The following is a 67,920-nucleotide window of genomic DNA, read 5'->3' as shown; positions in this document are numbered from 1 at the left end:
TGCCAGGATATTTTGATATTTTACCATCCTTTGTGGAAGGCTTCTCTCATGTCCCCTCATGGGGAGCTGGAGCTGACAGAGGGAGCTCATCTGCGCTCTCCCAGGATTTGAACCTGCGACCTGTCAGTCTTCAGTCCTGCTGGCATAAGGGTTTAACCTACTGCACCACCAGGGGCTCCTGGGGGGTGGTGACTCCAATGCAGGCAAAAATGGGTTATTTTAACCTGTTTTTGCCCACATTTTTGTTATGTCTGGAAGCGTCCTGAGTGGGAGTAGATGAGATGGAAAGAATCTTGCCCTTCCCAGTAGTCTCAAGCAAAACTGCAGCATCTATTAGTTTGTGCGTTCTTCCTTATCACTCATGTTGGCCATCTTAAACATATTCCGACATTGCTTGCTTGTATGTGATCTGGACTTCATCTGTAAAAGGCTTCTATGTCAGTGGGCAGTAAATACACTCATGGTTTTAGTCTGAACTTTAAAGAACTATTTAAAGTGCTGAACTCAAGCCCACAAATGGCTCCAATATCTTGAATAGCTCTTTGTGAGTTTGGCTGAAAATCCGGAAGTGACCCACCCACCCATCAACATGGAAAGCACTAGCCACCCATTTATTTGAGTATTGTTTGAGAAGTAACTCTTGCATTAAATGCTGTAGGGCTCATTATTGCTTCCTAATTTTCCATTGATGTTTAAGGATTGGAAAAAGTATGGAATCAAGCTGGGGGGAAATTGGGATGTTGTAGGTTTTTTGGGCTGTATGGCCATGTTCTAGAAGCATTCTCTCCTGATGTTTCACTTGCATCTGTGGCAAGCATCCTCAGAGGTTGTGAGGTTGATTGGAAGCTAGGAAAATTGGGTTTATATATCTGTGGAAGGTCCAGAGTGGGAGAAAGGACTCTTGTCTGTTGGAGCTAAGTGTGAATGTTTGAATTGGCCACCTTGATTAGCATTTGATGGCCTGACAGTTTTTAGGTGTGGCTTGTTACTGCCTGGGAAATTCCTTTGTTAAGAGGTGATTAGGTGTTCCTGATTGTTTCTTGTCTGGAGTCTCTTTCACAGCTGCCAAATAAATATCTATTTAAAGCATTTTCACAAACTAACTAGGCAACATTAACTGTGGCATTGACACAGTAACTTTGTTCATATGACTTGCTCCACTTTTAAAATGCAACTTTCAAAGAGAAAGTGTGTGTGTATGTTACAGGCAATTAAATTATGTATAACTCATTACCTATAAGCTCTGGTTGTGGGTATGATATGAAGAAGATGGAAGGTGAAATCCTTGCAGCTGTAGAAAGTATGTACTGAATTGTATGGGTTGTATTCATTTTCTCAAAGTTTTAATTTGGTCTTGAAAGAAACGGGCTCAGAAGTCTAGCACACACCCCTCAGGTTCTACTTTGAATGTGTACAAATTTGAGGTCATCAACACCTCTAAACATCAGGAGTGCTCCAAGTTGTGAAACACAATTGGTTAGGACAACAACACAATAAAAATGCCAACACTTATTTATTTGCAAAAAAAAGGCAGAAAGATTTTCGTTTATTAGGATCATTGAGAAAGTTATAGAAAGGTGTGCCTGGTGTGATAAATGAGGCAAAGCTTGTAAGAAGATGCCATTAGGGAGTGGCCAAGAAGCCAATTGGGCAAGTAGAAGGCAATTTCTCTTAGCAAGCATCAGGAATCTTGAGAATGCACTGTGTTTCTTGAGCAGACAAAAAGCACAAGGTGGTTCTTCCCACAGATGAACACAACTGGTGGAACCAGACCACCGATCCTGGGGAAATTTAGTAGTTGCTGGAACGGACTTTGCTGCTGCTGGTGCTAGTTGTAATACTGCCACTGCCGCTGCCACCACCATAACCACCGCTGCCACTGCCGCTGCCACCACCATAACTGCCGCTGCCACTGCCAGCACCGCCGCCGCCACCACTACTGCTGCCACCACTGTAGGTGACGGTGGTGCTACCTCCGCCGTAGGATGCTGTGATAAAGAGGGGAAGAATAAGTAAATGGAGGACATGCTTTAGAATATCAGAGCCCCACTGCATGAGACCAAAAGTCTACCTATTCCAGCAACCAGGTGAGGGAAGTCACCCAACAAAAATAGATGTATCCACAATGCACAGTGATAGTAACCTGATACCACCTTGCTGTAGACCAGTGGTTCTCAACCTGGGGTCCCCAGATGTTTTTGGCCTCCAACTCCCAGAAATCCTAACAGCTGGTAAACTGGCTGGGATTTCTGGGAATTGTAGACCAAAAACATCTGGGGACCCAAGGTTGAGAACCACTGCTGTAGACTATTGTAGATTGCCAAGATACTTAGAGTTCTCTAGCATCCCTCCTCAAACTACAGCATTAGAACTGTCTAGCAGGAAAGTAAAGAAACACATCCCAGAATTTGAGTCTCTTGCTGTGTTTAGATAAAAATTGGCATCATAATCATCATGTTATAATAATAGGATTTCATAAGATTGAATTAAAGTGGGATCAAAGTGCAATAATGTTGTAGTGTGGATACACCCCGTAACAACTCAAATCTTGTATATTGAGTTTCTAATGTTGTAAACCAAATAATATATGGGATTTTCTATTTCCAGATGATCCAAAGTATGTGGGTTCAGATGGGAAACCCCAATGAGCTCAGAAACAACATTGGAATCGTTCTTCGATTGTAGGGTCAAACTGAAATTCCATTGCTAATCTCTGGTACTGTAGACCAATTGAAGAAGTGGGATCTACATGTGTATTGAGTCAACCTTTAAGAGGAGATTCGATGGATAGAATCTATTCAGGACTAGCAGTTGGGTAGAAGTTTTATACTAGGGTGGAAATCAGCACCCTAATCAGCATAGCAGCAGTGAGGAATGCTGGGTTTTGAAATGCCCCAACATTTGGAAGGCTACACAGTTCTTAACTTTTTATTCTTGTTCAGCTTTACAGATCTTCAGGGTAGGTTACAGGTTTTTTGAAGAAACATGTTGGCATGCCATCTGACTGCACCTTTTAATTCAGTTGCATACATGTTTGTGTAACTATTATGCGGTTGTCACTAGGATGCATTTGGCTCTGTGTCTGGTTTGCCCTCCCTAGCAATAAATACCCTGTTTATAAATTTACTAACTAGGAATTTTGATGTCAAATAGATACAATTAGACACCAGATAACCCTGCCTGATTCTGCACATGGTAGGGCCGGCCCTGTGCTGTGGTTTGCTAACTGAAATAGCAAGTTTGGGTAGATCAACTGCTGGGGAGGAAAAGGCGGTAGACTGCTAATTCATGTAGAAAGACTGCATATGGTATTCCGCAAGTGGGTTCCATGTCAAGACAAGATCCAATTGCAAAATGTGTCAATGAAATACTTTCCTAAGACAAAGAACAGCTTGTAAGGAAGGCAATTTTGCCTTGGGATTTCAGCATGGTAATACTGTTGGATATATCTATGCAAATGGGCTGAAGGCATTGCCCCCAAGCAAAATGTTGCCTCCCCCATTGAAATGTTCCTTCCAGTAATTTAAAATTCTAGAAATTTGGGGAGTGGAGGAAAATTCCATTAAGGAGAGAATTCTTATTTTAAGGGGCAATAATCTCATCCTGCACCTCCTTGTAGCTATATCAAGGAGTAACTCCTTTCAACTAAGCATCATAGTCCCAAGCCCTACTTCACTCACTGCCTATTTTAGAAGGAGGGGAATTGCACTCAACAGCAAAGTATGTCTGGTATCCCATTATTGCAATGTCCTAAATGGGACTTACATTACTCATAAACAAATTTAAAATATTAATTCCAGTAAATATTTTTAGATATGAAAGTCCTATTAAAATTAATGGAATTCAAGATAGCCATGATACTTGACCCTTCATTTCAGTGGGTTTAGAATTCAACAGCATATTTTCTAATAAATGGCCTACCCCCAGCACAGTTCATAAGTGCTATTTTAAAAGTAAGCTGAAATCTTACATACCATCCTTTGGAGACCACGTCGACAGCCTGAAAGAGAGAGAAAATGACCAATGAGCAGTGTTGAGATAGACCAATGTGCATCCCTTTCATAAGAAACCTCTTGTCCTAATGCACCGGGGGTGAGAAGGGTGGGTTACAAATATAGGAAATAAATAAATAAATCATATTGCAGGCACTTTGGATTATAGGGTATCTTTTGGTGTGGCAGCCCATTTGGGACCTTCTAAATTGGTGAGGGAGGAAGCTGTATGTGTGCTTGTAGACCTATGGTGACCTCATGAATTTCCTAGAGTTGTCTTAGGCAAGGAATGCCCAGCGGTGGCAGCATTGGTTTCTTCCTCTAAAATATAGCCTCCCATCAAAGTACTCACAATGGTTGACCCTGTTTAATTTCCAAGAACAGACAAAATCTGGTACTCTTACTGGGATAAATATTGAACACAATAAAATACACCTAGGGGTCCTTTCCTCCCCCACCCCATAGTATCTATCTAGAAGACACACAGGTTGCCAGGATGTCATAAAAGGATGGTGGGAAGGATGAACAGAAAATAAAAAGGTAGAAGTAAAAAAAATGGGATTGGAAGGAAAAAGAAAACAAATTGTTTCCTTCCTTCCTTGCACCCTAGAAGATACCATGGTAGAAATGACCCTCAAACCTGCTGAAGCTGACCACTCCAAACTAAGCACTGTAAAAATGACATTGGTATGGATCTGAAAGTGGAGGTCATTAAGAAAGGCATTTTAAAACTTTTCACATATCTCACAATCACACTTGTCACAGCCTGAACAATCAAAAGTGAAGTACAGTGAAAGTTGACTCTCTGAGACCACACATGTGCTTTCAAATACTTGCTTATGTTCAGTTCACACTTAACCCTTCTAAGTGTGCACTATTTTTTTCCTGAGATACACACTTAGAAAATGTGTAAGTGTTGCAGGAGTTTTCCTTTCTTTTTTGTCTTTATGTCAATGGTCCAGTCACTTACTTGGAGTCCTGACCATCTAGCAGGTTGCGGTAGGTGCCAATCTCCTGTTCTAGACGTGTCTTGAGGTCCATTAGCATTTTGTATTCCTGGTTCTGGCGCTCCATGTCATTCCTCAGTTCTGCCAGCTGTTCTTCCACAGCTGTGATCAAGTTCTGGAGCTGGGCTAGCTGAGCACAGTACCGTCCTTCTGTTTCTGCCAAATTGTTTTCCAAGCCAGCTTTCTAATGAGGGAGAAAAATCAGGGGTTTCTGAAAGATTCCTAACATGCGAATGGCAAAGTTTAATCTCATTCAAATGGATACAAATAAATACACAAAGTATAACAACACATGGAAATCATGCCCTATGAAGAAGGGCTGGGTATATTTAGCTTGGAGGATACAATATTAAGAAAAAAAACATGATTTAAATATCATATTGTGTAGCATATTATGGAGGCCTGTTCTCTGATGTTTCAGAGACCAGGATATAGAACCATGAATTCAAACTGTAGGGAAAGGGATTCCACCTAAATATGAGAAAAACCTCCTGATGGTAAGAGCTACACTACATTGGCTTATTTCATGCAAGGAAATAAGAGCGTACCATACTAAGCTGTGACTGCAACTCAATCTCCAAACCCTGTATTGTGCGCCGCAGTTCTGTAATCTCAGTCTTGCTGGTCTGTATCTGTTCTGTGTTGGTGGCAACTTCACGATTCAGTTCTTCAGTCTGAAGGAAAGAAGATTCCAAAGCAAAGAAAATATTGGTGGAAAAATATCCCATATCTTCAGGACAATGTCACAGATATAGATTATATATATACTTAGGAGAAACTGGTACACTACAGACTGAGCAAATCTAGGCATAGCTCTTCTGATATAAACCTAATTGAATTGGGAAGTAAAACTAATTGATAAGATCTGGGAAGTAATGCATCCAGTTCTATTATTCTATGAATAGGTCTGGAAAGTAGCATACTACAAGCAACAGTATAATCTGATTTTTTTTCTTTAGGGTTAATGATTGCATAATGATATTCCTTTCAGAAATTATATGTTTATGGGGGCATTCTGTGGGGAATTTTCACATTTCATTTTATTCCATTTCAATCAGTCAAGAATGGGAAATATGCTCACATATTGGATTTTGGGGTATTTTTAAAGGAATTAAAAGGTAAGTACTAAGTAAACAATCAATGTAACAAATATCTATTTGAAGAATAGCATTAATAGTAATAAATTCCCTTGGAGAGAGGAGGGAGATTGTAAGTGAATCACATAACTAAAAATGACATCCAATTTCAGAATGAGCCTTTGCATCACTGGAACAAGCAACTTAGCAACAGAATTTCAGGAGGAGAAACTGGAGCTGAACTGAATGTTCAGTTCTGATTAAACAAAAATACTCAGGATTCTTTGGAAGGCCTCATAACAATTCAAGTGGTATTGTTGCTGTTGTTTTTTACTTACATCAGCCTGAAGGCAAACCTGTTGCAGGGTTTTCTTAATAAGATATGTTCAGTGTGGATTTGTCTTTACTTTCCTCTGAGGCTGAGCCAGTGGGACTTGCCCAAGGTCATTCAAAGGGTCTACATGACCGGGTGGGATTTGAACCCTGATCTCCAGAGTAGTGGCCCAACACTCAGACCACTACATCAAGCTTTTTTTCTCTTCAAATGGTATATACTTAATTACAAATCAGGAAACATATTTTCAGTAGAACTATAGCATTCATGAAAAAAATGCCTACCTTGGAGAAGAACCATGTCTCAGCATCTCTGCGATTCTTCTCAGCCAGGTGTTCATATTGCTCCCTCATGTCAGCCAAAGTTTTGGTAAGATCGACTCCAGGTGCAGCATCCATCTCAACACTGACCTTTCCAGTCAGTTGAGTGCTGAATTCTTTCATTAGCTTGGTGAGACAAAATTGAGACAACACAATAAGGAATCACCAAATGGCAACATTTGCATTTGCAACTATTCATCATTCGTAAACAGTCATGAAATCTTTCAAAGCTAAGTGTTTGAGATGGATAATCAAATCACCTCCACTTGGGTAAGTTATATAGTGTAACTGTAGTAAAGATGTTCCTACAAATTTGGTTTAAACATTATAGAGCTAGCCATCAGCTCTGGCATCCACTAAGTCCTGCCTTTCATTCTTCTAACTTAACAAAGAAAACATAAGCTGTTGTTGTGCATGTGTGTGTACATGTAACCACTGTTTTTGAAACACAATACTGATGTTGTATCTCACTGTAAAATATAGCCTGGTCAAATTTTGGAAGCACTGTATAATTAATTGCTCTAAGAATGGTTAATTCACATCATGGAGCTATTTGGAGGATTTATTTGCTGGTTGCCAAAATTCAGTTGGAACTTGCCACTTGTGGCCTGTGAACAGTATTTGTGGGCTTCTGGATACATACTTGTTCAAGCACAAGTGCTATATATATTTTTGTACTCCAGTTACATAAGATCCCATGGAGAAAAGGAGAGCAGCTGTGTCAAGTCTCTATAACTGAATTTTACCAAACCGTAGCTATCTTCCTTTCCTTTTTCCTTCACTCACCTCCTCATGGTTCTTGTTGAGGTAGGCCAGATCCTCCTTCAGACCTTCAATCTGCATCTCAAGATCAGATTTGGCCATAGTGAGTTCATCCAAGACTCTGCGCAAACCATTGATGTCAGCCTCAACACTTTGACGGAGGTGCAGCTCATTCTCATATCTGCCCAGGTGAAAGAAAAAACAAACAAACAGGAATTTAGAATAAAGGAAAGATGTGAAGGCCTGTCCTTGTTTTCTGTCTTACTCTTCTAGGGGGGGACATCTGATGTTTTCAAGACATCCTCTACTTAAGGGATAAGATGGCATGAAAAGTGAAACGCCCCCTCAAAATGTCCCTCTAAACATCTCCCTACTTAAGTAATGAGTAGAAATACAACCAAAAAATACATCCTCCACCAAACCACATGTTCCCTACTCTGCCCCCTTCTCCATTTTTGACCTCAGAGAAATGGAAAATAAAAGACAAGTAATACTTGCTTCAGTCTGAAATCATCAGCAGCCAATCTAGCATTGTCAATCTCCAGGATGACCCTAGAATTGTCAATGGTGGTACTAAGAATCTGTGAAAAACAGAGGAAGAGAAGATAAAGGAGTGTCCATAAATACTGGCAAAAGGAGAAAATAGAATTCATTGGAAGACATTGCATTATTTAGGATATTATCAAGGAATTAAAACAATATATTTTAGAAATTGTGAATATATTTATTTATTTACTTACTTTATTTGTATACCGCTGTTCTCTGCCCTTAGGCTGAGAACAACTAGAGAGTAGTAGACTGAAAGATCGGAAAATAAAATGTAACGTTATCTTTAATTATCCAGATTTTAGTTAGCTTGACTTCTTTCTTGATCCTGAACAATTCAGTAGGATTATTCTTTTTCTTCTTCTGGCACAATATTAAGGAGATGGCCAGGAGCTTTTACTACCATTTTTATTAGCCCAAAAAAGTCCAAGAAATGTTCCACTATGATTGTTTCTTTGTTACTTTATTTGAAATGAGCAAGTTTGTTAGACTGTGGTTTAAAACTGGCTTGTGTTAACAAATATAGTCAAGATTAACCACTGTTTTTCAGCTTTCTACAACACATTAAAGTGCTATCAACCTAAACAAAAAATTAAAGCATCTGAAGGAGAAGGGTTTGGGATGCAAGAAGGAGAGGGGAGCTTCGGAACTTGAGGCTCACTTAAAATAATACTCATAATATAAAAAACAGTATCTGTTTTATTTTCTCAGAGTTTTTATTTTTCTAATCTTCTCCAAAACTTTGGTGATTTTTCCATTATTAAAATTGCCTTATCTTAAAGTTTGAGAGTTTTTGTTTAAAATGTTTCACAAAAAATGTATTATTTTTATCTGAAGTCCGCTGGATATATACAAAATTGTAAGCAGTTTTTACCTAATATAGATTTTTTCAAACAGTTTTTTTAAAAAAAAATGCAATGCATTTTAAAGTAAGGCTCCTGTTAGCTAAACGCACTATGCTAGCATGAGTGTCCACTGTGCTATTGGATGCACTTTTGGCAAGCTTGCATAAAAAGGTTTTAGAGATCTCGTTACACAAGCAAATCCCAGATAGTGCAGCAATTGTGTGTAATCTCACTGAAATGCATGTTAATATCACTGAATGTTTTTGGTTTGGGTGCCTTTTTTGGCATATCTATTATGTTGTTGTTATCACCCATTTAGGGATGTATGGTGTGAACCACCCACTTTCATAAAGAAGACAAACCCTGAAGAAGGGGAAGTCCCCCGAAACAAGGCAACCTCAACCCGGGGATCCTTGTCGTATCATCATCTGGATTATATTTTGAACTGTATCATCATTTGGATTGTATTTTGAACTGGATACCATTTGGATTTAATTTGGACAGTATTTGAAGATAATTTACTGTCTCAAGGACTACAAGAAAACTAAGCAACGCTCAGTTTTGTTTTGTGATTCATGTGCTTTATTTACACGCTTTATGCCAACACAGTTCTGTTTCGATAACACTTTGCAACTTGTATTTTGTTATTGTTCATAGATATCTGTGTTTCTTTGATATTACTCCTAATCTAACTGCTTCGACTGAGCCCACTGGATTGGAAGTCGACTGGAGAACTGAGGTAGCAGGGCCTTTCACTCATAGTATTATTATGATTGATTACTATTTTCTTTTTGTATGGTTCTTCAATATTTGTATTTTTTGATGGTAAACCTCCCCAATAAAATTCAATGTGTAAATTTTGAACGTTAACTAAGTTTTAGTCTATGTGCTGGTCCAAATATTCAAATTTAGAGACATTTGTATCAAAATGAATGTCTTCCTCATCCCTTGTTTAAAGTTATGCCTGTACCATCAGTCCCATTGAGCAGTTCTGTGCTATTGTCGAAGTCTTTCATGGTCAGAATCACTGGGTTGCTGTGATTTTCTGGACTGTATGGTCATGTTCCAGAAGCATTCTCTCCTCATGTTTCACCCACATGTATGGCAGGCATTTTCAAAGGTTTTGAGGTCTGTTGGAAACTAGGCAAGTGAAGTTTATATATCTGTGGAATGTCTAGGGTGAGAGAAAGGACTCTTGCCTGTTTGAAGCAAGTGTGAATAATATTTAATGGCCTTGAAGCTTCAAAGCCTGGCTGGTTGCCACCCAGAGGAATCCTTTGTTGGGAGGGATTAGCTGATCCTGATTGAATCTTGTCTGGAATTCCCCCGTTTTTTGGGGTATTGTTCTTTATTTACTGTCCTGATTTTAGAGTTTTTAAATACTGGTAGCCAGTATTTAAAACAGCCATTTTGTTCACCTTCATGGTTTCTTCCTTTCTGTTGAAATGTCCACATGCTTGTAATTCAACGGCTTCTCTGTGTAGTCTGACATGGTAGTTGTTAGAATGGTATTAAAAAAAACTCTAAAATCAGGACAGTAATTAAGGACAACACTAAAAAAAGAGGGGAATTCCAGACAAGAATCAATTACGGCCAGCTAACACCTCCCAACAAAGGACCCCCAGGCAGCAACCAGACAGGCTTTGAAACTGCAAGACCATTGAATGCTAATCAAGGTGCCAATTGCAACACTCACACTTGCCTCAAGCAGGCAAGAATTCTTTCTCTTACTCATTTCACAGATATATAAACTGCACTTGCCTAGTTTCCAACAGACCTCACAGTCTCTGAGGATGCCTGCCATAGATGTGGGTGAAATGTCAGGAGAGAATGCTTCTGGAACATGGTCATACCACCAAAAAAACTTACAGCAATCCAGTTCTATGCTATCCTGAATAAAAGTTCAATGTGCCATATGAAATCAATCAGATCAATGTCCTGACATTTAGTGTATACTTTAAAGGCATTTAATGTATACTTTCATTCCTCTAGCAGCAGTACAGTGTAGACACATGTACTATTGCTCTTTTTGGAAGATGTGTTGCACCCTAAACTGTATCTACCCCGGATCCTACTTTTTAATCTGGAAATAAAAAAAATCTACTTTGTCGAGTTTTGAATCCAAGTTCAAACTTATGCAGAAGAGGGAAAACAAAATGACAAAAGGTCTGGAAGCCATGTCATTTGAGGAACAATTCAGGGAGCTTGGCATGATCTAGCCTTGAGAAGAGGCAGAATGGCCATTTTTCAGGAGTGATTTGATTGTGTATTCCTGTGCGGCAGGAGGACTAAATGGTCCATGTGGTCTCTTGCAATTCCATAATTTTATTTTTCAGAAATGTTCATGAATATAAATGAGAACATATGGACGAAAAATAGCAAGGAGCCCTCTTTTTATACCAAAGTGAGTTGTATGGATCTTAATGAAGTTTAAGATAAACAAAAACAAAGAACAGAACCCAAACTTCCTTGGACATAAGAGGGAATATTAAACCAAAGCATCAGTCAGCTATCAATATCTGTAAATAATGGTTTGACAAGTTTGAATCAGCATCTGAGAACCACTTAAAGGTGGTCTGCTGAACCAAATTAGTATAATCATGGGTTGGATCTTAGTTTATTACCAATAATAATGAAATTAGGTATAAAACACTACAATAATGCATTAGTTTATTGCTCATAAAGGGCTTAATGAGCAGTAAGGAGTTCGATGGTAGAGCACATGTTGCACAGACGTGAGTTTCTGGTTTCATCCCCTCTCCAGATAAACCACAGACCTGATGCCAATTGGAGCAGACTATATTGATCGAGAGGTGGTCTGGTTTGGTTTTGGACAGCTTCTCAAGAGATCAAAAAACTCACGACCCAATGACTGACTTGCATGTTTGAAAGATGGCAGATTTTTCTTTTTGCCTTACCCTCAACAACAAAGGAAATTCCTAGACACTGTTGTTTTTGATCACGTGAGTGATTATTCATCTACTATAGAACTATCAAGTTATGATGTAGAAATCATATCTGGAAATATTTCAAAATGCCTTTGATGTTGCAAAGTAGCATCGGAGTACCTCTGAACCTGTATATAATGCCTTTCCTTATTGTGGACTAACCACAACCAGCCCCGCCCAGTCTGGAACAGAAGCTAAACATTTCCTGGCTGGAGGCTTTATTCAAGGTAAAGTATAGGCTCATGCTTTCTGACATATCATCTAAGAAGATGGATAAATCATAGAATACAGAGATTCACAGAAATTACTTGCATGTACTTTTACAGGTTCTGCTCTTGTTAGTTTAGCTTTACCCCCAAAAGCAGAAATTAAGTACCTAAAGCTTTCAGAAGTATGAGAAGGTTTCTCTGCCAAGCATAACGACACTATATTTGCACAATTATCTAGGACTTTGAGGCAGGGGGAGATTCCTTTTGGACTGCCACCCTTTTATCCCCCCTTCAAATGCATTTTGATCTTCCACAAATGTGTTTCACAAAACCATGAAGAAGAGCTTCAAACATTTCCCATCCACTGGTTTTAAAAGCAGTTCATGCTTTGTTGTTGTATACTTTCAAGTTGTGTGACGCAGAGCAAGACTATTACGGGACTATTTTTACCAATTATTTTTTTCAGCTGAAGGTTGCCATTGCCTTCTTCTGAGGCTGAGAAAGTGTGACTTTCCCAAGTTGGGTTTCCATGGCCATGCAGGGATTTGAAGCTTGGATCCTAGACTTGTAGTCCAACAATCAAGCCACTACATCACACAGACTCGAATACCTGCAATGTACATCTTAAAAACTATTTACACAGCTGATAACTGCAGTTATCTCATCTTATTCAGTTGAACTTTTGGGAATCCAACATATTTTAGAGTTTTGTTGCAATCAAAGAAGCAGCATGCTTCTTTGGTTTCCCATTTGTTCATTTTTTCTGCATCACAAAATGAATAACCTTATTAGATTTGGTTGCATTTGTAACATTTCATGAAATTGGGTTGTGTTATTTCTTAGTACCATCAGGTTGCTTTTTCATTTCATTTTCTTTCTTTTTAACAGAAAGACAAAGGTTTCCTTTTTGCTTGGCTTGATTTTTAAGCAGAAATTGGAGTTATATTAGATCTGTTTATCCCCAGAGAAACATCACATTGTACAATATATCATGCTCTATTACATGGATCATTTAAAATCATGCTACAGATGTAAGTTGGAAGATGAAATCCCCCTCCATGCTTTACACATTTTCATCTGGATGGTCCTACCTTGTCACGGAGATCCTCAATAATCTTGTAATAATGGCTGTAGTCCTTAGCTGGACTACTAGGGGCCTGCTTCTGGTGCCAGTCTCGGATCTTGACCTCCAGGTCAGTGTTTGCTTCTTCCAGAGCCCGCACCTTATCCAGGTAATTGGCCAAGCGGTCATTGAGATTCTGCATTGTCACCTTCTCATTTCCAGTAAGGAGGACTCCATCTCCACCACCATAGTCAAAGCAACTACCAAAGCCACCACCATAGCCTCCACCAGCACCTCCACCAAAGCCACCACCATAGCCTCCACCAAAGCCTCCGCCAGCACCTCCACCATATCCTGAAGCCAAGCCAACACCTCCACCAGAGATGAATCCAGAACCATACCCGCCTCCTAAGCTTCCTCCATAACCACCTCCATGTCCTCCTCCAGAAGAGACATACCTAACAGAAGAGGAGGACATCCGGCCACCACCTCCACCATGGCTGCCGGAGGACACACGGCTGGAGCCACCCCCACCTCCAAAACCCATACCACCACCATAAGAAGCAGAGGAACTATAGTAGGTAGACATTCTGGGAACAATAGGTGAAGGTTCAGATGCAAGACTGTTACTTGGCTTGGCTGAGCATGCAAGAGCTAGGCTTTGAAACTTTGCCGGGCTCCATTTATAGTTGTCATTGTGGGGCGTGTTTATGCTAACAGAAAGCACACATATTGCCAAAACACACCCTCATGGGTGAGGCAAGCTGAAAACATGTGCTTGCATGGAAAAAAGTAACAGCTCATCCAAAAGAGGGGCTGTGCTTTCTATACATATTTTTCTTTAAATTCAATGAAACAAAAGATGTTCAAAATTGTCTCAATTGGCATCCGAGATTGGATTACTCCATTCGCAATCTCTCTTTCTGTATCCATATCTTTTTTTCTCTTTCAAACATTTGATACAAAGTGAAGGAAATACATACTGAAACTTCATTAATAGAGAAGCCATGCCAATGGAAACTATTGCATGCAGAATGAAATTATTTTAGCAAAAATTCCCCTAATTTCCCAGATGTCCATACTACCTTCTCTGTCTTTTAGCAACCAATTTGTGGCTCATTTGCTGTGACATTTCTCTCTCAACAACCTCTCTCCCCCCTCCAATTTCCATCTGGATTTTGAAAATGCACATACTTATTTATAAATAAAAAGTGGGGGTGTTTGGTAACATCTCTTTTAGACTATTGCATTTATTTGATTTACTGCATATTTCTATCTTACTTTGGGGGCAACAAGCCAAAGGTAGCATGCAGGGCTCTCCTCTTCTATGTTTTATCCCCATTACAGACCTGTGAAGTGGGTGAAGTTGACAAACAGTGACCTGTCCAAAGAAATTCAGTGAATTCTGTTGTTCAGTGGGAACTAGAATATAGAATTCATAAGCCTCAGATGAATACCTCACATTGATTCTTCTGTTAGTGACTGAAAACTGCAAGAATTCATTGTGTTCTATGCAGTTTATTTCATTTTAATTTAGGCATTTGTAAGAGATTTTCCAGGTAGAATGGGTCCTTCATCTGTTTTGTATTTCTTCTTCAAGATATACGCTGTACTTCTAAGTTCTGCAAAAGCTATGTGAAATTTCGAAGTGAAAACCATTATGATGAAAATGGACCTCATACTAGTGGAAAGTAGATTTATTTTTGAGAGCACTATGAGACACTGGATGCACCCAACATTTCTTCTAGTGTTAGAGCTCTCTTTTAACTCACTCTCTTTTCGTGCCTCTCTCCTACTCTATACCAATTCTTTCATTCACCGAGCGATTGCACAAAGGAGCTTATGTGCATTGGAGACTTGGTAATCTGTCAATCAAGGTGAAGATGATGGATACTAAAGTGATAGAAGAGCACTTGCCTGCTTTCATTTCTTCCCATTGCTGCCATGATCCAGTTTCACAGACACTCCTACCACACCCAAGTTGGGAACTAGGGTGCAGACAGGCTGGACTGGCACTAATGTCAAGTAAAGGTTTGGTTTGCTTCACCTGGAAGGTCAAGCGCTCTCCTCCCTGTCAATCCATTTTACGTCAATCCACTCTAGATTTTAGTCAGAACTTTCAATACACAATCCAAGATGCTAAACTTATTTTAAAAATATGGTCAACATTTTGGAGAAGGGCTAGGCTCCTCTAACACAGAGTATGTATATAGCTGGTGTCCCAAAGCACAAAAAAGGACCAAAGTTTCTTGGCCTGATGCACTTTGGTCCCAATGCATGTTGATCTCAATGCACACTGGTCCTATTATAAATTGGTCCTGATACACATTGGTCACTTATTGATGTCCCTGTATAATAACATAATGGCTGAATGCTGACATTACAGAATCTTACAAAGTCAGATGTTCCCACACAAAATCTTAGACAACATCTTTCAAACCTGGACTAAAACTCAAGAGTATCCATTGTTCCAGTGTCATGAGGGCTGCCCATCATGACTGCTGCTCCCAGTGCTAGATTTAGGACAAATGAGGCCCTGGGCTAGTTAAGTTATGAGGCCCTTACTTGGGCCCCAAAGGAGGTAAGTCCAGTAGGCCTACATTGCCTTCTTTATGTCACACTCCAATATATTATCAACTCTATCATTATGTCTGGAATTGCTCTGAAACAGAATACCTTCAAATGTAGAATTTCACTACATAAGTAAAATCCATAGTAAAAAAAAATTGTGGGGGGGGGGGGGGGAGGAACATGGGTCTCACTGGTCAACAAGCACACCAAAGCATAATGGTAAATCAAGCAGTGGCTGCTCCCTTTCATAAACACAAATATGTTCAATGTGCTACTGCATCCCCCTCCTTCCTCCAAGATGAGAATTGCACTTGTACAGTATAGAGAAGACAAACAAATGCCTGTAGCACAAAAATTCCCTGATGCAAAATTGGTACAGAAAGATAAGAACCACACGTCCACAGAACCATACAAATTAGTGCTGTGATCATAGAAAAACCTTTGTTTTTGCTGGGTTCTTTTTGTACAACCTATAACCATACACTTGAATGCTTATAGAAGTGCCAATTCTGCACCACATGTTTTTCCAGGTAGAAAGTCACTCTTTATTTGCATCCAAGGCTAAATTAACCTATACAAGCATATCTTGGCTAATGTAGAAGATGTGTTCCTGGACTTTAGTTGTTTAACTGAAATGTTGGAACCAGAGGAAGAAATAACATGGAAAGAATGGGGATGGGTTCCTATACAACTAAAAATCGGTTCAACATATTTCAGCAAATCTTTTATCCAAAACTAATATTATGCACATAAGAAATGAAACAACCAAATTAGGTGCGCCTTGCATAAGTAAACAAAAAACATTTTGAATCTCCTAGACACCACTTGAAAGTTCTTCCAAATCATTCAGAAATGATTTTCTTTCCCTTTCAAGCAGGCCTGTAGCCAGGATTTTGATTCGGGGGAGGGGGGGGGCTGAGTCTGAGTGAGAGGGTCTACCCTAGCAAACCTTTTGTATCATTACTCCATGGTGATCAAATCATGATATGAATAAACATAACAGTTTAAATAATGTACCAGTAAGGCCTTCTCGCAGACCACCATGAGAATTTGGGGGGGGGGGGGCTGAAGTCGCCCCCCCCCCCAGCTACATGCCTGCTTTCAAGAGTCTCTTTTCTTCTAATGATTTCCATTCTGTGGTGAAACATATAGTTCTATCATTTTTCTACATGTCAGTCTGCCTTGCCCTTTTTTTTCTGTTTTGCTTTGAATGCTGCTCAGAAAGCGATTATGGAGACAGCTGCTGTTTAAACTGGCTGCTGTATCTAAGCACACACAGCTAGAGCAGGATCACCTACAATAAAATCCAATTTTTTCCTATGTTAAATTTATTACATCGTTTATAGTAGACATAGTACTATTATCCAATACTCAAATTTTGTCCAGAAAATTTCTCCAGCTGATCTTGATCATCCTCTCAAAACTTCAGGTAAAACGGAAAACAAGAGAGAGAGGCTGGGGGAGGGGAGGCAAGGCACCCACCAAAAGACTTTATAAAAAGTAGCTTTACAGAAGCTGTGTTAACTGAAGCATATACAGTGTTCTCTCACTTATCACGGGAGTTACATTCTAGGACCACCCACAATAAGTGAAAATCCGTGAAGTAGGGATGCCATATTAATTTTAATATTTATACATTATATATTTTATATATTATTTTGTTACCCGCACTTCCTTACCCACCTCCTGGTCCATCCCAAGGGTGCCTGCCTCCCTCCCTGGCCTCCACAGACCCCGGCAGAGCCTCCGGAGCCTGGTCTGTGGAGGCCAGGAAGGCAGGCCTTCCCCACCGCACCTCAGATGCTGCACTTCCAGAGTCCCTGACCACCACTGGATGTAAATATTATATATTTTTAATTAATATTTTCAAAAAAACCCAAAACAGCGAGTCCGCTAAAAGCGAATCACGAAGTAGTGAGGGAATACTGCATGTCCTCTTTGATGCAGGTTAGAAGTGATGCATCCATATCAGGACTCATGCATGAAAATGGGTCTCCACTGTCACTTCAATTAAGGACAGAAAGTGAAAAAAAAAATGTGGGGTCTCCCCAAGGAACCAAAGGTTGTGTAACTGAGTAAAGAGTTTTGCTACCTTTTGCATTAATTTTTAAATGGGCTGATAAAGTTTCTGAAAGAAAAGGTGGGACTTTGTTGTTCTGGGAGTCAAAACCTCTATGCAGACTCTCCTATTGGATCGACACCTTCAGAATTTCAGTTGGCAACATCAGTCTTTCAGCATCGAAGAGAAAGGTGTATCTCTTCCTCTGAAAGAGCAAGAGGCTGTATGTATTTCTGGTTGGAAAGCATGGAAAGAAACATGTCTCAAGCACAGCATGGCTTTCAGCCAGGGAGTTAGAGCAGACATGCCAAGGACATGATTGATAGTCATTAACAACTTGCCACATCTGTATATCGTGGAGGATTTGTTACTTCAAACAGCAAGTTTAGACAAACCCTTGCTAATTATGAATTTTTTTCCCAACAGGCCTGTTCAATGAACTGATTGTTATCCAACCCTTGGAAAAAATATTGCTAATTTGTTTTGCCCATTTTACTGTGGATCAAATTAAGGGAAAGGAGATTACTTCTTGGGGAGGCTAATTTGATGACATCTGAATAGAATATATTTGAAGGAGAGATTACCAAATAGAATTAATGCAATTTGACATCCCTTTAACTGTCATGGCTCAATGCTAAGGATTCATGGGAGTTGTAGTTTTATGAAGTACCAGGACTCTTTAGGAGAGTTGACTAAAGACCTTGTAAAACTACAATTCCCATGATTCCATAACACTGAGCCATGACAGTTAAAGTCGTGGCAAACTGCATTAATACTACAGTGTAGATGAACTCATTGATACATGCAGAGAGAACATTTCTGTCTTACAATGCATGGGTGTTATAGACATTTCACAAACTTTTGAACTTCTAGCATTTACAATTCCACTATTTTGTGAATGATGATATCTCTGTGTGTATATATACAAACACACACACAATATATACTGTGTATATAAATGAATAATTTCATGAATAAATCTGCTAGGAGCAGCTTCTAGAAATGTGTTGCCTACTTGAGCAACTTTGGGTAAATGGAGTGCTTAAAGATCGCTGTCTATCTAGACCAGCGTTTGTCAACCTGGGGGTCAGGACCCCTGTGGGGGGTTGTGAGGGGGCATCAGAGGGGTCGCCAAAGACCACCAGAAAAAACAGTATTTCCTGTTGGTCATGGGGGTTCTGTGTGCCCAATTCTATTGTAAGTGGAGTTCAGAATACTCTTTGATTGTAGGTGAACTATAAATCCCAGTAACTACAATGCCCAAAGGTCAAGGTCTGTTTTCCCCAAACTTCAGTAGTGTTCACATCTGGGCATATTGCGTATTCATGGCAAGTTTGATCCAGATCTATCATTGGTTGAATCCATGGTGATCTCTGGATGTAGCTGAACTACAACTCCCAAATTCAAGGTCAATGCCCACCAAACACTTCCAGTATTTTGTGTTGGTCACGGGAGTTCTGTGTGCCAAGTTTGGTTCAATTCCATTATTGGTGGAATTCGGGATGCTCTTTGATTGTAGGTGAACTATAAATCCCAGCAAATACAACTCCCAAATGGGAAAATCAATCACAACCCCCAACCCCACCAGTATTGAGATTTTGGCGTATCGGGTATTTGTGCCCAATTTGGTCCGGTGAGTGAAAATACATCCTGCATATTAGATATTTACATTACGATTCATAACAATAGCAAAATGACAGCTATGAAGTAGCAATGAAAGTAATTTTATAGTTGGGGGTTATCACAACACGAGTAACTGTATTAAGAGGTCGTGGCATTCAGAAGATTGAGAACCACTGATCAAGACCATTTTAAGGTTCTTTGAGCTGTTTCTGGGCTGACCAAGTCAGTTTTTAAAAAATCAAAATTGAAGGACAAGATGGCATATTTCTCCATGTATGGATGCTCGCTCGCCTAGCAGTTGCAATGGGACAATGATATTGCTACAATGTTCTCCATCATACATGGCTGGTTTAGGGGACACACACAGACCTCTCCTTGAGAGCGCTGTTTGTTAGAGTGCTCTCTCTTAGTCTTACAGCATTCTATATTCTAATGATGGAAAACCCCAACACTCTGCCTAATTACAGAGTTGGCTTAGCTTCTTTAATTCTTCTGTTACTCCTCCTTAAATGTAATGTAGCCTACTTAGCTTTTCCTGCTTTTTATTGCTGCCAGCAAGTTCGATATTTTTGTAATTAGAAACTGGCTGGGATGGGCTTTCAAGAGTGTTTATGGTTTTAATATTTTTTTAATATTTCTAATTTTAGACTCTATTTAATTATATTTTAAACTATTTTATATTTATATTTTTATGAAGGTTTTAGTATTATTTTTAACATTTTGTTAGCCACCTTGAGTCTCATTGTTGGGGAAAAGGCAGGATATAAATTGAATAATAATCATTGTCATTGTCATCTTACTCTTCTCCTGTTTAATTTTTAGCTTGTTCTAAACATGTAAGAAAGAAAATATCACCAGTAGGTCTGAATTTCTGTGTACACTTATCAGATTTGGATGCCCTAGTCATATAATTTTGAAGATTTTAATCTAGGACACAGCTGGGTAACATCCGACCATATATGGTCCAAAAAAGTCATTTGGTCTGGCTCCATGTAACTATGGGCTCTTCCAGATAGGGCCTATATTCCAGGATCTGATCCCAGGTTTTCTGTTTAGCCCAGATTATCTGTCAGCAGTGACTCATATAATCCAGTTTAATGCAGAAAACCTGGGATCAGATCAGGGCCTGTCTGGAAGGGCCCTGAGTCTGTCTCTCCTTCTCTGGGTGGTTTCCCTCTGTGACCAACCCCAGGGAGCAGTTTGCAAGCCTGCCTCTTTTGTTGCCTCTGATGGGCTCCATGCTTGCCTTTCACTATTCACCTTGTCCTCCCCTTCTTCCTTCCTGCTTTGGTCTCTCTACATTGAGGAGAGAGTTGGATCTGACTTCCTTGCAGTGAAGGATGCCTCCTTCCCACAAAGGACCCTCGGAGGCTTTGATGCTCAGCGGTGTCACAAAGACAGCAACAGTAATTGCTTTCCAGGGAGAGGCTGAACATAGAAAGCAGAAAGTGATTCAGGCGTTTATATCCCAGGATCTGACCACAGATTATCTGCTTATCCCAGATTATCTGGCAGTGTAGATTCATATAATCCAGTTCAAAACAGATAATCTGGGATCAGATCCTGGGATACAGAGTAGTGTCGATCCAGCCTCGGGGACTAAGGGCGCAGCCCCTTTAATATGAGAGTTACTGCAATAAAAAGGGGGCTGTCCAGATGACATACTGGACAAACCCGAATTAATTTGCCACAAACCAGGAAACCCTGGTTTGTGGTGAATTAATTTGTTAGTGGGTTTTATATTCGGGATAAATCCACTACTTCTGGTGTCAGGACTGCAGTCCAGACAGTAGTCCCACAGTTTTCCAGGCTAAATTAGCCCGGAAAACTGTGAGAATACCAACCCCTCCCAAAAGTCTCCAAAAGCACTGTAAAAAAAACATACCTGGCCTCCATTAGAGGGCTGATGGACCACTCCTGGCGCATAGAAATGTCATGCCAGGAGAAAAAAAGGTGGGAGAAGGAAAATCACTCCCCCCCCCCCTTTATCCTGTCATGTCTTTACTATGCACCAGGGGAGTTAAGGCAGCCCTCTAATGGAGGCCGGGTAAGTTATTTTGTTTTTTTACAGTGCTTTGGGGGCTTTTAGGAAGAACATCTGGACACCCATCCAAGAAAGCATGTGCTGGGATAATGGGCTGCATGGAAGCACCCTAAAGCCTCTTCTAATCTGACATATAAAATCCACATTATCTGCTTTGGTAATCCAGATTATATGGCAATGTAGAAAGCGCCTAACAGTTGTGTGGGAAAAGAGTCCAGGGAGAGTGGTTTAGCAGTCAGGGAAACAACACACCCTAAACAATGCGAAAAGCAGTGGAAAAATACAAGTGCTACAAGCATCAGCTGCACAGAAAATAAAATATTTGCATGAGTGCTTTTAGCAGGAACTGCATTTAAGCATTCAGTCTGCTGGTTTTTTTTTTCATAGGAAAGTAGCAGGGCCTTGTAGTATCATGAAGACACAAAAAATTATTTCTTATGATGTCAACTTTCTTGAACTTGTGTCCAGGTTTTCTGATGCATAAAATGTCATTTTCTGTTGGGCAGCCCTATTTAGTGTGTGCATAGTAGCCGAATTTTTAAGCTGATAATTTTGTATGGCCTACAAATGATGTTATAAATAATTAAATGCCACTGTCAGGAAAAGGTTCCCCACCCCTGAACCAAAACAACAGCCAAGTCACAAACTTCCTACCTGCCACATACCACACCAAAATACCAGTGGCTTACAATCCTTTCAGCAGGTGGGTTGGAAAATCCAATGCTGAAAGAGCTGTTTTATCCAAAGTCCAGTGCAGCTTGTCCTAAGGATAATGTGTTTAGGTAAAGTTGTGACATTTGGATCTGCTGGTCTTGACCTATAACACATTTTTCAGAATCTTGTGATTCCATTTTCATCTCCAAAAACATGCCAGTATATGTATATTAGAGGTATGTATGTGCAAAATAAAAGCAAAGCAATATATAGGGGAATACTTTCAAAACTGTACACACTAGGAAAAAAAATCCATACTTAGAAATATTTATTTATCGTGTCAGGCAACCGAAGAGTTGTATTACATTTTTGACAGAACAAACAAACAAACATACAAAAGACACAGAGTTTGCAAGCTTGGTAGTTGATTAAATGTCCTTTGACCAGTATCTGGCCACTTGGAGTGCCTCTGGTGTTGCTGCAAGAAGGTCCTCCATTGTGCATGTAGCAGGGCTCAGGTTGCACTGCAGCAGGTGGTCTGTAGTTTGCTCTTCTCCACACTCGCATGTTGTGGATTCCACTTTGTAAGGTTGGCTCTGCATCTCGTGGTGCCAGAGCGCAGTCTGTTCAGCGCCTTCCAAGTTGCCCAGTTTTCTGTGTGCCCAGGAGGGAGTCTCTCATTTGGTATCAGCCATTGATTGAGGCTCTGGGTTTGAGTCTGCCACTTTTGGACTCTCACTTGCTGAGGTGTTCCAGCGAGTGTCTCTGTAGATCTTAGAAAACTTAGAGATATGAATGTGGATTGAAATTGCAACTAGAGATATGAAAAGATTAGAGTCCTTTGGAGATTTGCTCATCCTTGCACAGAATTAAAGTGAGCGAAGACTGTTCCTCTTTTGTTTTTTTCTTTTCTCTCTTTTGCAATATCCCTCCTATTGGTTGCAAAGAGAGGGAAATTATATACACCACAAACAACTTGGAGGCACCAAGGTGTTTGATAGATGTTTACTGGTAGTCATGGAGACATGGATCAGTCAACAAAGTTTTGTAGTGAATTCCAAGGAAGCCTTTTTGCTTCTGCTCCAAATTGTCTTGAGCCTTAGTTGCTATGTTTTTCCCAGGAACCATTCAAATAATTTATGGAGCATTACCAAATAAAGAATATAAATTAATTCATCCAACTCTAAGTTCAAGCTAGAATAGAAACATGGAATCAGATAGATTTATATGTTCAAAATCTCATTGGTTCAAGTTTATTCCAAGGTCTTTTCAATGCAAGATATGGGACTTTGTACATAGTTTTATGTGTCCTTACCATGCAGAGATGGGCCATGGTAATGGCGGCAAAATGAGGACATTGCTCCTCCCAAATTATCATTCTGCTCCTTCCATAAATATTTCCATCACCCTTAAATTTCTAGTGTTGTAGCAAATTGCAATTTCAGACATTGAGCATGTAGAAATATGCTTTAGGCACCTAAAAGAGGATATTAAAACTTACCAAGGAAATTTGAACTTAGCAAATGTAACAGTTCCAAATTTGAACAATTTTCAGCGTCTCACTCTCTGCACTGCTGGAAATTTGTGGACTGAATGGAAATTTCATTTTGAGGACAGAATTTGTGTCTGATGAACAATTATTTATTTATTATTTATTATTTGCATTTGTTAACCGCCACTCTCAGCCCGAAGGCGACTCGTGGCGGTGTACCTCTTTTCTATACCTCTGGCTCTGAGCAAGATGTATTGGAGATCCTTTGTACTCTGTTAATAAAACTCTGAGAGTATGTATACATTGTGAATTAATGCCACTTTAACTATCATGTCTCGATGCAATGAAATCCTGGGAGTTACAGTTTAGTGAGATACCAGCATGCTTTGGCAGATAAGACTAAAGATCTTATCAAATGTCTCTTCCCAGGATTCCATTACATTGAGCCACTGTAGTTAAAATGGTTTCAAACTGCATTCATTCTTCACTGTAGACACACCCTAACCAAAGAGCAATCCAAATTTAAGTATCTTGCAGAAGAGACTCATATCTAAAGGCTTTTGTAATCTCCCTGTTTACTTTTAATCTCTCCAAAAAGAATTTTGAAATAAGCACTCAGCTTAAAGTGGCGGCAGTTCGGAAGAATTGCAAGTTGATAACTGCTTGCTGGAAACCAAGCCTACAGCTTTTAAAGAAGTGATACAAAAATCCTTTTTATCTTCGATAAAGTGTGTGTTTGTCTCTATCCCAGCTCTCCTGGCAATCCCAAACAAGGGCGCATTGTTCAAGGGAAAACCTGCTTCTCTCATATTGCATTCCTCATCTGCCAGAGTCCCACCTCTCAGAGTCTTAGTAATTCTTCAACCATGTCAGGGCAACTCTTTCTCATATTCCTTCCCGACCCATTCCTCACTCCTTGGCTCAGGTGCCACTTTCAAGGGAGAATTCCACAGCAAACCCCGCAAAGCACTTTGATTTTATCCTCACTTTTGTTCAGTCATGTTCACTCACTGTATCTTCTGCCCTGATCCCTTAAAGTAAAAGGTGGATTTTAAGATGATTCTTGGGAAAAAATAGTGTAGATTTTGTTTTGGACATTTGCTCAGAAGGAACAGTCACTCTGAATAGCTGTGGCTATTCATTTTGCTGTCTTAAGCAGTGTTTCTCAACCTTCCTAATGCTGCAACCCCTTAATACATTTCCTCATGTTGGAGTGACTCCAACCATAAAATTATTTTTGTTGCTACTTCATAACTGTAATTTTCTACTGTTATGAATCGTAATGTAAATGTCTGAAATGCAGGATGTATTTTCATTCACTGGATCAAATTTAGCACAAATATCTGATATGCCCAAATTTGAATACTGGTGGGGTGGGGGGGGGGGGGTTGATTTTGTCATTTGGGAGTTGTAGTTGTTGTGATTTCTAGTTCACACACAATCAAAGAGCATTCTGAACTCCACCAACAATGGAATTGAACCAAACTTGGCACACAGAATTCCCGTGATAAACAGAAAATACTGAAAGGGTTTGATGGACATTGACCTTGAGTTTTGGAGTTGTAGATCACCTACATCAAGAGAGCACTATGAATTCAAACAATGATGAATCTGGTCCAAACTTGGCACAAATACTCAATAGGGGGAAAAGGCCTTAATATTTGAGAGTTGTAGTTGTTCAGATTTATAGTTCACTTATAATCAAAGAACAGTCTGAACCACACCAATTGGGCCAGACTTCACGTACAGAACCCTCATGACCAACAGAAAAGACTGTGTTTTCTGATGGTCTTTGATGACCCCTCTGACACCCCCTCACGACCCCCCCCCCAGAGGTCCCGACCCCCAGGTTGAGAAACACTGGTCTAAAGTGAAGAACAATTACTCACCATATCCCCTCATATTCAGTGTGCCAAAGCCAACTGGACTAGAAAATTGCTGATGGGAAAGCATAGTCTATTGCACTCAAGACAGTGGATAAGCTCAGCTGGCATAGGATTCATGCCACACAGCCCTTTTCCCCAATGCCTGGTTGCTGCCTCCCAGAATCTGTCGCCTGAAGAGGGGCTGATCCTGGGAATAGCTGTGACTGGGTTGTGATTCACGAGATCTCAAAAACCTTTGAAAACAGACTGAACCGTCCCACTGTGATTTGGTAACTTGCCATTTCTTCACCTAGAATTGGAAATTAAGATCACTCTTATATATGGAAGTTGGGCGTATGGGGGACATTGAATAAAATGGCTCTAGCAAGGGAATGAGCAGCTGAAAACTGGTTTCATGCTGAACCATTGTCTTCTCCGGGGTATATGAGAATCCATCACTTCCATCTTCTTAGCGTGGATTCAAGCTGCGAATTGATTGCAGGGTAGTGGACATTAGGTTGCCAAGAAGAGGAGGGAATTTCAATTAGTGTTGCTAATCATGGGACCAGGTAGCAAGTAACATCTGCTGAAATCCCTCCTGAGACAGTGTCATAGTGGATTTGGCATCAGATTACAACTCTGGAGACCAGGATTTGAATCCTGCTCAACCATATAAACCTACTGGATGACTTTGATTAAGGACCTCATCACATTGAGATCTACATTGTGGGAGATTCATCATGGATCTGACAAATCCAGTGTGAAACACGGGGAACCCATTGCCCCATGCCCCACATTGCCCCTTACCTCATCCCACAGGGGAAGCATCACCTCCCAGCTTCCCCCCCTCCACCCACCGTTGTACTCAATGAGAACATGAGAAGTTTCCCATGTTCTCGCTGCTGCTGTTTACAATAATTTCACTATATTTCAAGGACAGAGCCCCACCAGAAGTAGATATATGTCATTGGATGGGATCTGGTGGGCTCTGTTCATGAAGTGAAGTGAAACCGTCATAGGACCGACAATTTTGCCCATGTGGTAAGTCATCCTCTTTCAACCTAAGATGTAGATAACAAATCTCTTCTAAAAAATCTTGCCAATGCAACCCTAATTGGCAACTATCCTGCATTATAAGAAATGATATGCAATGTTTGGCAGATGTGACTCTCATAAGACACTGGGTTCTTGGTGACATGTTCCTACTTGAAAAGATAGGCATGCTCTCCTTCACCTCTTTAATGACTTGGGATATGATAGTGTCCATTCAATTGTTTTTTTTTTGTTTGGTTTTTTTTTGTTTTTTTGTTTGGTTTTTTTGTAGCCATGAGCAAACAGATGCTCTCCCTTTATGGATCTCCAATGAATAACCTGGAAATAGGAGATGGGTTTATTCCACCATACACAAATACTGGTGCTGGACTGCAGTGAACATGCTAAATATTTTCCCCAAACCACCTGCAACAATTGTCATCACTCATCGGGGCCATTAGCCCTAAGTGGCCACCCTAGACAGCAGATTTTGAATGTCAGTAAAGCAAACGAGGTAGGGTATGGTAGGTACCAGAATGGAATCAGCATTAGTAACTGCCCATTATGTAATCAGAGCCTGGAAACATTGTTTTTTGTCTACAACCCCCAGAAACCACTGCTAATTTTCCAAAGTTCTTGGATAAGCTAAAGCAAAATGCCAGTATGCACTATATCCACACAATCAGATGAAAGCTATATTTGTTCATTGTACAGGTTGCCAGCCATTATAAAACAGACCATGTATAAATGCATCCTACTAACTGTGCCAATAAAATTAAAGAGCCACAGGGCAACTGAAATAAAAAGCCTACTTCAAAGATATGGTAATATCCATACTGCTAATGAATTATTGTGTGAGGTCCTAGGAACCTCACAACTGTAGCCAGCATGTTGTAATGGTTTGACTACTGGGTTATTAGACCAGGAGTACACCTACACTCCTGGTCTGCCATGAGTACCAATGATCATGGTATCCTTTGCTAGGAAATCCATCAATACTACTCCGTGCTGGTCCCAAAATACTGTGAGCATGACCTTGCCTGCCAAGAGTTGGGCACGTGCCTTCTTTGACATCCCTTTAACTGCCATGGCTCAATGCTATGGAATCCTGGGATTTGTTGCTTGATGAAGTACCAGGTATTCTTTGGCAAAGAAGACTAAAGAATTTGTGAAATTACATCTCCTATGATTTCATAACATTGAGCTATGGCAGTTACGGTGGTGTCAAACTGCATTAAGATCTTCTGGGGATGACCAACTCTTGGTTCCACCTCCTTCACAGGCACAACTGGTGGGGACGAGAGACAGGACCTTCTCAGTGGTGGCCCCTCCGCTATGGAGCTCCCTCCCCAGTGAAATTAGATCAGTTCCCTCCCTTCTGGTCATCAAAAAGAAATTAAAAACAATGTGGTATATGAATCTACTCTGACCATATAATGTAGTCTCAAACTGAATAACCTTGAGCAAGTCACACTCTTTCAGCCGAGACTGAGGTTGCAAAGGCAAAACTGTTCTGAAGAAATCTTGGCAAACAAACCCTGCAATAGTATTACCATAAACTGGAATTCATTTTAAAGCACATAGCAAGAACAAAACAGGGGATATATTGAATATGTTTGTTCCTGCAGTGAGAAGAAAGCAGAAAAGTCTTACTAATACAACATGTCAGTAAATCCATATTTTCAGCTCATTTGTGTATTTGTGAACTAGTCTATATACCTTTTAATTATTTACCATTTAATTATATCCTTGTTACTTTTAGGATTTGTAATTCTTATGGAAAATTCGTAATCCATGGGAAGTGGATAAGCTTTTGCACCTGCCCACTTAATTACAGGTCCCTGTAATACTTTGAAATTTCTGCAAATAGGATGTTGTGTGACCAGTTTGGCTTCCAAGCCAGTTAGACAATTCCTGTAGCTTTTATTTATTTATTGTTTAGCTCATTGCTATCTCACATGGGTGGTGGTGGTAGTGACACTGTACTTTCTGATGATTTAATGTACAAAAAACCTTGTTTCATGCGCAAACATTGCTTTGTAAGTAGCATGGTAAAAATACTTCAGGTTTCAGTCTGAACTTCAAAGGCATTCTATAAGGTACCTTTTTTGCATTGATTTTTTAAATGATTTGCACACAAAAAGGGGGGGGGGTGACAAAGTGTTTTGCTTCAAAGCACCGGGACTGTGGCGCAGCTGGCTGCGAGTCAGCTGCATTAAGATCACTACTGACTGAATGGTCGTGAGTTCGAAGCCAGCCCAAGTCAGAGTGAGCTTCCAACCAAAATTGTGTAGCTTGTGGTCGACCTTTGCAGCCCTAAAGACAGTTGCATCTGTCAAGTGGGAAATTTAGGTACCACTTATGTGGGGAGGCTAATTTAACTGATTTACGAGGCCATAAAAATCTCCAGGAAGTATGCAAAGAATGAGGACGTACTTCATCAGTATCACAAATGGATGGTGAAGCTACAGCTTCCGTGGTGGCCAGAAAAAGCTAGAATGTTAAATAGCCTCTGTGTTTCTGTCTATATATGTTGTGTGTCTATGGCATTGAATTTTGCCTTGTATATGTACATTGTAATCCGCCATGAGTCCCCTGAGAGGTAAGAAGGGTGGAATATAAATACTGCAAATAAATAAATAAATAAAAGTTGTCATTTCCCCCAAAGAATACCATGTCTTTTGCATATAATAAATGGCTGTAGTTACGAATTTGGCTGGATTTGAAGTTATATTTTTCAGGTTTCCCTTTAGCTTGGTTTGAAGAATGAATAATGTTAAGTAATGAGAGACTGTTGCAACTGGAAGACCATGATCTTAAGTTTGGATGGCACAGTTAGATATGACACGACAAGATAAAAGCTACTATAGACTTTCATCGCTTTGTGAAATGTGGCATTTTGATCATTTGCATTAGACCAAATCTAGTGTTCTAAAATTCAGTTTGGGATATCAACGCAAGAAGCCCTGCATAAGGCTGATAAAAATATTAGTGAGGAATGGATAATCTACAAAGACCTACTGTTAAAAAATGGTCTATATAGATTTGAACTAAGTAGGAATTGCTGAAAGATGGATATGATTTACATTAGCACAAATATAAACAACTATCTGAAAGCATTAAAATGGATTCAAAGCATTTTAATTTTGAAAAAGCAAAGCTTGAGATCAACCTTTGTTCAGATGCTATCCACTTCAGTGGAAAAACATATGAATTGCTATTGGAACCTGAACAAGTTAAAGAACTTGTAGTGAAATGGTCCCAGAATTTTGCTTATAATATTGAGTTGGAGGAATGGCATGTACTTAAGCCACGAGGAGACTAAATGTATATGTTCTGCTGCAGGATTTCAGCAGATTTTTTCCTTAGTTCATTTTTCATCTCCCCATCACATATTGCCAGCTCATAAACTCTGATGGGGAAACCTGCTAAGCATCTTGCAGAATACAAAAACATGCAATCCCATTGCTAACCTTAAGAGACCCACAGAATCAATGAATTTAGTGAGTCAACCTGTCTGTGGAGTCTATTAATTGAATAGGTCTGTTCTTGTTGGGACTCAAAATTGGATTCAGACCTGACTGAACAAGCTATGAACATTCCCTCATCACAGCCCAGCAGTAGTTATACGTTCACTTGACCTATGGCATACTAGAACACTCATATCCAACTGTTGAAATATCATGTCACTCTCAACTATCCCAACCCAGCAGTTATTTAATGCATGAGGAAAAAAAGCAGTCAAAAGCATTAAATAAAAGGGCAAAGGACATGTATCCAAGGCAAGGAAGCCTTCCCATTTGAATTATAGCAAACCTGTAATGTCTCATAGTTGATAGTAGTTGTTGTCATGCCTAGCATTTGGTGATGGGTAAAACAGGATAATGACTAGCGGGGTGGTGATGCTGTAAAATGTATGGAAGAGCTTAATCTCAGTCCTGGGTTCTAAAGGTCAGGGTAATCTATCTGTAAGAACTCACAGACAACTGCAATTCAGGGAGGATGCTTTAAAGATAGGATGCAGGTGTGATTAACTGCATAAAAAGAGCTAGTCTAGTCTTTGGGTTTCCCCCTGGGTTGGTGACTTGTTGGCATCCAGACCTGTATGGTGAATTCATATAGCTTGTTGAACTTTGGACCTTGAAGACACTTGAGTTGATGAACTTTGTTGCTATTGAATCCTGTGGACTGATTCTTGACTATGACTTTTGGATTATCCTTGAACTTTGGCTTCCGTGACTTGACTGTGAAACTACGACTATACTTTGGACTCTTGCTCTTTGGAACATTCATCTGTGAAATCTTGGCATTTGACCTTTGGACTGAACCTTTTGGCTACTATGTACTCCTGAATACTGAATTGGAGTTTGTAGTACTTTATTTATGTGTATAAAGTAAAATAGTTTGGGACACAAGCTGGGTGTTGTTCTTGGTTCATCTCTGCCTGCATACTGGCAGAGGCCTGGATCCTGGCAAAACCACATCATTCTGCAATTAATGAAAGATGAAATTGCACACAAACTTCTTGTAAAGATGTATAGCACTTGTAAGAACAGGTTAATGGTGGGTCAGCTATACAGCTTCCTCCCATAGGCTTCACAAATTAACATGTGATCAGACATCTGAGTAAGTTAATTTTGTCCCAATTAAACTATATCCATTGAATCAATGGAAACTTGGTAAATGAGCAATTCTCTGAGTGCTATTGTTTGATTAGGTCTGCTCTATTGGGACTAGCAATTATCAAAACTTCTAGATTAGGTGGGCCAAAAGTATCTTCCTTCTTTCCATCTATTACACCTCCCTGAGCAAGAGGAATTAATTTGCTACCCACATTGTGTAGGATCCAATTTAGATATGAAGTAATGACATTACTAGGTTGTGCAGACAGTCTAGATTGTATTTTGGTTTCAGTACATGAATGAGGCCACCCACTTGACATGTCCTTGATTCTATCTTGGCAGTCATGATAAGGGAATGTAGCAGTCATTCCTCCTGGACTGGTTGTTCATGTAACAGCCATTGAATGTCCTCCTCCAGTTATGAAATAATTCAGTAGAGGAATACAAATTCCTAGTTTTTCGAATGTCCTCATGCTTGGAGCCTCCAGGTCACTGCACAAATCTTCTCTGTGTTCCCTCCCAGGAAAATGGACCCTTGTTACCCTTTCTCCGCTGCTTGTCTTCTTAACAGCCCTGATAATGCAGCTAGAAGCTTTTGGCACTGGATTTAACCATCTACCCTTTCAATGGTCATGCAATTACTTTGGGTATGAAGTATGCAGTGGGCATTTGCTCTTTTTCCTCATGTCCACTGTGCCATATTTTCCACCCGCACTTACATTCTTGGATGTACAGAGTAAACACCACACCCAACACTATGTTTTTCAATCTAAATTTTAAAACAGCAGCAAAAGAAATACTTCTAAGCATGTGCAATTCTGATTCAAATTAACGCTAGCACCAATGTGGCTTTCCTCATTATTTGTAAGGTGATATAGGCATAGTCACCATGAGAATATTCTAATTTTTGAAAAGCTATCTTTTTGGACAACTACAGTCAACAACCATACTGGTTTGGTGTCTCTGAGAGTTATAATCTTTTCCAAAGCTCAGATAAATAATAAGAATAAACATCCACAGTCACAAGACTGCGTTGATTTACTCTGTGATTCTATAGTCAGGGTGGTTGTGGAAGTGTATTGAAAAAGACCTTCAACTGTCCTAAAAAGTGTAGAAATGACAATCTGTGTGGTGTTTGCGAAAATTGATCTGAGTTTGTGGCCACTATTTTAAATGAATGAATCTAGAAAAGTGAAGTTGTATGGGTTGTCATACTGTGTCATCCAACTGACAAAGTCATTTAAAAAATCCAGATATGGGTCAAGATGCTGATGGAATCCCATGTGCTTCAACCTTTGATCAAATGCAGACAAAATGCACTTTGAAAAATGCTCCTTAGAACTATGTTAACAAGTGCACTTAGTAATAACCACACACTGTTTAGATGCACAGGAACCAAAAAGAGTTTTATTAGGTAGAAGAGACACCAAACTGAAAGGGAAGAACAGTAAAAACTAAGTCAAAGGGTCACGTCAAAATAAGCCCTTCAGCCACCCAACTTCATCTGTGGGTTGCAGCCATGGTCCGTTACAAATCTTTGGTCTGTTTCATGTGTTCCTGCTAGAAGAAGCCATGCTCTTTACTGCTTCTTGCCATCTCCAGATTTATCTGTCGGAAAACAAGAAGAATGGATGAGAAATTAGAGTCATTTTCTTCCCTTACCACATGCTCAGCTTTGCTTCCTCAATGTGAAACATTGACTTGGGTTATTCTGCTTTTTGACACTGCCCATAATGGGAAAAACAAGCAGAACTTTTCTTGAGATTTCCTTAACTTCTTGCATGCAATACAAGTGGTAGCTGGTGGCTTATACATTCAAGGGGGGGGGGGGATATATTCACTCTAAGATATTTTAACGAGTCCCTTCTTGAGTTTTAGTGTAATTTAGAGAATTCTAGTGTTAAATTTCATTGTAATTTGCCTTTAGAGAAGGCTTTGTAAGGATTTCACAAAGACTTTTTTGTGTAAAATGCAATGTCTGTAGCAAGCAAGGCTGTGCAGAAGACTGATGGAAGAAATTTGTATCACCAAAGTGCCAGCATTGCACGGTTGTAGTAGAATGTAATGTGATCATTCTAATAAGAGTCTGCTTCTGTTTGCTTAAGCAGTATGATTGTCATAAGACAACAGGCTGGTGTGATAACCTCTTCAGTCAGGAGCAGTTGCTAAGGTGCCATTGTAGTCATTGTCTGTTTATTGCTTCTGGAGTCCCAGGTGATTACTCTTGGTTCGAGAATGTGTATTTATCCCACCCTATTATTTGTGTGTCTCTCACCCCAGTGTTCTGATATCTTATTACTTTGTTTCAACAGTTGGCCACATCATCTTGTCTGTGTTGATTAGGGAAGGAGAACCATCTTTGCCCTGGGCAGTCAAATGTCTAGGTTGGCCCTGATGTCAAGTTATTTATTTGGTTACATTTAAATCTCACTTTTATTTCTTTGTTCAGAAAGACATCCAAGTGGCTAACCAAGGAGTCTCTCACTGAATTATTGGCCAGACTAGAACTTGTTTAACATAGTGACTATGTCATACATTTTAAATACAATTCATCTTGACATCCATCCCCCATGAGTTTTTTTTAAAAAAAACAAACAAACAAACAAAAAACATTTACCAGTGGTTCCAGAACCAGATCCCGAGAAGCTACAGGATGGAGAGAAAGGGGGGGAAAAGTCCATGTGAGAAACAACAACAACAACCACCCCAGGCAACAAAGCAATGGAAACCTGGGGTTTGTAATTTGACAGCTCTCTAGCTGATAATCATAAACACTCTTCCCTAATCTGCAAATCTCAGGATTCCATGTAGTGGAATCAAAATACCTAAAAAGGAATTACAGTACTATTACTGTGTGATTGGAAAATACCATTGGTAGATACCAGAAGGTAGATACAACAGGTTTTCCTGCTGTTTTCCTTCATCATCATCAAAAGAATCGAGCAGATTATTGAGTTTTCAAAACTCAATAATCTGAGGTTTAAAACAGTCAATGGGAGAAGTGCCTGCCCATCCCCTGTATGAACATTGCATCCAGATGGCAACTTTCTGGACCTTGTTTAAGAACCTGGCTAGTAAAGTGTGGAGACATCTAGATCCTTTCATCACTGACTTCCTCACTATGTTAAACTTTCTTTTACTGCCATATTACTGCCAAAGATCTTGGAGTCCTCGTGGACAACAAGTTAAACATGAGCCAACAATGTGATGTGGCAGCAAAAAAAGCCAATGGGATTTTGGCCTGCATCAATAGGAGCATAGTGTCTAGATCTAAGGAAGTAATGCTACCCCTCTATTCTGCTTTGGTTAGACCACATCTGGAATACTGTGTCCAATTCTGGGCACCACAATTCAAGAGAGATATTGACAAGCTGGAATGTGTCCAGAGGAGGGCGACTAAAATGATCAAGGGTCTGGAGAACAAGCCCTATGAGGAGCGGCTTAGGGAACTGGGCATGTTTAGCCTGAAGAAGAGAAGGCTGAGAGGAGATATGATAGCCATGTATAAATATGTGAGAGGAAGCCACAGGGAGGAAGGAGCAAGCTTGTTTTCTGCTTCCTTGGAGACTAGGATGCGGAACAATGGCTTCAAACTACAAGAGAGGAGATTCCATCTGAACATTAGGAAGAACTTCCTGACTGTGAGAGCCGTTCAGCAGTGGAACTCTCTGCCCCGGAGTGTGGTGGAGGCTCCTTCTTTGGAAGCTTTTAAGCAGAGGCTGGATGGCCATTTGTCAGGCGTGATTTGAATGCAATATTCCTGCTTCTTGGCAGGGGGTTGGACTGGATGGCCCATGAGGTCTCTTCCAACTCTTTGATTCTATGATTCTATGATTCTATGAATTATGGTAATGATGTATGAATTTACACATATACATAAAAATTGCATATGAACATTTTAGGCCTTCTTCTCTCCTCTTTTCCAGTGATACACTTCCTCATTTGGGGAAGCATGAAGAAGTGGTTATTCGAGACACCTGTACATTTACTTACTGGAGGTCCTGGCCATCCAGAAGCTGGCGGTAGGTCTGGATCTCCTGCTCCAGACGAGACTTGATGTCCATCAGCATCTTATAGTCGCTGTTTTGACGTTCCATGTCTGCGCGGACTTCTACCAGTTGTGCTTCAATGTTGCTGATCAGATTCTGTATCTGGCACAACTGAGCACTGTAGCGATTCTCTGTGTCTGCCAAGGTGCCTTCCAGAGCTGCTTTCTGAGAAGAGAAGTCACACTGTTGAGAAAACCCATTCAATGACCCTCCCCAATGTACAAGTATCCACTCTGCAGATATGTCAGAGGTATTATTAGAACTGGGCATTAGTTAGGGAATATGGGATCAAATGGACATCTTTACTGAAATGCTGTTGGGAACTTAGGTCTTCTCCTATTGCATTACTACATAGGGGAGCTAGGAAAAGTTATCTATATACAATGAACCTATACACAACAGGGACAATACACAATGGGAGCAAAGTGCATTGATCCTGCTGTATAAAAAGACACCTGCTAGCAAGTGCTGATGTGAACTGGCATACTCTTATGAGTTTCCTATTATGTAACTTTGCAATCCATGAACAGGGTTTCTTAATGTCTCTGCTATGTAGCTAATATATGTGAAGTTATGTAATATATACCATGATAGAGGAACTTGTCCATTATTACTTTAACATTTAACCCTGAGCTGTGGAAATTCTATCTTGTCACTTAAGGACTCAAGGCTAGAGCTTAGGAATATTCTTATTTGGGACCACTTTTCCCAGAACCCTAGGGATTTTGGGAAGATAAAGTCCAAAAAGTAGTACAGGTTGAGTATCCCTTAACCCAAATACTAAAATATTCGCAACTCCAAAATTGTGTGCATGGGTTCTTTCTGGTGGCTCAGTGCACACAAACTTTGTTTGAATCACAAAATTATTAAAAATATTGTATATTAAATTATCTTCAGGCTATGTGTATAAGGTGTATATGAAACATAAAGGAATTACATGTTGAGACCAGGGTCCAATCTCCAATACTTATGTATATGCAAGTGCTCCAAAATGAGAACACCAAAGCATGAAATACTTCTGGACCCAAGAATTTCAGACAAGGGATATTTGACTCATATTTCAAAGTTTCGCTCATAGCCAACTGTTTCAGAAGCTATTTTAGAACATTTAGAGCAGAATAAGTTATTTAATAGAGTGTTTTAATGTCTGCCAAGTGTTTATTGCTGTATTTTAATGTTCTATTCTTCAAATGTTTCTACATACCATCCATACTATTGCTGATTCCAAGCCTTCAGGAAAGGGCTGGATACTAATATAAATAAATAAACCCTTTGTGATCCAAAGTATTCCTATTATTTATAGCAACAGACAGGCTGAGAAAAATATTGTGTTTATACCAAAACATTTGGAGATATATCCAAACCTATGCCAGTGCTTTAAACTTCAAAGGTCCCAGATGTGATATTCAACATTCACAGGCATCAAAGGGAAAATTCATTTATAAGTTAACAAATATTGAGAAAAGTCCCTCAGTAACAATTACCATGCTGAGCTGAGACTGCAGCTCAATCTCCAAACCTTGGAAGGTACGCCTCAAGTCTGTGATCTCAGTCTTGCTGGTTTGAAGCTGTTCAGTGTTGACAGCAACCTCATGGCTCAGTTCCTCAGTCTGTATTTTTAAGTGATGAAAGGAAAGACATTGTGACAAGAAGTTAAGATTTGTGAATGACATTAGCATAGCCCCCAACATTTCACAGATTACAACTGGGACAACACAGGCTACAGCAGGCTGTTTTCTCCCCCCAAGTCTAATAGGAAGGGCAAGATCCCACCCTTCCCTTCCCTCCCCTCCCCTGCTGACCTAATTGAAAAAAAAACTACTTTTGCACTTGAAACTCTGTAGCAATTGAAGTTAGTTAAAAACAAAAAGGAAAAGTTGGAGGAGGAGAAAGAAAAGGGGATATTTTTGAAGCAGCCAAAAAGTGGGCAACCAGAGAATTAATTGAGACTGCCTCTGTCAAATCAGGAGATTTGGGGTGTATGCATAAGGCAATGGAAGAATCCTATGTTTCTTCTACTGCATGGTTTGCTTATTTTTAAATCTTCTACTTCTTGTGTTTTCTATTTTTTCCCATCTTACCTTAGTGGTAAACCATGCTTCAGCATCCCTCCTGTTCTGGTCAGCCAGTAATTCATATTGGTTTCTCATGTCAGTCAGGATCTTGGTGAGATCAACTCCTGGAGCAGAGTCAACTTCAACGCTCACTTGGCCACCCAGTTGTCCTGATAGAGCACCCAGTTCCTGCAAATCAGAAAAAAGCATGAATTGAGGGCCTTCTTGCATACATCATTTATCTAGAGGAAGTAGAGCCACAGTTTCATTTGGATGAACTCCAAAATTATCTGATGCTTTATACAAAAGAAATAAATGGGGTGATGGGATCAGAGGATCTTCTCTCTCTTTGTCTCCTGAGAATCTAAAGAGGCTGGGTGGTGAGATATTTGGAGAGTAACAGGGAATAAGGGAGATTAATAGAGATGGTCATGATGAGGAAGACTAATTACTTTCTAGCTCATATTTGGTCCATTGTATATGATATTTTGTTATACAGGTTTACAAAACCTGTGGTCATCCAGATGTCTATGACTAAGTTCCATTATCACTGATTAGTCAATGGTTCCATTGGCTGCAATTCATAAGAATTGCTATCTGACAACTTTTGAAGTGGTTATCCAGTTTCCCCATTTTTGTGTTAATATGGTAAAGCCAAGGTCTTACTAGTAATCTGTCAGTTATGCAGAAGTACAAGCAAATTCTAAGAGGGGAATTAATATTATATTTATTTATACCCCGCTTTATTTCCCCTGAAGGGAACTTAAAGCGGCTTAGGTATTTCATATAGGATTTTAAATCTCATTCTATATCTAGGCTATCCTATATAAGGAATTATCTTTCTTATACATTCCATCACCTGGCCCCTTGAAACTGTTGAATTCTACAGCTTTCACTGTAGAGCATTTCTGAAGAGCTTTGCTTGCTTCCAAGTTTTAAAACATTGAAAGCTAAATCCAGTTGTTGACTCCAGCTAGAGCAGATCCAATGATTATTGGGTTTTACTTAACTTACTATTCAGCAATGGATCTACTGTAGATGAAACTATTGCGTTCTAAACATACTGATATTTATCTACAAATCCAGGTAAGTTCAACCATTAAAGTCAACAGAACACCAAAGAAATGTGAGGTCTTCTGGATTACCGTGGCTCAAAGAAGAGATCCACTGTAAGTTTGGCAAAGTTGGGCTTCAGTTCATCAATTATGCTTTTTGTTTACCTCTTCATGGTTCTTCTTAAGGTAAGCCAGTTCCTCCTTCAGGCTTTCAATCTGCATTTCAAGATCAGCTCTAGCCAAGGTCAGTTCATCCAGGACGCGGCGCAGGCCATTGATGTCACCTTCAACACTCATACGCAGGGCCTGCTCAGTCTCAAACCTTTTTGGGGGGGGGGAGCAACAACCACTCATAATTAGGAGCTCCTAAAATATACCAGACTAGTTTGATTTTTTTTTAAAAAAAGAAAATTAGCTTAATTCCCACAAATTCTGCATTACTTATTATTTCCCCAGTGGGAAGAAAATGCCAGAGTGGGCACTTTTAAAATCCCCTGTATAACTGAGTCATTACTTGTGTTCCTTCAGACTGTAACTTCTAGCATCTTTCGTTAGAACAACCAATGATTAGGGATTATGAAAGTTGCAATAACATCTGAATAGTACAAGTTACCTATGTTATAGCTTGTGGAACAGACACTGATTTCTTTTCAAATGTTGAAAGACACAGGATTCCTAACCTGTGTGGTTGGAGAGTAGCCTATCCAGTAAATACTTTTGAAAACATTCTGGTGTTATGCTGTTTACATGACTGTTTATCATCAGCATGTGCCTGTGGTATAGTAAATATATTTTTATATAGCTTCTTATTGTGTGTTTAGGCTTGTTATGTTATTAATTACTTATTTACATGTAGTTCCTCATGGCTTCCAGTTGGCCAATGACTCTTTGCTGGAGTTTGGGCTTTTTATTTTTATTTTTATGTAAAAAGGTATTTTATCTCCCAAATAGCTTCAGTTTCTTGGAAAACTACAACTTCAGAGTTCTAACTAAAATGTGGAGTGGGTCGATCATCAATTGCTAGAGCTACAGCTCATCTGAAAATAGTTCCTAATACACATCTCTTGCCACACTTCCCTGTCCACAAGAGGTTTACTCACTTGGTTTTGAAGTCATCAGCAGCCAGCCTGGCATTGTCAATCTGCAGGACAATTTTGTTGTTGTCAATGGTTGCATCAAGAATCTGTAAGGAAAGACGTCATACACATGTCAGGTCATTTTTTTTTTGGCACATATCACATCTTTCCTCTTTAATTAGAGCATTAACCATAGGCACGAAAACATTTGCCTGTATGTGGTGACCTTTCTAGAAAAGCTATAGTTTTTGAAGCATTGTTAGCATGGCATGGTCTTCAAAACCTTGCTCCTCTGCAACATGGGGGTTTGTGACCATCTGCGAAAAAAAATCAGTCACATCTTCACTCTGCTGAAACATTTGTCGCCATTGGCTGTGCTGCCTAGGGCTTCCCACTCAGCCATTTCTGGAAGGCTACAAGTTGTCAACCCAGAGAATCATTGTATATTGGATTCGACATAGTCATACCTAAAATAAATACACTTTGAACCAACCAACCAACCAATGGCATTGTGTTCCAGCAGGTTTTGAAGTTTTAAAGGAGCTATCCAAGTGCTGAGGACTTTGGATAGCTCCTTCAATATGTGCATTAAAACCTAAAGTGAGTTTACTGTATCACTAATCTTTAATCCATCAACTGCCTTTGCTGTTCACCAAAAGGCTGGTGAAAAGAGAGCAAACCCATGACATTTCCAATCAAGATCTACCACTTGAACAGCACACAACTGGTGAGGAGACACTCTTTCTCATTGAGGTGCCCTTTATTTAATTTCTATTTAATTTATAGCCATGCTTTCTACACATGTATTAATACATGCAAATTAGAAGCTGTAAACTGTATGTATAACTATGTTCTCTTTTGTGGGGAATGAGTTAAATTCCTTCCTGACTCTCTTCAATCTGTTGGTTTCTTTCAATCCCTGCCCAATGTCCCAGGAGATTTAAACATCATTGCTGACAATCCCTTCTTTGGTGAGGATTGGCACGAACTGTGAGGCTGGTAGAAATTACCTTACAATAACTGTTTGCTTTTTTCTTCCTTTGTGTGCTTTTAGGGGTGGGTGTGCTTCCTCTCTAAACAAACCAATGTTGTGCATCAGTGACTCCACTGCTGGGGCAAAATAAACATTGGGTGTACACACAGAAAAGAAGATTATAGTGTGCTTAGTTTGGTCAACAGACTTTTTCTTGTCTTCTTTTTTCCTTCATAGGTGATAGCTGGCTAAGCCATAGGTTACAAAGCGGTTTTATATGGAAAGGGACAGGGAATACTACATTGAAATTCAAACTCAGAGTAGTCCAGAGTTGAAGAAAGTTACTTTTCTGGACTACTACTTCCATAATCCCCAACCATCATGGCAAAGAAATTGGGGCTGCTGTCCTCCAGAAAAGTAACTTTTCTGTGCCCTTTAACTTGCTATTCAGGTCTAAGAGATTCAGTATGCAGTTGATGTAAGAGTGTTGGACTAAGACCAGGGAGACTTGTCTTTTGGTTCCTATTTGGCATTAAACTCAGTGCACGACCTCAACTTAGTCACTATCTCTCAGCCATGGATGTTTTTGTGAAACTAATGTTTTTCCATTGATATGAACAGGAACTTGATTGGACTTAGTTTCTATCCAATCCATGATTACTACTTTTAGGCATTTGAGAAGGGTGAATCATAAATGTAAACAATTTAAGACTTCAAGATGCACAATCGGACTCAGCTTTTTTTCAAATCTTTGCTTTAAGAAGTATGTGTCCCTTATAGTCAGGCCCGTAGCCAGGATTTCGATTCGGGGGGGGGGGTGAGTTTTTTTGGGGGGGGGGGCTGAGTCTGAGTGAAAGAGGGTCTATCCTAGCAAACCTTTTGTATCGTTACCCCAATACCCCCATGCATATGGGATATATTGAGTATGGTGATCAGATCATGATATGAATAAACATAACAGTTTAAATAATGCACCAGTAAGGCCTTTTCGCGAACCACCATGAGAATTTCGGGGGGGGGGGGGGGGCTGAAGCCCCTCAAGCCCCCCCCCCCCCGGCTACATGCCTGGTCCCTCTTAAATATGTCAATGCTAAGCAGTACAGTACAGCTTGAATATAAACCATTTCATTATACACACATTTTGTCCAACATGTATAGGGTTTGCTCATATCCCGATTTTAAATTTGAAAATACCAAGAGGCAGAGACTTCCTATGAAAATCTGACAAACATGTAACTGTGCCATACAAGATTTCCGTTTTTTCCTCTAGCAAAAAATGCTGATGCGAAGGGATTCTGAAAAGATGGCATATTTCGCATTCTTGCATTTTGTTTGTGTGGAAAAAGTTCAGGAGGTGAACATATACTACTGCTGAATGTATAGAGGCAATACTAGGAGGGGGAAGAGGTGGCCAAATTGCTACTATTGGCTTTTTCTGTTACCTTTCTCTATCCTATGCACATGCCAAGATTTGTCATGGCATAACTGTTGAATGGGTTTTTTTTCATACTTGTTACATTTCAAACATATGCAAAACTTAAAACAGTTATTTTTCAGACTTTGATGCCAAGACTACCCTATGCATGCATAGGGAAATGGCTTGTGTGGCCATTGCCTGAGCCAGCTGAGGGATGGTGGGTGGTGTGGTCCAGAAAAGTAACTTCTCCTAGCTCTGAAAACCTAACTGATGGGGATCAAAATAATTAGCTGAGATTGACGGGAGATCAGAATAATTCCTAGATCCACACTACACACAAAGGCAACCTTACATATTTATAACTTTTTGCAGGGATCTCTGTCCCATCCCATGCTTCATTATGTTAATCTATGGGATGTATTGTTAAAGGCTTCCATGGCTGGAATCACTGGGTTGTTGTAAATTTTTCGAACTATATGGCCATGTTCTAGAACAGTGGTTCTCAACCTGGGGTCCCCAGATGTTTTTGGCCTACAATTCCCAGAAATCCCAGCCAGTTTACCAGCTGTTAGGATTTCTGGGAGTTGAAGGCCAAAAACATCTGGGGACTCCAGGTTGAGAAACATTGTTCTAGAAGCATCAGAAGAGAATGCTTCTAGAAAAAGGCCATATAGCCTGAAAAACCTACAACAACCTAATATATGGGAACTCTTGCCTTGAGATGTAGTTTACAAGCCCGGTCCTACCTTGTCTCTGAGGTCCTCAATGGTCTTGTAATAATGGCTGTAGTCACGGGCAGGGCTAGCAGGGCCCTGTTTCAGGTGCCACTCTCGAATCTTCACCTCTAGATCTGAGTTGGACTCCTCCAGGGCACGCACCTTGTCCAGGTAGCTTGCCAAGCGGTCATTCAGGTTCTGCATAGTTATCTTTTCATTGCCAGAAAGGAGGCCATCGTTGCAAGCTCCACCACCAGCTCCACCACCAAATCCACCACCAAATCCACCACCAAACCCACCTCCAAAGCCTCCTCCAAAGCCAGAACCAAAGCCAGCACCGTAGCTACCTCCACTCATCCCTCCTCCATATCCACCGCCCAAGGCACCTCCAGCCCCAGAGGACACAAATCTAGCAGAAGAGACAGAAATGCCCCTGCCACCAGATCCGCCATGAATGCTTGGAGCTCGGAAGGAGGAATGTCCACCTAGCCCTCCTCCAACAGAAGTGGAAGACTGCCTGTAGCTGTAACTGGTCATGGTTGGAGTGTGTGTGGAGGTATGCAACCTTGGTAACAAAATCTGTGTGCTGGAGGCCGAAATGAATGCCCTTCTCCTCTCCCTGGCTCCTTTTATTCCAGCCACTGTGGGAGTTGTCCACCCAGCTAGGTGATATGTGAGACCTCTGGAATGGACCCACCCTCAACCCTCTGCCAACACATCAATCCTCCCCATTGGTCAATCAACACGAAGTGGGATGTATTTCTTTTCTAAGTTATTTTTAAGCAAACTGCATTCTCCTTCCTATACCCTCCCCACCCTGTTTTTGTCTTATCTTGCTTTCCCCCCTTCCTTTTACAACAAAAGGTATGATTCATGGTAGGTGGCTTTCTCCTTCCAGAAAAGGCAAAACAAAGGTAATAGTTTAGTTAAGCTGTAGCCAAAACCCAGAGCGCACACACCTGCCCTGCTGACACACACACAAATACACAGAGGTTCCTTTGTGTAACTACTTAGGGAAAGGAAAAGAGTCAGTGGACCATCACCAGTCAGCAACATGCTGCTATGAAACTGAGAGCTACAGAATTGCTAAAAGGCTCTTAGTGAAAAGCAGCCCAGATAACAATCAGTTTCCTAACTTTTATATCGTTGAGAGAAAGGGATTCCCTTTTAAAGCAAAAGAAATGGTGCTTTCAGTGTCTGCTAGAATTTTAAGCATGGAAAGAGATACCTTCCAGCATTTTGTTTTCCTTAAAAGGCTGTTTTCTTGTTTTGAATGAGTGGGAATCTTTATAGTACATTTTGACACGGGTCCAAATATACAGACCTGCTTTCTATCAATTGCACTTTGATACAAAGCCAACAGAGTTTGGAAACGTTACCTTTTGTGGGGTTAGCAACTGAAGGCCTGTGATTTGCTATATGCCGTGAATTAGTGGTGGAATGATGGATAACTGAGTCATGGAATCTGAACTGTAACAACTTGGCACATACATTCCAATGCTGTGCATGTGTAGGCCTTGGTCATAGATATTGCTCATGAATAACTTCACGTTTCCCCATACATATGTATTTTAAAATATTTATTTTAAAAATATCTTTATGAACATAAAAAGTTTGTATATAATATAAAGCAACACATAGAGAAAAGACTACAAAATAACAAAACTGCAGGGATCTTAACCTAACACTGTATGTACAACTAAAAAATTACCTTGCAAAGCTACATAAAGAAAATAAGGACAAAAATAGGAAAATAACAAAGTACAAGGAACTTAGCCTAATACTACATGTACAAGACAATTCTGCTGGGGAAAGTGGAAGGCAAAAGGAAGAGGGGCCGACCAAGGGCAAGATGGATAGATGGCATCCTTGAAGTGACTGGACTGACCTTGAAGGAGCTGGGGGTGGTGACGGCCGACAGGGAGCTCTGGCGTGGGCTGGTCCATGAGGTCACAAAGAGTCGTAGACGACTGATCGAATGAACAACAACATGTACAACTAAAAAAAGGCTTACAAAACTGCATCCAGAAAATACATTAATACAAAAAGAGAGAAGAAAAGACAAACCTTCCAGGTAATTCTTTTAATTGTCCATCTTATTTTCTCCAAATATTGAAGTTCCTTTTCTCCCGAATAAGAGTAGGTTCATAATTTTTGTGTAGATTCTACAAAAAGGCACTGAAACAAAATTCCCCCCCCCCCCCCCCGATCTACATTGCCTGCCAACTCTATGTGTGAAGGTGGATTGCTACATTATAAAAATATCCTCTTGCTTATCATGCTGTGAAGATGACCATTACTCTACTTGGCTAGGAAAGGAATGTGGGTGCAGCTTCTATGATCTTGTAAAATCAGGAACAGTTGCTTCGTTCTCACAAGTTGCTTGAAAATAGCCACTGGGCAGTAAAGCATATTCCACTAGAAGATAAATATAGTTTGGTGTAGCTGCAGTTTTAAAAGAAACTAGCTGTCCCCTGCCACGCGTTGCTGTGGCCCAGTCTGTTGATCTGGAAAATAAATGAGAAAGCGTTGGTTTCTAATATATGTAATTTCTTTATGCTTGTGGGTAAACAGTATTTCTTGCTGTTTCTTTGTCAGTGTTGATGTGGAGAGTGTCTTGTTTGCACACCCTGGAACATGCAACATATCATTGTCCTTCTTTAAGGGTCCCTTTCAAATCTATGATACTCTATCTGTGTGTGTGTGAATCATATCTATCTATCTATCTATCATCTATCTAATCTATAGCTGGATGGCTCTTTGTCAGGAGGACTTTGATTACATTTTCTTGCCCAGATGAAGGGAGTTGGATTGGATGACCTTAAGTATTTTCTGTTGGTCTTGGGGGTTCTGTGTGGGAAGTTTGCCCCAATTCAGTCCGTAAGGTTCAGAATGCTCTTTGATTGTAGGTGAACTGTGAATCCCAGTGACTACAACTCCCAAATGTCAAGGTCTATTTCTCCCAAACTCCATCTGTGTTCATATTTGGGTGTATTGAGTGCTTGTGCCAAGTTTGGTCCAGATCCATCATTGTTTGAGTCCACAGTGCTGTCTGGATGTAGGTGAACTACAATTCCCAAACTCAAGGTCAATGCCCACTAAACCCTTCCAGTATTTTCTGTTGGTCATGGGAGTTCTGTGTGCCAAGTTTGGTTCAATTCCATCATTGGTGGATCTCAGAATGCTCTTTGATTGTAAATAAACTATAAATCCCAGCAACTTCAACTCCCAAATGACAAAATCATAATTTTTGAGTGATGGTCACTCCTTGTGTTGTGAGACATTTTGTAGCCAAATTTGGCGTGATTTCGTTCATTGGTTCTTTTGTTTTTAAGGTACTCATTATGCACAGAGCATTTTTATATAGATAGATAGAATACCCACAGCTTTTCTTAAATTGAAGGAGGGTACATCATAAGCTCCTAGATGAGAACAGGGAACTTTCCAATCTCCTGTATGCAACCCTGTCCGAAAACAATTTTATGCTCCTTTTTTAGCAGATTGTCCACACATAAAGGCGGCCTCTTATTTCCAACAGCACATATGAATGGAAGTTGCTAGCGTAGCCATGTATTTTACTTTAACAGTGGACTATCCTGTCTTCCAGAGGGTGATTCCTGGTTTGAATGCATCATTGATTCCAGGATCGTCAAACATGAACACAGTTTCGAAGCTGCACTTCAGTGTATTATTCCCAGGTATCGCGTGGAAGTTTCTTTTTAGTCTACAAATCCCAGTAGCTATGCTGGGAGGGCTTCTAGAAGTTGTAGACTAAACATGCATTTTTTCAATGTCCTGAGGTAATACACAGATCTGGTCACTGATTCTCTCATTTTGGTAAAGCATGGATAAACAGCAAACATTTCTTGATGCACATTTTTACACATAAATTACTACACACATATTTTATAGATGCCTGTGTCATCTTATCTCTCCTTTCCTCTTGATGCATCTCCTCCTTTTGTGGTAAAGCATAAGTGGCCACAATAATGGCTGATCAGACATGCCTCGCTAGGTTGCCTTCTACTTCCGGATGAGTCAAATGTGATGTGTTAACTAAGGATATTAATCTCTGACCACACATTTTCTTTTCCTTTGTAAGAGTGTCTTGAGACATGATACATTTCATCATGTAAATGCTCATTACAAGTCTGTTTTTGCAAAACAAAAAATGTTTGCCACAAACAGTTTTTCCAAAACAAGAAAAGGAGTGTATTTTCTGCAAAATACAGTGGGTTTTTTTGTTCAAAATGTTTTGTTCAGTGCACAGAATTGGGGTTTTACGCAAAACACTGAGTTCATTCACAGGATTTTTTTAAAAAAGGTTCCAAAGTGTGAAAAATGATTGGAATTGCATAGAAGCACTTTTTTTATTGTGCCTGAAAGGAAGAAAAAATGTTTACAATTTTTCATTCTTTCATACAAGAATGAACAATGCAAGAATGAGATAAGTAAATATTTAACTATTTATGGAACATGGCCCTTGAAGGACCAAATATTTACTCCCTGACACTGCAATAAAAATATCAAATACCTAAACCAATTGGGACCCTTTCAAGAAAATGTGCCAAAGAAAGTGTGCAATATTGCTGAATACTTATTCCTTCTTCAAACTGATAATTCCCAGGATCACTCAACTGGCATGGACACGGATCTCCATATTTTTTATTTTTTTTATTTATTTACAGTATTTGTATACCACTTTTCTCACCCCGAGGGGGACTCAAAGCAGTTTACACATAAGTAATGGCAAAAATTCCATGCCAGTATAAACAATTACAATTATACACTACAATTAGACATAAATCAAATTAAAAAAATATATGCACAAGCAATAAAACAATAATTAAAACAATAAAAAATTCTCATCCATCGAATCGCCGTTCCAGTCATTGTCTTTCTGAAAGATAATAACTTAGATACTCAACTACTAAAGCATTTCACTGAATGAGACTTAGGACTTCATCATATTTAGTCACCTAAGGTAGGCAACAATGGGGGATTTATCAGGCGGCATGGTGAATCTGACGGGCAGCAAGGGAATCTTTCACCTCATGCCCCACATCACTCACAGCAACATCTTCCCCATCATCACACAAGGGTAAGTGTCACTGCCTGACTTCCCCCTGCATCTGCCCCGTCATAGACAATGAGAACACAAGAAGCCTCCTCTGTTCTCATTGATCCCTCTTATGACATTTCACCACAGTTCGGGGACGGACATCCGCTGGAAGTAGCTTTATGTCGTTTGATGACATCCGACGGGCTCTGCCCCCAAACTGTGGAAGTGTTGTATGATGGATCAATTTACAAATGTGATAAAGTCCTAACAGTTTAATCTAGCAGTACAAGTACTTAGAACTGTTACATTTAAGGCTACAACTTTTCCAAGTTTTAGTTTGCTGTTTGTCTCATTCACTGAAATACATCAGTGGTAAAGTACTTTTAGATGACCAGATCTTATATTATCTTGGAAGCCAAGCAGAATTGGTCCTGGTTTAGTACTTAGATAGGATACCATCAACAAATACCTGGAACTGCAGGGTATATTTCAGAAGAAGGAACTGCAAAACCACCTCTGAGTATTCCTTGTCTTCAGAAGCCTTATAAAGCTAATGAGGTCACCAGAAGTCAATAAGAGATGTGGAAGTGCATGTACACAAAGTTCATTTCCTATTATGTGTACTTCTTTTAAGGATATTTACGTTATCTAAGAAATAGGGCATGTTTAACTCTCCAGATGTTTTGGATGACAACCCCAATAAAACCATACCATTTTCCCATGGTGTCTGAAATTCAAATCACCCAGAGAATAATATCACTGATTCCATCATAGTTGACAATGACAATAAAAACTTGATTTTATCAAAGAGTTATAATTTTATATCTTTATACAGATTTTAACTGTTTAGTATGATCAATGATATCTGACTGGCTAATTTATAACTTTCAGCCAAAGTCATTTGTTTTGTTTTAATCGTATGTGTAAATGTTTTATGGCATTGAATGTTTTCCTTGTTTGTGTTACATTTTGAAGCCACCCTGAGTCCTTTCAGGGAGAGAGGTGCAAGTTAGAAATAAATTATTATTATTATTATTATTATTATTATTATTATTATTATTATTAGAAACACAACAAGATTAATACACAGCAAACAAGATAACTATGCTGGTTGTTGTATTGCATCACGTGTCGGACACTTCCCAAGTGTCTAGGAGAATGTGATGTATCAGTGAATAGTGCGTGCAGATCCTAGTAGGGTGGCCTTTTGCAGCTGACAGATGGTAATTCTTCAATCCTGCTGTCACCTGGGATTGCAACATCAACGATCCATACTTGGGTTTTTTTAACATGATTGTGATGTCAGGAGTATTGTGTTTCAAAACTCGGTCAGTCTGAATTCGGAAGTCATTTGATGTGTTCATTTTCTGTAACTTTTTCAGGCTTGTGATCCCACCAGTTCTTTGTCGCAGGCAGATGGTATTTGTGGCACAAGTTCCAATGAATCATCTGAGCAATGGTGTTATGCCTCTGCTTGTAGTCTGTCTGCATGATCACCTCCTCCTCCTTCTCCTTCTCCTTCTCCTTCTCCTTCTCCTTCTCCTTCTCCTTCTCCTTCTCCTTCTCCTCCTCCTCCTCCTCCTCCTCCTCCTCCTCCTCCTCCTCCTCCTCCTCCTCCTTCTATTATTTTCCTGCTCCGTTTTAGATCAGTGCTTTCTCCAGGTTAATAAAAAAGGATGCAACCTGAATAAAAGAAAATGCAATCAAAAATAAAATAGCAATTACAACAAAGCTGGAGCTGCACTTATTAATTTAAGTGGCTTATTAATTCAAGTAAGCTTAAGGAATGTAGTTTAACAAGAGCAATTCATTTTAACAGCTTAACAAGAGACAAGAGCACTTAAACAGACAAGAGTTTGAACCCAGAAGCAATATAAAATGTTTCAAAGTTCAGCACAGCCTCCTAATGAACAAGCCTTGAATAAATGGGTTTTCAAGGGTGCCCTAACAATGGAAGGGGAAACGTATGCCCTGTGGAGGAAGTTCCCCAGATAAGGCGCTGCCACCCCAATGCCTTGACTGCAATCCCTTGTTTTACTCTTAGATAGTTTAGTACCTAACTATCACTGGTAAGACACACACACACACACACTCATTACGGTGATAGACCAACATAATGGTAAATAATATTTCTCAGATGAAAAGTTGCATGGGACTTGAAACTATTTAATCAGAACCATGCTATATATACATATCCCAGCTCCCTGAACTGGGAGTGCAATATTCTAATCATTATTTTGGTTTCCATTAAAAGAAACCTGTGGAATCTGGTAATATATGGAACACTAGCTGTACCTGCCATGCATTGCTGTGGCCAACCTTCCCTCCCTCTTTTTCTCCTTCTTTCTTTCTCTCTTTCCTTCCCTTTTTTCTTTCCTTCTGTCTTTCTTTACTTCTCTTCCTCTTCACTTCCTTCCCCCCCTATTTTCTTTCTCTTCCTCTTTCTCCCCATTCTTCCTTCTCTACCTATTCTTGGACTGCAACTCCCAGTAGTCCTCCTGATCGATCTACCTACCTACCTATCTCAATTTAATCTATCTACCTGGAGGATAGCTGGGAGTTGGAGTCCAGGAATAGGAAATTGGAAATATGCAGGGGATTGGGATGCTTTCAAAGAAATCAAAGGAGAAGAAAGCTTCCAGCTTGGAAGCAGTGCATTTGGATCATCCTCCTCTCCTAAAGGGCCTTGGTCTAGGGAATGATGGGAGCTGTATATGCTATTGTGTGTTTTGTTTGCCAGGGGGAGTCATCTTTGCGCATTTGCTATAGCATCTTTTTTGCTTTTTGGCTTTTTAAGTCCCTTCTGTTGTGTTTTTATGAGTGATGGTCACTCATTGGCGTGATAGGTGTATTGTGTCCAAATTTGGTGTTATGTTCATCCCACAAACTAACATTACATTTTTATTTATATAGATTTACACATATGCAACTGAGCAAAAGGAAAGTTCACTGCTTTCAAAAGTTGCATTCTTGTCAGTGAGACAATGAATTCACAATATACTATAGTCTGAACTTTAAAGGTGCTATCCAGTCCTGAATTCTATTGCTCCTTTAAATCCAAAGTGGATTCACCACCCCAGTGCGATGGGAGTCACCAACTGCCACTAGCTTATGCTCTTCTGCTGAACTGAGAAAGGGGGGGGGGGGGTTGCACACTAAAGATTGTTCCTGAACTCCATTTGGTTCCGTGAGTTCAATGTGATTTTGTTTCAGTCCAGTATCAGCTGCAAAATCTTACAAAAAGTGTTCACATTTCTATAGACTGCATAATGGAGGATGATGAGAACATGGAATCCCTTTCAGACTTTGGCTTATCTGTAGCAATATGTTGGCCAGGTCAGACATGTCCAGCAGGTTTGACCTGCTTTAATCAGTGTGCCCTTTCTTTGTCCCAATCACGCAATTGCAGAGCTGGAGGGAATTCCTGCAGACCATCCAGATCAGCACCAAATCTCATTACAATAGGAGGCACTTGCATGACTGAGTCAGTGGCTTGACATAAACTAAGCACCTGAACCCTGTACACCTTATGTCAGTTACAGGGGCTTCACTTACTCTTTCATTTCTAGTAGTGCAGAACGCATGACTCAGCTGTAGATTAATGTGCCACTGATCAAGTAGTAGGCCCCAGTGTTCCCACTACCCGGGTTAGCTGTAGAATTGTTTTTCCAGTTACATATTTTCCCCATGATAACTGCCATGTGCCTTCTGTCTCTTTCTGAGAGCGAAACAGAAGACAGTTGGGTTTCATGAATATTAGTAATAGACACAGAAAAAAAGTTATGGAACACTGTCCTAAGAGGAATCCATCTTCATTAGTACGATTAAGATGCCAGGTCAAGACCTCCTTCTGGGACACATTCAAATATCAATGTGCTTCAGTTTATTTGTTTCCAAAACATAATTCATTGTAAACATTTTGACTTCATTGTTCCTGTTGAGCAACATATCAATACAGATTGAGCATTTCCATTCTGGAAGCTCAAAATCTGAAAGAAGTATGTTCAAAACTCAATTTTTTGGTGCCAGCCACACAATTCCATCTTCTTTCCTTCTCCCCCTCTTTCAGTTGCTTCTATCAAGGAAAAGGAGAAATGAATGGTGGGAGGGAGGGAGGGAGGGAGGGAGGGAGGGAGGGAGGGAGGAAGGCTTCACTAGTACTTCTTGCTGAGCCACCACCACCCCCTTCTCGACCTCCATACCTGTGCCGTCACACCCAGATCCTATAAAAATAAAACTAAGATGTGCTTCTCTCTTTGTCTGGGTGGACTGCGGGGGTCTTTCTTTAGAAGTTTGAGATTCCCAGCAATTGAGGCTACTACAGGTTTTGAACACCAAAACAGAATATTTATTTCTCAAAGTCCTTGCAGACTTGGCACAGCTTGTCAAAGTTACAAACAAAACAGTCAATTGGTGAAACCATAGAGATGATCTTTCTTTCTTTTTTCTTCAGTTACTGAGGTAACTCTTCCCCAAATGGTAGAAAATATCATGGGATCCTTTCACCCTAACCCTGAGCTGCTATGGTTAGAAAAACAGGTTTTTCCCTATCTATAGCTCAAGGTTAGCTTTAGAGATGAAGTACTGCTCAATAATATTCAATAACTTTTTAAATATCTCAATTGCTATCTATAACTCAATTGCTATCTATCTCAATTAGCTTCTTTATCTATATAACTCAATCATATCTCAATCATACTTATAATGATTTTTTTTCAGAGCTACCTAGCTGTCCAACAGCACATCTGAAGCTTTCTTTCTGTACTGAAGGAGGCAGGGGAGATTCCAAAATGGAGATCTCAAGCCTAGGAAAAAGGGCAGACTCCTAACCCAAAGAGATACTTTCTAAACCAATAGCTGCAAAAAGGCCTGCAGGCTGGCTTTGCAGACTCTGATACTGTTTAACTTCCAGGGTGCTGCTGGGTCTGTAGCAGCCCTGGGGAAATGCAAAAGAACACTATCCCATGCAAGTAAAAGGTAATGCAAACTATGCTCCTGGAAGACGGAACAATACCCCTCTTGGTATCGCTATCAGTTATGGTGGCAGGAGTGGTGGTGGAAAGAAGAGGAATGCTCCATTCTTTTCAAACAAGGAAAAGAAAAAGAGAGATAATCTTAAATGGCCTCCTAGCAAATCTAATTGGTTATATAATCAAAAATCAGTTAATTGGTGATTTCAGTGATTTGGATGTCAACAGAGGACAAGAGATCTACTGCAAACTGGGCAAGATCTCTGCTAAAAGACTTCATCGTGCTTTTCAGATTCCTTGGGTTTTAGGAATTCACATTCTTCATACATCTTCTTAGGGTCATCTGAGATGCAGTAACATAACAGGCATGTTGCTCTATTTCATTTTGTGGTAGGAGACAAGTCATAATTTTCTGAAATATTACACTGCAGAGAGCTAAGAGAGCTGTCACTCAGACAGCCATCATAATATCGACTAAAACAAAATACTAAACCAGGATGTAGATTTTTGGATCTAGTGAAACTTTAAGATGGATGAGAGGTAGGCTTTGTTATTTAGTTGTCTTCTAATTCTGGAGGAGACTTTTAAAAAAATTAGTAAAATTGCCTTTTATCATTACAATGAATAAAGTGTGAGGATTCTTTGACCACACATTCCATGATATCTAACACATTCCACAGTACCCAGTCCATCTTTTTGCAAGAAGTTACTTTAGACACCAGACACGAACAGATTAGACAAGCAGAAATATAATAAATGGTGAGCAGGAAGAGCAATTGGTACTACCATCTTTCAAAAATTGTACAGACACTATATATTATGACTTCCTTGCTAGTCTGCTGTAAACCATCCAGAGATAATTAAGAGATAATGGGTAATTTATATATATATATATATTATTTACCCTCCACTTGACTAATTTAACAATAAATTCCTACACTGTTCAATGGCTATTTTTCTTCTCCTTTTCAAGTGAGGGTGATTATTTACTGGGGGTAATCTTGGGTGGTTCCATTAGTTCTGAAGTCTCCATGTTTATATATAAATTAAATAATAACCACTGGACTCCATCAGAAAAAGATTTGTCTGCTTCATGCAGGCATTTGTCATACTTTCCATGTTTCCATGTCTATAACGGCCCTTTCCCTCACCACTCTCTTTTAGCTAACTCTCCTCTCCTTAAGCCCTGCACAAAATTTATGAAGAACCACATATTTAGTTTCAGTAGCTTTTAAATTTTTATTTTTTTTTGTCCTTTCTTCAGATCTCTCCTGTCTATTTGTTAATGGGCTAATTTCTGCTGATATAATTACTTCTGGGATGCCATGAAGACTACTTTAACTGCTGAAATGCCACCCTACATAACTGAATTGTGCTCTGAAAATTTGAAACCCATACTGTTCAACATTTCAGAAATGAAACTGGGATATATGCAGAAGCGGCCCTAGGTAATTTTCAACGGTAAGCAAACAGTATCCTATGGAAGTAAAATCAGCCCCCTCGCTGATGGTGTTTCGAAGAAGACTAAAAACTTGGATGTTCGAACGGGCATTCGGTTGAACAGTGCAATCAATGTGAATGATTACAGGAATTGGAAAATCGGACGACGAATTGGATCATGATTTTAGTTATGAGTTGTATCGGGTTAACTATTGTTGCGCTAATATTGTGTATTATGCTTTTGTGATCTTAAATTGTATATTGTTGTTGTTTTTATTCTTGCTGTAAACCACGTTGAGTCGCCGGCCAGGCTGAGAAACTGCGGTATACAAGTAAAGTAATAAATAAATAATAAATAAATAAATATATCCCCCCCCCCTTTCCCCTCTCCTTTCCTTCTTTAATTTTGTGTCTTTCGTTTCTTCAGGAGCATGGAACAGGAAGGTCCCTCCTTGTAAGAAAATCTGCTCAAATGAAAGGAGGTGGAATGGGAGCTCTGGGCCCTGCATGCCACACATGCACTCTCTTTCCAAGGAGAATGCATGTGTGGCATGCAGGAGCATTCGTGCCTGCCAGTGCCTGCAACTGGGTGCCTCTTACTCTAGAGTAAGAGGCACTTGGCTGCAGACCCTGACAGTGAGGGCACTCTGGGCCTGAACGCCACACACGCACTCTCTTTCCAAGGAGATTGTGTGTGTGGTGTGCAGGCCCAGAAAGCATCTGCAAGTCCCAGTGCTTGCAGACGAGTGTCTCCTCTAGAGTAGAAATAGCAAGTAAGAAGAAGCCTCCTTAAAGCACATGCTGGGAAGGGGAATCTGGGTGGGAAGCACAATTCAAAGTACTGGTTTTAACCTACAAAACCCTATACGGTTCCGGCCCAGTGTATCTGTCCGAACAGATCTCCCACTACGTCCCACCTCGGAATTTGAGATCTTCTGAGGAGGCCCTGCTCATGACCCCGCCCCTATCACAAGTGAGATTGGCGGAGACGAGGAGCAGGGCCTTCTCGGTGGTGGCCCCTCACCTGTGGAACTCACTCTCGGGGGAAATTAGATCAGTGACATCCCTCCTTTCCTTCAGGAAAAAATTGAAAACATGGATTTGGGATCAGGCATTCGGACAACCTGGCAGATGAAAAAGGACGTGGCGATAGAATGGAATTGACATACGGAATGGAATTAAGGAACTCTGGACAATGCACGCTGAGTTTGTGATTAGTTTTTAATGATTGTGTTATTGTTAACTGTTTAACTGTGATAAATGCTGATTGTTGTTTTAAATGTACATGTACTCTATGTAGACATCGAATAGTGCCTTTTTTGTAAGCCGCCCTGAGTCCCCCCTAGGGGGTTGAGAAGGGCAGGGTAAAAGTAACTGTAATAAATAAATAAATAAATAAATACCCCCCCCCCCAATAATGGACCATTAGAAAACAGAAAAACAGGTCTTTCGGCACCAAAGAGTGAAAACAGATATCTGCCCTCCTGATTTCGGGAGATGCCAAAAAAATTCAATTGGAGCTCCCAAAAAAAAGCCAGGACATGAAACGGGTCAAGGTTTATCCTGAATGCACAACCCTAGAAGGAGGTATTGCTGCTCCTACTGCAGGACTGATTAAAGAGCAATCCAACCACAGGGAATTAAAACAAGAATCCAAGATCAAATGCAAGATCTCCCTTTTATTTAATGTAATGAACACAAATGATGTTAGTTGGGATCAGCCTGATTTCATTTTGGAGTAAAAGTAGGGGGAGTTGCCTTGAAAATTTCATATTTTAAAATTGTTTTTGCATACAACAATCATTGAATGAAAAGTTTGTGTAGTTATTCATTGTATGGCTTTTCCAGGGTGTGGCCAAATGAGATGTAGTTATAAGTTTACTTTTCTGTCACTCCAGAGCAGCCACCAGGCACCAATCTGTAATCTAAACTATTCAGATGAGTGACACACAATAGCACTGCTTGCCCCATATTGATTTTGGTCTTGTTCCCTAATATCTTGACATCCAGCCTATTCTAAAAGCAAGAAAAACCTGTCCAGCAAGTCACTCTTCCAAAGGTTCATCAACGAGAGCTAAATCCAAGATGCTTTAGTGGTGGTATTGAGCTAGAAAGCTACAGTTAGGAGCTACTTGTCAAAATATACACCTTGTTTTTTCAATGTTGTACACCGCAATGAGTCGCCCCTGGGGCTGAGAATTGCGGTATATAAGCAAAGTAAATAAATAAATAAATAAATAATATACATGTATGGATTTGTAAACTGCATTTTGTTCACAAATTTTAGGGTTATGACCAATAACATTGTTCATCAAGATAAATTATAAAATTCCACATATTTGGCCCAACTTTGTATAACATGTTAAATTCAATCAAATTAAAATTACAATGAAAAAGGCAGTTGGAATCCTCTGTAGTATTCATGAAGAGTCTCAAGAGCTATGAGAAGACTGTTTTTTGAGTCAAATCCAGTGAAATTCTTATTCATTGTTATCTTGGGGAATGAAACTCTAGCACTTAAAGGGAACAAGTAACATCAATATAGTCAGACCTCCACGGCTGGGGTTAGGTATACAGGAATATAGGAGGAAAATGAGAAAAACAAATGCTATTTTTTTACCTGAAATAAAACATCTCTAGAAATATCTAGGGCTTCTTACATGACGGTCCTCTAGATAGAGATCAACTCTATCTAGATGACTGTCCTAAAAGATCTCTGAGAATCTCTAGGTCCTCCAGTGGAATTTTATGGTCAATGTCTGCTGGTCATTATAGTTTTCTAGAAGGCAAGCAATAATTCCATACTCTTTGCTACATAATGTATTCTCCACTTTCTTACTATGCACCCTTCACAGTATCAGCCTGATCTGGAATTTCCCTAAAATCAGGATACATACAGAAACAGTTTTGACGTTTGCACATGTGAATCCAGGTTAAGGTTCCTCCACATGCAGAAAAATGATATATCCCCCCACATTTGAGGGTTCAACTTTTGTGGATTTTATTAATCATGAATTTGATTAATATGGTCTCTCTGGGAATCTCAGGTCCTCCAGCACAACTCAATGGTGAACTTCTGGCAGATATTTATTCACAGTTTTCCTGCTTTAATGGGGGCCCTGCTCCCCTAACCACAGCAAATGTGGAGGACTGACTGTACTTCTAAATGGGATTCAAAAATCGAATTTAAGACCATCTCCTATTTATTGTTGAAGGCTTTCATGGCTGGAATCACTGGGTTGTTGTACATTTTTGGGATGTATGGCCATGTTCCAGAAGCATTCTCTCCTAACCTTTTGCCTGCATCTATGGCAGGCATCCCCAGAGTTGACCTCACAACCTCTGAGGATGCCTGCCATAGATGCAGATGAAACATCAGGAGAGAATGTTTCTAGAACATGGCCATACAGCCTGAAAAATGTACAACAACCCATCTCCTGTTTGTTTGTTTTTTCCACCACGTCTCCATCAATCTTCGAACTCAACCCAACTTTTCACTTTGGTCTCCAGGGTGATATCAGCAAACAGTCACATTTGATCAGACAGCTAGTGATGATTTATGGCATGGCCACACCCCTTATATCAGAGAGAGCCATGGTGGTATAGTGGTTGGATTTGCCTCCACAGATATAGTCCAACATTCAAGCTGCTTTGCCACTCTGGCTGTCCTTTAGCAGGCTCCAGTTACCAACCCAGACAGCTTTTGTGCATGGAGGAGGTGGCATCTTGTCTTCTGCCTTAGGCAGCAAGTTGTTTTGAGCTGGCCCTGAAGGCAGAGATAGTAGCCTATCACAGTCTTCTGCACAGTCACAGCAGATTTTTGTTGAGTTTTAAATAACATTATGGCCCTAGTTATCACCAAACTTTCCCTTTAACCTTTTGTTGTAGATAAGAGTGCAAGCAATAATCATTAAGGGAACTAAGACATTTTCAGGGAGACTGATCTGTTAAGGATGCAAAATTATGTTAGATAGCAAAGACTGGCCAGCAGGTTTTTCCTACTTCTTTTAGTAAAGAGTGATGGGGGTATCTGGACTGAAGCAATAATTGCATAGTCTAAGTATGTCTCTATGTGGGTGCCTTAGGGAAGTTAGAGATGAATCCTGCTATTGCCCTTTGGGGCCACTGTCCTTAACTTACACCAAGCTGGAGTCGCCAGCAATATCTGCTTTGCAAGCACTCTAGGTGTGAACACCGTAGTTGTTGCTGTATGCTTGCAAATACCCTTCTCACATTTCCAGTTGCTGAGTGGTTGTATTCAGAATATACTTCATATCACACCTCATTTCTTATCACTCCTATGTCTTCCTCTCCTTTATGGTTTGAGGATTTGCTCAGATGACCAATAATTGTCATGTGTATTTTTTTTCTGCCCAGATGTTTAATGGTTTATATAGAAAGGTGGGTTTTGATGGCGCATCAAAAAACAACAACCTGAGAATAAGAAAGGTTCAATAATGGAATCTATTGACTAGAGAAGTGGTAGGGGTTTTTTCCCTCTTCAAAAAAGGTGCTGAGCTGGAAGGTCTCTGATTCTGTATTCATAGGCTCCTACCTCCTGGCTGCTGATTTGCAAGGATTGTGTTTTTCTCCTGAAGTTGGTAATGTAGCACTCAGAGAATCTTGATCTCATTTTAGAAAGCAATTTAAGTGGGGGGAAGAAAATGATTATAATTTAATTATGATAAATAATGATAAAATAATTTTCCCCTCCCCTCCTCCTTCTATTTCTCCCTCTTTTAACCCCCCCCCCCCCCCTACAATAATAGCCTGTCAGATAGGAAATTGCATGTTATGCCATCAGACTTTTCTGTCTCTTCTAAACTGGCTAGAATCCCCAAAGGAATTCACTGCTCTATGAAGGCATTTGCCAAGACATTCAAAGTTTTGGCAAACTTTGAATTGCTTGATGACAGTCCTTGGGTGGTGGATGGGGGTGTGGGGGTGCTTGAATGCTTATCTCAGCATATCCCAAAACTAATTATACACCTGCAAATCTCTGTGGTGTGAGCTTGTACCGGATACTTGCTTGGAGATGCCAACAAGTAGACAAGAATGCATGGGCGTCTTAAGGAACAGGTCCCAACACATAAGGCACTCCAGCTGGGAAAAAGGAGACTTATGCAAGATGGATGAGTTGTTCAACCAAAAGGAGGGGATGGAGAAGGGAGAGATTGTCAATTAGATTAAGTCCCTAATCCCTAGTCTTTTCAGTCCTTGCATCCACCTTTTAACCACAGCCTACAATATGGAATGTGCACGAAGGAACCTTATTCTTATTGCACTTTTTTTTTTAAAAAAAAAGGAGAAGAAATTAAATTGCTGCTAATGGAGACCATGATACAACTGTGAGTCATGATATAACTATGAGTCAGGATGACCCCCCAGTTGAAGAGCTGAGGCAGCTTTGCCCAACCCTGTGCCTTCGAGAAGTGTTCAGACTATGCCCTCCTGCTTCTCCAATTAGGATGCATCTTGAAGAGGATGGAAGTTATGTCCTAACACATTTGGAAGATACTAATACTTATAAACATGGGCTATATCATCCCCTTAGTTCAAATCTGGTTATCCTCATGGCATTCCTCCACTTTGGGTATTATTATCAGTCAAGTGACTTTAAGAAGAGTGGGATGCTCTGGAATTTGCCTGAAACTATGGAGCAACCTCACATCACTGGCATAGCATGAACAGCAGACTTGGCCAAATCAGACTGGTCTACTATCTACATGGGACACCAATACCACCCCCTTTTCCCTTTGTTCATCAGAGTAGGGAAACACGGATAGATTGTGCCTGTGCCACCACTATTTCTGTTATCAGATGGCTGTAGAGCTCCGTGTGAGCTCCTGTCTATTATGGACACCCCATTCTGACATCCACAGATGCACCCATGTGACAAGGAAGAAGATATTGAGATTAGCTCTTATTGGTTACACAGGCATCTCTGCTGCTGTCAGCATCGGTATGCACAATGGCCAAGAGATCACACAGAGCTCTGAGGTCATTTGGGAGCAGCAACAGCAACACAGACACTAAGTTGACTGTCCAGTTGGAGTGATGCAATTTCAGCCTGGTTGAACTATCTGGATTCCAAAATACTACTACAACAATTTTGGGATGGTACATGTGTCCCCAGATTAACCAGGCATTGTGGATATGGCCTAGGGCAAGAAAAACTGGCTGTAAATAATTATGGTGTTATATGAAGCTGTTGGCTTCAGGTTCTTGCCTCTTAAAATGCACAGATTCTATTAAGGATTTTGTTGTTGTTAAGAATGTTATTTTTTTTTTCAAAAAAAGATGGGTGTGCATCTTCTGGTCTAGTTTTCTATCATTGCAAAACTAGTTGAAGTCCATTTTAGGACAAAATTTTAAAAGAATATAGATTTAGAAATGTGTCCTCTGAGTGTTAAAAATGAAGATTTTTTTATGTACATTTGCATTCTGGTTTTTTTTAAAAATACATACTGATGCAGAATCAGGACAAAACAAACATGAATAAATACATGCAGACGTCACTTTGAAAATAGATTCATTTCTTCCAAAGAGGACTTGAGATCCCTAAAAGTCAATAGCACTGAAGTTCTCAGTACAATTTTTCTGGCATCTCTTTTCAACTGATCTTCATTTCTCTCCATAGAAGTACTGTATAATAATATGACTGGCCCTTAGTATCTACTGGAGTAGCAACATTTTGTCCCTCATATAAAAGGGCAAAATCTGAGTCACTTTATTAAAAAAATAAAATGTTTTCAAATCTGTGAATAGTTCAATCTGTGGATACAGAATTCATGGATATGGAGGGCCAACTGTATCGTACTTTAATGACACAATTCAGGCATCTTTTGCCTAATAATTCTCTCTGTTGGTTTCTTTGCTGTTCATCTCTGATTTATTGATACAAAATAAATAAATCTCTGATTAACTACTGAAATGAACAGCAGGGAAGTTTACATCAAAATGTACCACATGCAGGCAACACCTGGGTATGTTGTCATTGTGGTATGAAACCATGAAATCTGCTTTTTCCCTATGGGTAAAAGATGTAGACATTGCCAGAGGGAGGGGAAGCACCTCTGCAGGTGTGGTAATGGAAACCACATGAGTACTGTAAATCAAATTTTTCCTCATAGTGGGATAACATGCTGGTAAGATTTAGAGCTTCTTGGAACACAACACACATGGGAAATCTCCCTTATCAGTATTATTGAATAGATATGAACAACGATTTGGACATACATTATAATGAATGTCTGAATGCCAGACTGATCCTATCAATAGGCAGAGTTAGGCAGCTACCAAAAGAATGAGATATTGGTGGAAGCAGGTAAGGTAGAACCAAGAAACATTAACATTACTTTTTTCTGAGCAATATAAAAATAACAACTGAAATCTAGAATGGAACTTGTGCTTTCTTAAGTGGACTTAGATGTATGGGAAACAGAACTGATCCATTTTGCAAGACCATTTCACCCAGGGGCTGTCATGTCATTACAAAATATGGCAGCCAGTTGTGAAATGGTAGTCAGCAGAGTGATTGATGTGCTACAGCCTCAGTGTGTGATGGGTATAGTCAGGCACTCCTAATATGCACTCAGACATTGGTTAGGAAGTGGCAAGGTGCCCAATCGACATGGGAAATTCCCCGTGTACATCAGAAGTGCCCATTGAGTTCAAGAAGTACCTAATAAACATTAGAAGTATCCCGAAGGGCCTGATTCCCATCAGAACAATTTTGCAGGGCCTGGATGTGCAGCTTCACAGCTCGCTAACAGAATTTTCTTAGATTTCTGCAATATTTCTAAATCATAACATAGACTGTGTTGTAGAATCTCAGCTCACACTTTCTGTAGGATTCTGAGAATTTTGAACTTGAGTGAATTCCACAACTAGGAATCAGCCTTCAAATGTGCTTATGATACTGATGGGACCAAGAGAAAGCCCTCCCCCAAAGATCCTAAAGCCTTGACAGATTGCTATAGGAAAATGTAGACTTTCAGATAGTTTGAATCCAATTCATGTTTAAAAAATCTCATTGAGACATTTGAGTCTTAATTAAAAAAATGTGGGGAGGCGGAGAGGGCATGGCACTCATCGGGCAAGCATTACAAGCTAGCCAAGTCTCTACACTTAATGTAGTACAAATATCGTGCCATCACTGATCTTCACTCTGTAAACAGTAATTTAATTCCCTGTTCTGTATGCTAAACTAATTCACTATTTGTCTAGTATCTATTTTGAAAAGATAGCTTTAAAACATCTTCATAAACTTGCCTTCCAACATTCTTTCTACCATCTTGCTAGTAATGAAATAGTTCTTCCCACAGTCCAATGAAAAAATCCTCTTTTTTCAGTTTCATCTGTTTCCCAAAGCTTCATTAATCTAATTCCTTATGATAGTCCACAGAGGCGGCCCTAGGTAATTTTCAATGGTAAGCAAACAGTATTTTGCCCCCCCTCCCCCCACCAACCAATCATTGATATATATTTTCTGTTCGTCGTGGGAGTTCTGTGTGCCATATTTGGTTCAATTCCATCATTGGTGGAGTTCAGAGTGCTCTTTGATTTTAGGTGAACTATACATCCCAGTAACTACAACTCGCATATGTCAAGGTCTATTTTCCCCTAAGAGCGCCTCAAGAACACCCCTGGGCAAAATCAACTATACTGCAAATGCTTACTTTGCATAATGATAGTCCATCATTAAGCCAGGGTTCAATTTCCAAGGGAGCCATTACAATAGCAAGTAGACTAAGGGACAGACAATCAAAACAAAGTTAGCAGTACTAGATGTAAATATTAGGGCTGGGTGGTTTCGTTTCGTTAATTCGTAATTCGTTAATAATTCGTTAATTTTTTCAATTACAAAACGATAACGAACCATTCTGGAGCAATTTTTTTAAAAAACGAATTTTTAAACACGTTTTGTAAATGCTTCGTATTTCGTTATTGTATTCGTTTCGTTATTGTTCTGAGGTCGTTTCGTTATTATTTCCGCATGTCTGGGGCAAGTTTTTTGTTTAATTAGTGAAAAAAAATTATAATATCACACCAACAGTCAACAACAGAGGGAGAGGGAAGCTTCAGAAGTTTTTGGAGGTTTTTTAGCGTATTTCGCAGTCGCGTCCGCCATTAACGAATTGATTCGTTATTGTTTCGGAAATCAATTCGTTAATGTTTTGTAATTTTTTTTCACATTTACGAAATTTCGTAAATATCGAACTTTTTAAAAGGAAAATTTTGTAATTATTTTAAATATCGAAACAAAAAAACCCCCCAAATACAAATCGATTTTAGAAACAAATTTTTCCGTTGTTACCCAGGCCTAGTAAATATTAGAAATATGGACATTTGCTTTTATGCACATGAATCATAATCATAGCAAACATTCATGGCCAAGTATGATTGTCTTCCAAAGGCAGAGTCTTGGCAGTGGGTCCATAAGTGACTGTAAAGACCTACTGTATTCCAGATTTACATTTTACATTTCCAGATGGAAGGCAGTCCTGAGAAGAGTTTGCTTGACATACCTTCCTCTTGGCACATTTCTCCCTTTTGCCCTCTGTTCGTGCCTCTTCAAAATCCATAACATTGTTGGTAACACCTGACCTCAAGTCAGAAGGCTCGAGGGCTGGCCTTTCCAGTTCTTGGTGTTTATTCCACATTTTTTAGGTTAGCTTTAAGCCCATCTTTCAATCTCTTTTGCTGTCCACCAACATTCCATTTTCCATTCTTGAGCTGAGGGTAAAGTAACTGCTTTTGGAGATGATGATTGGCCATTTGGATAACATGGCACAATTAAATGTACATATGCTCAGCCACAAGTTTATGTTGTTTTCTTGCAAATGTTCCTAGGACTGCAAAACAAATCTCAGTTCTATGCAACTTATTCCCTGACTTTTTATCTCTTATCTCCTGTCATTGATAAGAGATAATGGTAGACAAATGGGCCACATAAAAGAGTTCCCAGGGCTACATCTTGTTTATGAGCTAAAAGTTCCCTACTCCTACTCTAATCCTTAAATCTCTCCCTTTTTACTCCAGCATCTCTCTGACAGTAATCCTTTCCCTTCACTTATCACTCTTGATCCTGTGTTCCATCTCTGCCAAACCCATGCTAACCTAAAATAGAGTTGTACCGAAATTAGCTTCAGAAATTGGAAGCAGTGAAAGGGGGAGAACCATATTGCTTTACACCTTGCTTCTTTTTTTCCTTGTTAAATAGGGGGGTTTTGGGGGGGGGGGGTTGCTGTGGCCAATGTGAGGACAGTACCACAGCAAGTGTGTTGGCCACCTGGCCACCATTTAGATCAGGGGTCCTCAAACTTTTTAAACAGAGGGCCAGGTCACAGTCCCTCAAACTGTTGGAAGGCCAGATTATAATTTGAAAAAAGCATGAATGAATTCCTTTGCACATGACACATATCTTATTTTGTAGTGCAAAATACATTTAAAAACAATACAATAATTAAAATTAAGAACAATTTAAACAAATATAAACTTATTAGTATTTCAATGGGAAGTGTGGGCCTGCTTTTGGCTGATTAGATAGGATTGTTGTTATTGTTGTGTGCTTTCAAGTCATTTCAGACTTAGGTTGACCCTGAGCGAGGGCCAGGTAAATGACCTTGGAGGGTCGTATCCGCCCCCCGGGCCATAGTTTGAGGACCCCTGATTTAGATCCTTCCTAATACTCGACAAAATATTGTACCTACAAGACTGTGAAAATGGCAAAGCAGTCAGGAATATTCTGCCTAGTGATCTCTTTCTATGAAAATGGCAGTTCAGGGCGGGGGTGCAAAAGAAATATCAGAATCTTATATTCTCTTGGAAAAAAAGTCTTTGGAGACATTTAAAGCTAATTGAAGCACTAATCCCTCTCCTTAAGCCATAATTGTTGCTGCACATCTTCAAGTAATTTCCAGTTTATGGGGACCCTAAGGCAAACCTCATGGAAGTTTCTTGGCAAAATTTGTTCAGAGGGAATTTGCCATTGCTTCTTTATGAGGCTGTTAGGTTATGACTAGTCAAAGGTCCCCCAGTTACTTTTGATGGCAGTTTGTGGGTTTGAATCGCTAGAGTTATAGATCAACATTTAAACAACTAACTCATGTATATCCATTTTACACTTTTATCCTGCAAATATTGTTTTTCCCTTTCTGGTAAAACTCATTTCAGTGAATTACATGCCCTCCTTCAAAAAAACAAAGCACTTTACTGCAGGAATTCGCAATTCTATTATAGGCACACTATAATTATAACCTTCATTGTTATGTATTTCTCCAATTGCACAATTGTGGCAATTTGGCAACTTATAGTCCCACTATCATATATCCCCATATAGTCGAAATTTCCCACACTACCACTGTCCTGTACTTTAATTTTTTTATTTTATTTTAGAGCAATTTCACAATTGCAGTTTTGAAAAAAACAATTTTAACTATGAAATATAAAACAAAAACCAAAAAATGGATAGCTTTGGCATAATGAGGGAGAAGGAGGAGAGGGAAAGAAGCCCATCCACTAATGTCAAGTAGAAGCCGCAGTGGTGCAATAGGTTAAACCCTTGTGCCAGCTGAACTGCTGACCTGAACGTTGGCAGTTTGAATCCGTAATATGGATTGAACTCCCGTCTGTCAGCTCCAGCTTCCCATATGGGGACATGACAGAAGCCTCCCACAGAATGGTAAAACGTCCAGGCATCCCCAGGGCAACGTCCTTGCAGACAGCCAACTCTCTCACACCAGAAGCAACTTGCAATTTCTTAACTAGTTTCTGACATGAAAAAAAATCAAGGTGGCAGTGAAGTGGAAGGGCCAAGATCGCACCAGGATAGGCAATAAGACAGTTGCAAGATGGGAACTTTTGATGTATTTTACTTCTTAACAGCTAGGGATAGAAAATAGGCTTGGTTGATTGTGTTCGTAAGCTTCTAAACTCATTATGAATTCGTATTAAATAAATAAATCAGTCACTCTAGGCGTGACAGAAATATATAAAGGCCTAAATAAAACAGTCAGGCAAAGGTTTAATGATGATGGAACAAATCGAATGCTCAAGAAGTGTGATGAGAAAGATGGGCAAGAAAGAGAAAGTATTCCAGGATCTGGCAATAGCAGGGAGACTGCCAATATTTGATGAGCATCAGATCTGATATTAAAATTCTAAAAGGGATATGCTGAGACTTGATTTTATTAGATGCCTATTTGGAAAACAAGGGGATGATTCTATCCCACACAATCAGGTTCAAACAAGCCTTACTGAAGAAAAAAGTATTGGTGCCAAAATAGATTTCAAGCCTGTCTCATGTTTCTGGGAATCTATCAACAATTTTGCATGTGGCAGATATCAGATTTCGATCAGTTCTGAATCCATTTGCAACCAAAGGCAGCCTGTCAGTGTTAGCAAATACAGCCCAGTGGAGACAGCCTGCAGCATTGGTTCCTCTCTTGCATTCTTCTCTTATCATATGTCTTTCATGAATGTATTAGTTGGCAGCTTTTAGCTCGCAACAGTTTCTGTTTGGCAACTATGCCATATGCCACATCTGTAGCTATGTGAGTCAAGTCTACAGATCCCAATAGCCTGGCTGAGACATTTTTGTTGTTTATTCATTCAGTCATTTCTGACTCTTGTGACCTCCTGGGCCAGCCAATGCCAGAGCTCCCTGTTGGCCATCACCACCCGCAGATCCTTCAAGGTCAAGCCAGTCATCTCAAGGATGCCATCCATCCATCTTGCGCTTGGTCGGCCCCTCTTCCTTTTTCCTTCCATTTTCCCCAGCATTATTGTCTTCTCCAAGCTTTCCTGTCTTCTCATTATGTGGCCAAAGTACTTCATATTTGCCTCCAATATCCTTCCCTCCAGTGAGCAGTTGGGCATTATTTCCTGGAGTATAGACTGGTTGGATCTTCCTGTGGTCCAAGTCACTCTCAGAATTTTCCTCCAGCACCACAGTTCAAAAGCGTCTATCTTTCTTTGCTCAGCCTTCCTTATGGTCCAGCACTCGCAGCCATGAGTTACTACAGGAAATACCATTGCTTTAATTATGCAAATCTTTGCTGCCGGTGTAATGTCTATACTCTTAACTATTTTATTGAGATTGGTCAATCAGTTTGATTGCCATAATCCTTGTTTTTTATGTTTAACTGCAACCCAGCTTTTGCACTTTCTTCTTTCACCTTGGTTACAAGACTCCTCAGCTCCTCCTCACTTTCAGCCATCAAAGTGGTATCATCTGCATATCTAAGGTTGATAATATTTCTTCTAGCAATTTTATCTCCAGCCTTTGATTCATTGAGACCCACATGTTGCATGATGTATTCTGTATACAAGTTGAATAAATAGGGTGAGAGTATACAGCCCTGCCACACTCCTTTTCCAATCTTGAACCAGTCTGTGGTTCCATGGTCTGTTCTTACTGTTGCTATTTGATCGTTATACAGATTCCTCAGAAGACAGACAAGGTGGCTTAGCATCCCCAAACCACAAGGAATTTGCCACAATTTATTATGATCCACACAGTCAAAGGTTTTAGAATAGTCAATAAAACAGAAATAGATGTTTTTCTGAAACTCCCTGTCTTTCTCCATTATCCAGCATATGTTGGCAATTTGGTTTCTCATTGCTCTACCTTTTCTAAAGCAAGCTTGTACATCTGGCAACTCTCACTCCATGTATTGCTGGAGTCTACCTTGCAGGATCTTGTGCATTATCTTACTGGCACGTGAAATAAGTTCCACTGTATGAAAGTTTCTTGGAGGGATGAGACATATCAGGAAGAATTTAAGGGGGAAATATCAATACCAGCAGCTCCTGGCAATAAGAGTAAATCAACAGGATAACCAACCAAAACTAGCAAGAAGCTCAATTCCTGTAATTTTGATCTTACTCCCGAGTAGACCCCAACCAGGATTGAAAACAATATTTATTGTAGGTTATTATTATGATGTCATTGTTCCTATTTTATTTTGTCCAAATTGATCACCATCTGTACATTTTTTGTGGAAAATTTAGATTTAAAAAAAATATGTCTGCAAAAAAA

At 39.9% G+C, this 67,920-nt stretch overlaps 2 protein-coding genes across 2 annotated transcripts; both read right to left on the bottom strand.

Annotated features, from left to right (window-relative positions):
* Positions 1-1,494: 1,494 nt before the first annotated feature.
* On the bottom strand, positions 1,495-13,769 carry LOC132778248 (keratin, type I cytoskeletal 13-like). Its single transcript, XM_060781017.2, has 8 exons — positions 13,131-13,769; positions 7,990-8,072; positions 7,516-7,672; positions 6,694-6,855; positions 5,548-5,673; positions 4,963-5,183; positions 3,975-4,000; positions 1,495-1,988 (listed from the first exon to the last, which is right to left on the bottom strand). The coding sequence occupies exons 1-8, from the start codon at positions 13,689-13,691 to the stop codon at positions 1,792-1,794; spliced, it is 1,533 nt and encodes a 510-aa protein (XP_060637000.2). The 5' UTR covers positions 13,692-13,769; the 3' UTR covers positions 1,495-1,791.
* Positions 13,770-32,443: 18,674 nt separating this feature from the next.
* LOC132778240 (keratin, type I cytoskeletal 19-like) lies at positions 32,444-43,049 on the bottom strand. Its single transcript, XM_060781009.2, has 8 exons — positions 42,435-43,049; positions 39,323-39,405; positions 38,388-38,544; positions 37,195-37,356; positions 36,598-36,723; positions 35,058-35,278; positions 33,682-33,710; positions 32,444-32,672 (listed from the first exon to the last, which is right to left on the bottom strand). The coding sequence occupies exons 1-8, from the start codon at positions 42,939-42,941 to the stop codon at positions 32,644-32,646; spliced, it is 1,314 nt and encodes a 437-aa protein (XP_060636992.2). The 5' UTR covers positions 42,942-43,049; the 3' UTR covers positions 32,444-32,643.
* Between the last annotated feature and the right edge of the window lie 24,871 nt (positions 43,050-67,920).

Source organism: Anolis sagrei, chromosome 6, assembly GCF_037176765.1.
Source record: "Anolis sagrei isolate rAnoSag1 chromosome 6, rAnoSag1.mat, whole genome shotgun sequence".
Lineage (NCBI taxonomy): Eukaryota > Metazoa > Chordata > Lepidosauria > Squamata > Dactyloidae > Anolis > Anolis sagrei.
The sequence above is the reverse complement of the archived record's forward strand: the minus strand, read 5'-3'. Positions and strand labels throughout refer to the sequence as shown.

What these genes read in the sequence shown, in the direction of transcription:
- LOC132778248 (XM_060781017.2), bottom strand. Translation starts at nt 13,691, where the DNA reads ATGTCTACCTACTATAGTTCCTCTGCTTCTTATGGTGGTGGTATGGGT. An exon ending in TCAACAAGAACCATGAGGAG is followed by an intron (nt 6,856 to 7,515) that starts GTGAGTGAAGGA and finishes TGTCTCACCAAG; the next exon opens with CTAATGAAAGAATTCAGCAC. An exon ending in AGACATGGTTCTTCTCCAAG is followed by an intron (nt 5,674 to 6,693) that starts GTAGGCATTTTT and finishes TCTTTCCTTCAG; the next exon opens with ACTGAAGAACTGAATCGTGA.
- LOC132778240 (XM_060781009.2), bottom strand. Translation starts at nt 42,941, where the DNA reads ATGACCAGTTACAGCTACAGGCAGTCTTCCACTTCTGTTGGAGGAGGG. An exon ending in AAGCATGGTTTACCACTAAG is followed by an intron (nt 36,724 to 37,194) that starts GTAAGATGGGAA and finishes TTAAAAATACAG; the next exon opens with ACTGAGGAACTGAGCCATGA. An exon ending in CTGGATGGCCAGGACCTCCA is followed by an intron (nt 33,711 to 35,057) that starts GTAAGTAAATGT and finishes TCCATCCTGTAG; the next exon opens with CTTCTCGGGATCTGGTTCTG.